Source organism: Falco rusticolus, chromosome 2 (assembly GCF_015220075.1).
Source record: "Falco rusticolus isolate bFalRus1 chromosome 2, bFalRus1.pri, whole genome shotgun sequence".
In the NCBI taxonomy this organism is placed as follows: domain Eukaryota; kingdom Metazoa; phylum Chordata; class Aves; order Falconiformes; family Falconidae; genus Falco; species Falco rusticolus.
The window spans coordinates 22,323,120-22,395,208 of record NC_051188.1 but is presented as its reverse complement, the minus strand read 5'-3'; positions in this window follow the sequence as shown (position 1 = coordinate 22,395,208).

Genomic DNA, 72,089 nt, shown 5'->3' with positions numbered 1-72,089 from the left:
TTTAATCATGAAGTAGAAATCAGCAAGTAACTGAAAGGAACAATTTAATAGGCTCTTCAGCTGCTTCTCAGATCTCCCTGGAAGGCTGGGGAGAGATGTGAGTTGGGTGAACAAGGGTCGGAGTCTGTCTGAGGCAGCAGTACATTTTTTCCCATGTTATTCTTGGATAACATTAGGAGGTCGGTGAAGAGTGAAACATCTGTTTCAGTCTCAGCAAAGGAAAGAATTGAGTCCAGAACATTTTAACTTTCCATAACAAACACTCCAAAGGTGCTCTGAGGTACATGCAATGACTTCTACAAAAGGTATGCACATTTACAGTGCTCTAGATACTTAGTGTGCCATGTAAACACCAGCTAATTAATCTAAGTAATATCATAAAGCAAATGATTTATCTTCTTAGAGATAAACCAGTAAGCAGAGCTTCAAAAAAGCCAACACCTCATCTCCTTAATAGAATGCTTATTTAAAAGGGGAAACTGTTTGAGTGTTTAATTTATTTCTTCAGAATAAAGAAAATTCTTGATATTTCTGCTACAGATGAGGGCAGAACAAATGAAAGGGATGCATTACATTAATTTAGAAGGCTTGTTTTTCCCTCCAGTGTTATACCAACATCAGCCTATTGTTCTTAGAAGCATTGCGTTCTGTCAACGGTGTAAGCACTTGGGAAGCCGGAGTCCTAATTCCAGTGACTGCACCTTCAGCTATCGTCTTCCTCTTTCTTATGCATACAAAAGAAGACTTAAACAATAAGCACAAAAATATTCTGATGCTGAGGCTGGGTTCAGCTGCCTTTCTGTTCCTGCCCCCGCTCCCCGCCCCGCTTTGCCTAAGCTAAATGAAGCGGTCTTTCACAGGGCTGAATTCATCCGGGCTAGCCATTGTCGTCTAAGAGCTGAGCATTTATTTTGTTGCAGTCTTCCAGTCTCTCTCACGAGTGCATGAGCGAGAGCACGAGCCAGAGCTGGCCGTGTTAACGGGAGGCCACGGCCCCCACTGCCTCTGCAAACCTGCACCTGGGCTTTGGCAGAGCCTTACTTGGCTGAATAAAGGCTTTGAGGATGTAGCCATATAAACTAATGTAAATACTATATAACAACTAATCTTCATTGCAGAGGAGGAAGTAATGCAGCTTTATGAGCGGGAAGGTCAGGGAATGTTATCTGCTTTTACCCAGGAGTTTTGTGGTCTCCACTCACATTTTATCCATTTGCTTTTCTATTGACACTGGCTTGGGATAGAGGAAACTCACGCAAAAATCTGATTGCCAGTCAAGGTCCTGACAAAGGAAGGAAACGGTCATTGATTACAAGGGACCTGACCTGGCATTCCTTGCAGGGCTCCCTGCCCCGCTGCAGGGCTTGCTGCCCCTTCGCTGGCTGCTGCGGGTGCCCCAGTAGTGCGGAGTAGAACCTCGTGCTTGCCCGGGGCTGGCAGCAGGTGTCTGGTGTAGCCTGCAGACCGTCTGTTATGACTATGCTTGGGTAATTTCAACTGCAAGAAGTTGTCAAAGTGGTTCTGATCATTCAGAAGAGGTCACATCTTGAACAACAGCAGTGTCCCTGTGGGTCTGCTGGCCCCTCAGCAAAAGGGAAACCAAGAAGGGTCAGAAGGGGATACTGTCTCCGCCGTGCTCCCACCATCCACCCACAGTGTTTCACCTTCTGGAACATATTCTTAATATAATGGAGCATAGAAAGAGCGACAACTGGTACTTCTAATGATTTAGATCTCATAATAAACATTATTCTTTCTAACAGTTGTACATCTAACAACAGAACACATTTATATACCATTATAGATCCATTACGTGAGCATATATACACACAGAAACACACCAAGAGTAACCAGCTTACATACTGTAGCTGAGTTTTTTCAAACACCTGTTTTCCAAAAAATTATGATAGTGTGCTTTGTAAAACATGGGAAAAATTCCTAGACTTTATGATTCTAAAACATAACAAGTAGAAATTAAGAGCAAGGAAAAAGATTTCAGGGGATCCACAAGTAACTGCAAAGTTATTCTGCTTTGGAAATTAACAGTTTAAGAGATCACCACTTGGTTTTAGGATATACCCTGACACAAAACACAACACTCAAGATTATACTGTATCAATTCAGATCAGATTGGCAGATTCTACTCTCTGTCAGGGAGAATCAGAGACTGGAATCTAATCTTGCGTTTTTCTTCCTTACAGAAGTTACAGAAATGCTAACCTGATCCTTCGTGCTTGTTTCTGCTCTTGGTTGTAAATGTAACAGTACAGAATTCCCTGCCAAGGCAGAGAACATCAGGAACACTGGCCCACAGTATGGCTTGAGTGAATAGCCCACCAGGAGAGAGGATTTGCCCCTGCGAAGTGTTTTCTGGGCTTGGGACAGATAAACTTTCCCATTGGCGTATGCACATGTGTGCATGCACACACACACAAAGCCAGCCAAAGCCTCAGGGACTTTTGCCACCATCCTGTTAATCATTATCGAAGCAGAGCTGTATTCTTTGAGATCTCTGACCTGTTTTGCAGCCCTGAAGGGTTTATTGCAGCCAGCACAGCCTTGGCCGGTGTTTGGATTGCGTGCTGACAGCTAGCCAGCTGGCCGTGGTTCAGAGCTCAGCGATACAGAGCGTTGCAGGACTGCCTGTTTGTACTTCTTGCCTCTTGGGAAAATGGAGCAACTGCTGCTTCCATCATCCAAAGGGGAACTAACTGGTGGCCTGAGGGACGTGGGGCAAGGAGGAAATAGCCAGGTGAATTTTCCTTGGGTGATAATGAAGTCACATGGATTTTGTGGTTGCAAGAACTTTGTGGATTCAGGACTGAAGAGCCATCAGGGGAAACAGGATGGTGCAAGGAGAGCCTCTGTCTTCACTGGACTGCTCTGAATGCATAAAGTCTCAACCTCAAATCTTATGAGATTCACACATAGAGAAAAGACTTCTCCCAGAGGCCTTTGTTTAAGTCCATTTATTTTCTTGCTTTTTTTTTCAAGGCTCTGGAAACTTTTCTTGAAGCCTCTGGTGATTTGCTGAAGCCTTGAACTTCTGCAAGAAGTTCATTCAATCTTGCATTCATTCAAAAATGTAACTACTGCCCTATTCTTGCTCTCCTAAATCATAAATAATTTCAAACAAAGAGGAATCAGAATAATGTTGTAAATTGTTTTGATTAGCATTAGCCAGTATCTTGCTGGCTCCTGCATATCCTTTCTGGTTGGTGACTCTCAGGGTAGACATCTGCTTCAAATCCCCTGAAAGTAAGACAGTAAAAAATTTGTGAAGAAGCAAAATTAGGAGTTCACACCCAGTAGACTTGCTGGATAAGAGGCTTGTGACTACTCTTTAAAGGTGCCTTCCAACCCAAACTACCCTATGGGTCTGTGAGCCTACGAGAAGTGCATGGCCATGCAGTCACTTGGGGAAGCTCCTCTTCGGAACATGTTCCCAAGAGGACATGAAGAAAATAGTTCTTTCTTCTCAGTGCCAGGAACTCATTAAAACCATCTGCACCAATTAGAAGAAAGGGCACCAGCCATGCTACATAGAAGGCATCTTCCTGGGGTCAAAAGGAAGGAACAGAGATTGCTGTCTCCAACATGAGTCTGTGTGCCCTCCTGAAGAGCGTTCTCTTTGCTCAAGAGCGTTCTCTTTGCTCTGACTAGCAGCAAAGCTGTTCAGGCCAAGAGATTCATTCTTTTACATTTACCAGGAAGGAGTTAGGAAGTGGAAGGATGTCTCCCACCTTCTTTACCCTGGTAAAGTTTCTGCCAATTTTGGCATATCTCCATACATCCAGATGTTATGGTCCACTGCCTTGCATGCTGCCTACCAAAGGCACAGAGTTATGGGCAAGCATGAGCATGTAGAAACAGACAGCGATCCTGGTATCAGCACCAGCCCAGCCTGTCAGCTAGACCAGGCACATTTGTTTTCTGCTCAAGTTAATCAGACCCCTGAAGGAGCTTCCAGAGAGCACAGGGGGGTGCAGAGTGCCTGGTCCTGGCTGCTGAGGTTCACACTTCGGTGGGGCCGGAGCTGATCAGAGGGCTTTGTCTGGGCCAGAAGGCTGAGCCCTCTGAGAAAAGTGTGTGCTGCAATCAGGATGCTATCTACTGTAATCCTTCTTTCTTCAAAACATGGAAAGGTGTTACTTTTTCATGAGACCAGGGAAGGGCTCTATTGATTTTTTTTTGCATGTGTGAAACAGCAATAGCATTTTGAGCCTCCCCTGCTGTCTCACCAGTTCAAATCCCAGCACTGTGCAGAAATGACAGTTCTGTGCAAAATGAGATCACTTGGAACTAACCGGTACAAAGGAGTCTGCACACTATTGACAAAAGCCTTTTCGTCAGTTACAGCCAGCTATCTGGGTGCATATTCCCGAAAACCTTTGAAATTTTGGGGACTGAATCACTTTGGTTGCGTTTATCCATAATCTTCAGCATTTCTCAGGAGTCTGCAGTAAGAAAATTTTACTCATTAGGGATAACGAGTGTAATTCACTTGTAGTTCCACTCCATTTTACCAACTACATCACAGGCAGTAGTGTCATCCTTAAGGTATGAAATATACATGTTCAGTAAAGGCTTATTTTCCTGCAGACAAGAAGATATGAAGGCACTGTGTGCCCAGGAAAGAACAATTTAGGGAAGTTAAGAGTTGTTTCATAAGTGCAAGAACAAAGCTCACTTCCAGCAGCTCCCTGCTTTGTGGCTTCTCTGGTGCTGAAGAAAAGGCAGCATGTGTCTGGTGGGGTAAAAGGTATAAAAGCTTCCTCCAGCTGTCACTGGAGCCAGTTTTAGATTTTTAAGATGGAGCTTCTTGATGAGTGGAGAGAGGGCATTAATGTGCACCAAGGGTGGCTGATGTTCATGCACTCCTCTGTGGGTTGTCTTTCTGGGGTCTTCCTGAAGGCCAGCAACCCTCCTCTCACAGGCAAAAATGTCGAGTTCACCCCCATGGGACAGAGAGGTGAAGTCTTTGTGAAAAAAATCTCGTGGGGACACTTCCCCCATTCTGACTGGAGGAGACAGCCTTTTTTTTCCAGTAGCACCCAATCTCCTAATCTTCATCCTGTGCAACAGCAGGACAGAGTGGCCACCATGTCCTCATTGAGCTGGTCTAAACAGAGGGCTCTGCATCCTCAGCAAATGTCTTCAAATTCTGCTTTTAAATGAACCAGTCCTGGAAGCTGTGTAAACCCCGATTCACCTGGGCTGACATTTCTTGGGATGACACACCACGCTGATTCCAGGCACCTTAACCATCTGCTCTTAGCTTTTACTGGGATTTGGCACACAGCTCCTCTTGGCATGTAGCAAAGCAGAAGATGATCTACACTATGCTGCTCTTCTAAGGGTGTGGGGAAAGCAGGTTTGCTCTTCCCTTGATGTCGATCTGTATGGAGGTGATGATGCCACTGGGATATTTTACTAGTGGAAGGGATGGCGCAGGGTGCTGCGTGTGCTTTTCTCTGCCCCCAGGAAGGGAGCGTTGTAGGTATTTACCCCGGTGAGCAACATGCAGAGGTGCACTCGCATTTCACCTGTATATACCCAGCTTAGTTATTGTGACCACCATGGTGGCAAAGGCCAAGAAGGTGACGAGCAATTCAGACTGCTCTCCAGGGCTGCCAGACACTACCTCCTTCCTCTGTCAATGGCAACATTTTAATGAGGCGCTTCGAGCAAGCAGCTGAAACGCAACACATAGGGTAGAACGATAGGATAGAGGCAAGTAAGAGTATGAAGGGTGGAAGGGCAGAAAGAAGGAGAAATGATACCAGAGGCAAAGGTCTGCCAGGATAATGCAGGATTGTGAAGAGAAGCAGAAGAGCAAGAATGAGAAGTATGGGGGTGGAAAAATCTGGAAAAGAATGGAAGAAATGGAGGCAAGCATGAGGGTTAACTTTGGTAGCAGTTTCCTTCAAACAGGGAGGGTGGAGGAGAACTGAAAAAAACAGAAATGCAGAACAGATGGCAGAGTCTCCAGTTCTCTGTTTTATAGGACCCATATAAATGCTTATTCACAGAGCACTTTAATTTTCCAAAACTGCCCCATCACAGTGCAGAAAGCACTTGTGCCATCACTGCACAGCCTCATGCAGGATGCCTCTTGCTCGAGGTGCAGGGTGCAGAGCTCCGGCAGGTGTTTCCACAGACCCTGCACCACAGCCTCAGCACCACCCTTTCTCCTGCGGTCGGAAGACCTGCTGCAGGCATGTGCAGTCTAGATTTTGTGCCCATTTAAATTAGGGTTTCCAGACAACTTGCTCTGCATGCAGCTCTTTGTGCATGTCTCGTCACTAAGATACACAGGATTTTTCATGCAGATAATTTACCATGATGCTGTGGACCCACACCCTATAGCTCCCCAGTGGAAGTCCATGGTTGGAGTCATACTGTTTGGAGGGGGAGGTTCCTGTCCTGGTTACTTTATTTGATTCAAACCCTTTTCTCAAATCTAAGAGCAAGCCCTGGAACTGCAATTTCATGACCTATGGTCATGTTCACAGCACTGAGGCTCATTAGAAGGCCACCCACATGGGATGCTGGACACTGACTTGGCACCAGTGTGCACAAAATACTATGATTGTCGTATTTTCTGTAAACTACCATAGGACAGAATAAGTGCACTGCCTGTATTCCTCTGAGTAGTGTTAGATAGTGTGCAAACATTTAAAAGATCTTTTTTATTAATTTTTTTTTTCTGTAGAATAACATAACCTGATACAGGGACAGAGCAACTTCACACAATTAAGACATGCTGCAAAGTGACAGTGGTTGATCAATCAGCTGACTAATTGAATCTGACTGCAACAAGAAGAGATTCTCTGCCCTGAGTTTGCTGGCAACAAAGCGAGGAAGAGAACTGGGTCGACTAAATGGCCTGAGGCATGGGCTAGCCAACACAATTCTTTGCTTCACTCAGCCACCTTCACTGATGGGAAAATACAGACAGCACTCCGGTACTCCTGGAACCTTTATCCAAGAGGCTGCATGCAAAGAAACGCTTAGGATTAGAAGCATTTTGTATTTTTTACATGTTTCTAAAAAGTAACTGTTATTTTATCACCTAATCAAGATATACAGTAGCATTTTATTACCAAATCTAAAATTTATTATGGTTGTTTTGTGGTTATACACAAGCATTGAATTAGTGCTTTATTACTATAAGCAACTGATAACACACCCCTAATTACGGTATCTTTGTATCTATCTCTTTTGTTTGGAATTGTTCTGACACCAAGTTCTTGCTAATACTGAACAATTGTTATTATTAGTGACTGCAGCGACCTGAAACAGTACTGAATTAACAGGTAGAGAAGATGTGATTGCACCAACAAACATCTAAGAAGTAGTTTGATGGGTAAATAATACAATAATACCAATTAGAATGTCACATCTGCTTCCTTCGTGGAGATTACATGATAAAATAAATATGTAGCTGTAAATATATCTTGCTATGGTACATTATAGTTTGCATGATTTAAATTACTTATAAGAAAAAATTAAGCTTCTTTATGAAGTCAGATATCAGAAACAACAGTGGTCTGCACCCTGACTTTGTGAACACATCATCACAGAAAACACGAGCATATAAAAGAAAAAGTAAGCCGGGAGATTCACCAGATATTATACTGTGATTCTGAGTTCCAAGTAATATTTCATGTCTTATTTTGTGTCTTTTCTGGAAAACAAACAAACAAACAAACAAAAAAACCCCAACAACCAAACCAAACCAAACCCCAAAGATAACTGGAATATGCATGAAAAATGTGGCCTCATGGCACCAAAGAGAAGGATTTGATCTTGGTGCTAACCAGAAGCAGGGCTTTAAGTTGCAAACATGTGCTACATTTTGTCATTGACTTTCCCCTGCATTCAGAAAATCCAGGGTTTGAATCCTCTGCGTAAATAACAGGACTGCAACACACACACACCTGCTCCTAGCACCAGTTGCCTTTTCCAGCTGCACCTCCCATGCCAAAGAACAAGAAATATCCCAACGACTAACTGCCACGGTCCTCAGCACAATACACCTATTTAACATCTAGCTCAGGAAGATCATGGTGCTGATGCAGACATTGTGCTTCTGAGAGGTGCTCCATGCTGCTGAAGTAAGCAGAGTGCACTGCACAACATGGGACCATGATTGTGTTCTTGATGCTTAGGTGTCTTAGGGTGGACACTGGAGGCACCTCATTTTCTGTTAGGGAGTTAGGCTTTTTGAAAATATTGTGAAAGCAAGCATATGCACAGAGTATATACAGACCAGGTCAATTTTATTTCTTGATAAAGAAAGTAGGGAAGAGGCAAAGACCATGACATGTCCAAAGTCATAGTTGCAGTAAGTGGGGAAGGTGGGAATGGAAGGTGGGTTTCATTATTTCCCACCTCACTCTCAGCTGTGGGACCAAACCCAAAGAATCTCATAAAATTCATCAAGACTAGAAATGAAAGGACCAAAAATATTTCATCTCAAACTTCCCTTTCTTCCTTGTTCTAGAAACAGTCCCACCATCCTCTTGTAGATAATTTTCTCTTTCCTTCTCAGTTAAAATTTTATTCATTTCCTTCCTTCTTCAGTTATAATTTTGTTCAGTTCCTCTCCTCTTCTCCCTCCTACCCTAGGACTGGTGAGTGGGAAAGGCAAATGGTGAAGGCCAGTACCTGCCGCACAGATTCATCAGGCAGCAGGGCTGGTGGCAATTCCCTGCTCCCAGTTTTTAGGGCAGGGTGCAATCAGTGGCTTGTGTTTGCTGTTTAAACAAAGGAGTCTTGGAGTTATAGGGAAGGTCTTCCCTAAGAAGCTGCTGACTCCTAAACCCAGTGTCCTGCTCCTTATCAGACCCGTTTATGATAGGTTTCATAAATGTTTTATGAGACCCTGATGACTGCATCGCTGAGCAGGGTGGTGGCAGCTGCCTCCAACTTTGTGCATTGTTGACAAAAGATCAAAGACCAGATTTACCACCCTGATAAGATTGGATGGATAAGAATCCCGAACTGACTTTTTCCCCGTTTCCTGCACGGACAAGCACGTTGCAGGACTTATTGACAGAGGTTCAATTGTGATGACCTTGTTTGAACAAGACTTCTACCAATTTCTACAGCCCTCCTCTGGGCTTAGTGGAGATTCCTTGAAACGGGCAGTAAAGTTTGAGACAGTTGTCGACTTAGGGTGAGCCAGTGCTTTGACTGAAAACCCTTCTTCTGAGAGTCCCAGGACAGAGAAGCACTGAGGGGATCATTGGTCTTGGTGGGGTCACGTTGATGGGAACCACCATGCCTTGCCAGCTTCCCAATTTTTCAAAGCTCTGGTGCGCAAGGCCTCCCTCCAGCTGTTGCAGAGCTCTGTCTTGCTCCCATCTGTGGGATCTGCTGACCAGTGGTGTCTCACTAACAGCCCAGCGGAGGCAGCAGCTGGGAACATGGGCTGCATGGCAGAGGCCAGCCAAGCCCATCACCTACAATGCTTCTGATTTTAACACATCTGATTTCCTAACAGTCCAACCCCAGGAAGGTCCTGGGGTTGGTCTGAACCAGGGCTTGAGGTAGTACTTGTCCTACAGAAGAAGGTATCTCTCCCAGGCGTGTCCACCAGCACCTCCTGCGCCGGGAGCCCTGACTCCCCAGCTGGGTGCTGTGGTGCCAGGACCTAGAGGCTGCAAGGTGAGAGGGCCACTCGGCACTGCCAGAAGCACGTTACACCTGCCGTGATGTGGGATATTAGATGTGTTAGCAAGCTACAGAAAGCAGGCGATAAGGCAGGGCTGTGGTGTGTTTCAAACATAACTAGAAGTCAGAAGAGTTGACTTCTGTTGCAATTTTTTGCTGAAGTCTTTCTAGGTAATAGTAAAAAAAAACGTATGCCTCTTCCTTGCCTGGAAAGAGAAATATTTTTAGTTTCTTTTCAAAGGATTATTTCATTATTAGTAGAAAAACTTTTTGAGACAGCTGGAAATAGAATATTGTAGAAACACTGGGCTCAGTCATTCAGTGTTTCTTTTCTTTCTTGAGCAATGCATGAGCAGAACAACTGTCTTTCAATGACACAGGGCATGCCTACGCCTTGAAGTTTGTTTCCCAGGAAGCCTGACTCCTCCCTCAGAAAATGCCCAACAAAACACGGGTTAGCCAGAATGAAGTATCTCAGAAGCTGCCTTCAGAGCCGCTTGACCAGCAGAAAAGATGGCTCAAAGAGCAGGCTGGCCAACAGACCTTAAATACAGGCAACAGTATGAAGTATCCATCACCAAATTCTCAAGAGCCAGAGCCTTCAGTAAGTCAGAGAAAATCCCCTCCTTCACTGCCAGCCATACCTGGCCAGAGAGAGACTGGTGTTCCTCTGCTTGGACAGGGGAAGACAGTCCGAACTCATTTTGAAAGATTAAGATTTTCTCAAGCCGCTAAGGGTCAAGCAGCAGTTGGCCAAACAAGGGTCTCCCCCAGCCTTGAAGCATGCAGTTTGCTGGGAGCTGCCATCTGGTTTACGAGTTACATTTTCTTCAGTTTCATTGAAAATTAAACATTTTAAAAAGTGCAAGTTTAAGCCTTTTTCTTTTGTCCCTGATGCCAGAAGCTTGCTTTGCTAGAGCTCAAAGAAAGATACTTCCGTGTAAAGGTAGGTCTTGGCAGCCATGAAACAGCCCATCAGCTGGAGATGGTTGGGCTTTACGGCCACTTCGTAGAAGTATAAGTAACTCCACAAAGTGATGGAGAGCCAAAAATCAAGTCTAGTGACCTGAAGTACCCAAGGGACTTGGCTTTTAAAAACAGCACATGGAAAATTAACATATATAATCTATCAGTTTTGCAGGAGATAATAAGAACAAGTAGTCTGTTACACTACACGTCCAGTACTACAACATCAAGAAACAGAACGCAGTGAAGGAGCTGCTGGTGGCCGAGGAAGGGGCTGAAAAAAATAAAAAGAAGCGAAACACCCTGTTTGGAACATTGCGTGTTGCTCACAGAACATCTCTAGATGATGTTGATCATAAAATCTTAACTTAGATAATCATTTAGCTTGTTTGCTGTGATGGGAAGTAGAGGTAAGGCTCCACATGGGGTTTGGCAGTGCAGTTACCATCCTCGCACGAGCAGCGTCACCAGCAGAGCAGAGCTGATGGGGCCACCACCAGCCCCTGCCCCTGGTCCCACTCTGCCCATCAGAGATGGGTTGAAAAGGGACACTGGGGAGAACCGCTGCTGCCTGTGGGCCATGGGGCTCCATCACCCTGGGCTGTGGAGCGCCCTGTGCTAAAATACCTGCCAAGCCCTCACACTGCTTGGGTCTGCTTCTCCTGCGTGCGATGTAAAAACTCATTCCCAGGGGAGCAGCAGCGGGCGACAGCCCTGCCTGGGGGCTGGCAGGGCTGGCAGGGCGGGAAGGTTGGCAGCAGAGCAGCGCAGGGGCACCCAGCACCGCCTTTGCACCGAGCACAGGCAGCTGGACATGGAGCGTTATCTTCCGCGAACTTCTTTTCTAAACATTATCAACTCAGATTACTGTCCGCAAATTTCACTCCAAAACTTGAGAGTAATAGGCTTTTACAATGCAGTAAAGGTTCGGGGATTGACTAGACAACTGTTTACACCATTCTTTTATCAATATTGCCATAATTTGACACTTCTGAATGGAGGAGGATTGTAAAGTGCCTGCAGACCCTGTAAAACATGTTAAATGGAGATTATTCTTACTGCTTAGTTTAAGCCTAGTAAAAGATAATTAAATTGACTGATGCAGCTGTAAATCTCACTTTTATCAAATCGTGGCTCTCTTTGTCCTTATGATTTTACAGCATCATTAATGTTGTTGTGACAATATCATTAATCTCCTCCTGCTGTTCAGAAAATGAAAGGCAACCAGCAGACACTATATAAATCTGCTCTCCCCTCGCTGGCGTTATCTGTTCTCCCTTCTTGAGTCTTATACAACTCAGACACACATTTCATTCAGGAGGTGATTTCATAAGCTGAAAATTAATTGTAAATAAACCATAATGTTTCTTTTACTGCTGCTTGTGTGAAAAGGCTTTATTAGATTTTAAAATTTATTCTGTGAAGAAAAAAAGGGATTAGGAATAATTCTTCAGTGTTCTTCAGTGTTTTGGTTTGGTTTGGGGCTTTTGTTATTTAACTCTTTGTTACAACATGAGCCACCATCAGGTCTACAACTGGGGGTACGCCGCTGTTTTGGAAACACTGGGAACTCTACCACAACTCATCAGTGACATATTTTTTATTTTTCCTGAATTTATGAGACAGAGATGGTTAATTTTTTTCCACTTCTGGTTTCCAGGTGAGGACTGGGACTGAGCTGGGCATGGGGAGGTGGTGAACAGTCTCTATGGGGAATGTGTAGCCCAACAACGCTGTGTAAGAGAACCTGATGTAGTAACTGGAGCCACTCAGCATGCAGAAGGCTTTGTCCTTCCCTGAAGCAAAGTGGCTGCTGGGGCCATAACTCACCCCCTGCTTGCTCCACGTGAACTTCTTCATGTGGGCAAGCCCTAAGACACCTCTGGTTTTCACAGTGTCTCTTCTGCCCACATGCTGTGTGACTGCCAACCATCGCCTGGACAAGGCTCAAGGGACAGCCCAGGCCAGGCACAGTTCCTGGTGGGCAGTATGGATGTGACAGCAGTGTTTTGAGGGAAGGGAGTTTAGTTATATGGACTCAGACCAGCTGTGCTACTTGCTCTCTGGGCCTGAGGACTCACCATGGTTACGCCTGTATACTAGTCTAGATGGAACCAGTGCATGTCCTAGGTTCAGGCTCACCATGGGGAAACTGTTCTGCTACAGAACATACTGGGGTATAGCTACGGAAAGCTGGAATGGAGGTAGGTATGGGATGCTCTAAATTCCTATGATGGAGTGAAGAACCAGCAGGATTTTCAGAGATGACTCAGAAAAAGTTATCATAGAAGTGACCAAAATGCCTGTCCTGGTGTTTCACAGCAGTCACCAGAGGCTCTGGGAAAACTCTAGAGGCATGCAATGGTCATGACTGCCTGGGAAGGGTGTCACGCTGTCTCACCACTGTATCTCAGCTCAGTGTCTCCCCCAGATTATTCCAACTTTCTTTCCTCTGTGTGCTTCTTCCCTTCATGACTGCATTTGAGCCATGCAGCCTGAATCATATGGGCTTTTAATTTCTAAACTGCTTTGTTCTCCAGAGGAGGGCCACCTGCCTTCCTAAGATGTAACTATGGGTGCTGGGTCATGCGCCTTAGGGTGGTCAGGGCACACAGAGTCCCCTCTCAGTGTGAGGTGGACAACCGTGATCCCACCTCAAACAACAGGAGGCTTCAGATAAGTGAAGTTCAGATAAACAGGCTGTCTGCCTTCCTCAAGCTCAGCTGGCTCAGCAGGGCTTTATCCACATTGTTTTACTTAAGATATTTATCTGTGACCCAGGACTAAATCCCTTCAAAGGTAGATTTCCACTCAGGCACTTCACCTTGGGTGGTGAGTCTCACATGACTGAAATTTTGTAGGATCTTTCTGAAAAAAAAAAAGAAAAAAAAGAAAAAAAAAAGAATCCAGCAATCCAAAAGCCAAGTGGCTTCTCCCAACAAGGGGCAGCAGGCCATTGGCTCTGACTATCTGTGTTTTCCAGATTAATTCAAGGTTTGAGGCTGTCCCCTAGGACTAATGTATAACCAGAATTGTTTTGCAGATGGCTGAAGTCAATGGAACAAATTGAGTATTTTAGCTCACTGTTTATGGGGGGAGAGTTTATGTAAAAAATATTTTGGAGTTCATAATCTGACGTTCAAGCTACGGTGAAGCCTAAATATAGTGCTTTAATCATCAGCAGCTATAATTTCACTCCAATATTTCTTTAAACTCCATGGTTTGAAAGTCCAAAAGATAAGAAGCACTTCTCAGCAATGCAAATAGATGCAGGGCGTGGGGTTCACCCACAGGCCGTTCCTCCAGCCAGGGCTGTGCTTACCTTTCAGCTCCCAGGTAATTGGGAGGAAGAAAACGGGGAGCTCCCTCCAAACCTCAGATCTTTCAAATCATTGGGGTGGGCAAGGTCAGGCCCTCTGAAAAGATGCAGGGCAGCACCAGCATCTCTTTTCCATGCTGACCCTGTAGATAAGCATCCAGGGTGGTTCAGAGGTAGCCCCTAAGCCCTGCAAAGGGGAGGAAGTTATGGGGAGAGTACAACAAGTAGCAATGGTCTGGGATAAAGGGGTGGTGGGAAGAAACACATAGCTTAGTTTGAGTATGCTGTGTGCCAGGCTTGGCTATATTCTTATGCAAGAGTATGTATAAAAAGGGCTAAATAGATAGTTTTTTTCCTAGGGCCTATGTAACTGACACCTGCCTAGGTAGTGTTCTCCTCTCCATGAGGATCCATCTCACTAGACGGCTAACTTCAGTCTTGCAAACTGTGGGTGTTTAGCTTTAAGCTGCTCATCTGGGCTGTCTGAGCAAGCAAGGGGGATAGACAGGCATCTCCTGAGGACTGTCCATAGGAGACCGAGGTACCTAACTCTGTTGACTATGCAGGTAGACCTCTGGCTTGGACTAGACGTGTGACATAGTGTGGGCCTTGTCCAGTAAAGAAACGACCAGGAAAGAGAAATCTGCGCGAGCAAAACACAAGGATGACTGTGCAGGAGTCCCGGGCATGATGCGGGCAGCAACCTTCCTTCTGCTGCCTGCCAGGGATTTTGGTCATACAAACAAGCCCTGGGTCTTGCTGCCTGGGGCAGGGAGGGAAGGGATGTCATGCGAGGTAGGTCAGCGGGACAGGAGATGGGCTTTTCCAAGCCAGGGGCTCAGTGTCCTCACAGGGCTCTCACCACTCAGAGCTCCCCAAAGCCCAGGGGGGACCCTCCAGCAGAGCCCTGTGCCTGGCTTGTTTCACAGACGCTGTGACCTCGAAAATCCTCTTAGCCAGGTCAGCAGGTGCAGGTGCTTGAAAGTCCAAGGGCAGGGCTTTGACAAAGTCCACCCCTTTACGGCGCACAAAGGTCTGTCGCTGTGGCCCGGCGGCTCTGCTGCGCCTGGGGTGAGGCCCCTGGCACCGTGGGCTGCCCTGGCTCCAGGCTGGTTGTGACAGCAGAGCCCTCGCTGCCCTGGAAAGCATTTGTGCCCAAGCCAAGCATTGCATTTTTTCAAAACCTGCTATAAACCAAGCGCGCAGCCGCAGCGCTGGGTCCCGACGGCACCGGCAATGCTTGGAGGTGCAGTAATGCAGCAACCGCAGGGGCTCCAGCATCTGGTCCCAAACTAACCACTCAGATTATCTGGAAGCATAAATAGCAGAAGATATTGAGTGTTGTTACCCCTCAATAAAAGGTGCACATTATTTGATTCTAATTATATTTAGTTGCTTCCTAATGATTAGCATTTGAAAGAGATGTGAACAATTTTCACTTTCTTTAAATGAAGGGTGATAGGCTTTTATAGCAGAGTATAAAGATATCTGCTGGGAAATCTATGGCCATCAATGGCTTTATTTTTTTCCCTTTATCTATTGATATAGCCTTAATTTGACACTTGTCTGTTGAGGAAGCTTGTAAAGAAACTGCTGACCCTGTAATGCATGGCAAATTTAGATTAGTCTTACAGCTCACTTAAAGCCCAGTAAAGTGATAATTAAATCTGCTGTGGTGGCTGTAAATTCTCAAGTACCTGGAATTAGCTCTTTTCCTGCCACTGGCAATGAGGCTTCATGAGAGTTTACACTGTCCCCTTCCCTGGGCCCTCTCCAGATATGAAGTGGAGGTGAGCATCTGTCTGACCACGCTGCCCAGATCCTGCTGCCTCACCTGGCCCATCCAGCCTTGTAAAACATTGCATGGTTCCTGTCACAAGTTGCTTCTGAGCCTTGGCACAAGGCTGATAGGTTGATACTTATCTCTAAATTCAAACCAGAGTTTATAATCTGAGTCAAACCCATTCAGTTTATGAGAGCGAAAAGATAGCCCTGTCTGGCTGTTATTTGGGGCAAACAACAAATAATTTTACGTTATCCTATCTTGGCTTCTACTTTTAAGCAGCATTAGTCATTTGGGGAATTAAGCTAGATTCGGCTGAGGTTGCGTTTTGTCTGTGCTATGCTCTGTAGCAGGAGAGAGCCCACATACACCTTTGCTTGTGTTGCCTGCAAGCCAAATATTCTGCAGCCCTACAGGGACAGCACAGGGTGAGCTCAGTCCCAGAGGAGAAAGTGAGATGGAGGAGACCGTGGCAGTCTGTCCTTCCCTCACAATGACTGGTTCCGTGGGTCATTTCATCCTGTCTCTGTATCCCTGGCATCGGATTAGGAAACCTGGAGCAGGACAGCTAGCTGGGAGACAGATAAAGCCTTCTCTCTGTAGAACCTTGCTGTGTGCCACTTGGTTTGGAAGGACAACTCTGCTTGTTTCTTCGATAGGGGGAAAGGGGTCTAAAATCCCTCCAAACTGCTCTCACAGATACCAAAAGGAAAGAACTGTATATCAAAAGAAGCCAAGCAAAGAACAGGTTTCAGGTTTGGTCACTGTGATTCAGCAGGTGGCTTATGATGAAAAAAGCTTGAAACACATTCCGTGTTCTTTGCTGTCTCAGTTCAGGTTTTATCTTATCAGATATCTCTTTTTTGAATTTCAATCTTTATGATAATTAATTTTCCAGGCAAGCATCAGGTCAGATATTCTAAGAACAGTTACTTATTACTTTTATCATTTGCTTGGCATTCATGGCTCCTTGTGATCCATCAAACAGATAACATTTTGCACACTTTCTCATTGAAAAATATGTAATACTAAAAATCCTCAGTGAACAGCAGTTAGAGAGAACCATGCAGCACAAAACAGAGTGGCCACCAGGTGGAGGTGCCTTTCCTGACTCCACGACTCAGTGAGGATGGAATTAATCCTGCCTGGTTTTATACGTGTCCAAACGGGGACCTCCACATCTGAGCTACCAACTTATTTACCTTGCGTAGTGGAAGGAGGGAACTTGGGAGGGTTCACATTCAGGCCAGACAAGTCATGCTGAGAAAGTGCCCAGTTGCCACCATGTTCCTTCCCATCACACGGCCTGACCTGTGTCCTCCTTCATTACACAGGCACTTGGAAGAAAGGTCTGCTAACACGCCAAGGGAAAGACTGAGCTGAAAATATGACAGAGGCTGGGTGAGAGAGGTATCATAGGCACTTGTCTGTGCTTCGTCTTCCATCGGCATCTGTCACTATATCTGCTAGGGGCAGGACGCAAATAGAGTTTGGGGCTGAATCTGAATAACCATTCATTTTCTAAATTTATTGAGACACTGACTGAGTAGTTCCCACCTTTGGTTTGATGCCAGCCCAGTGGGACCGTGTTGTGCTACATCCCTGCCCTGCTTGGATGTGAAGGGATAACTCTGTCCTGAAGCAGCTACCTAGGAGGAGCAGTTCAATTTCCAATGAAACCCCCTACGTTTAGCAGCCTGCCTCTGGGTTGTTACATGTGCTACATGCAAGCCAGCCTCTAAGCTCCCATTACAAGCAGTGCTGTGGTGAGGGGAGCGGTGCTGCCAGCCACAAGGCTACCAGGCCAGTCCTCCAGACCACCAGCTGAGCTCGGCAGGCTGTGCTGACAAATCTCTGTTGATGACAGGCATGTTTACATGCTTAGTGCGTGGGTGAATGTCTAAATATTGATGTCTTAACCGTGGGCTGAATGCTTTTGTTGTGAAAAAGGGGATAACTCCTGTAAGTGCCAGTCAATGTAAAGGCTGTTGGAGTCTGATCTTGTGCTGAATGCTTTGCGATGCAGCAAAAGAAAGATGCTGGGGAGAAAGAAACCCAGCAAATTAACCCAAATGCAGCAATATATGCCACAGAGGAATCTTTTCAGCAGGCTCAGAGAATCTGTCTCCAGTAACGTTTCGCAGTGAAGGCTCAGTGGGATTTTCAATATTTAAGAAGTGTTTCTGAAGGTAGCCAAGGGGAGATACACTGATAACTCTTGAAAGGCTAATGCATTCAATTTTCTTATGTCCTCAAATAACACGAGACAGTGTCTAACTCCAGGTTGCTCTAAGAGAGCGCTTATGTCCTGTTGCGCTCCCTCCTCTCATTAAAATGTCCCTGCGAGAGGTGCTGTGAGGCAGAAAGGTGTTCGCCGTTGTAGGCCAGGATGGCGACATATGCAACGGTATTTCCAGACAGTTGTTGAGAGTCTCTGCTCTGCCGGCACAACGGAAGCGCGTGTCGTGCGCTGACCCCGCGACACTGACACCCGCAGCGCGGCCCCCCCGCCGTGCCCGCAGCGGGAGCGCTGCCGCCGCGGGCCGGTGCTGCCACCCGGTGGGGAGCGCCGCGCCCCGCTCCCGCTCCCGTCGCTGCTCGCTCCCGCACCGCACCGCCGCGCCCCGCTCCCGCTGCGCCCCGCTTCCGCCGCGCTCCGCACCGCTCCCGCCGTTGACTGCTCCCGCCGCGCCCCGCACCGCCGCTGCCCGCTCCCGCCGCTGCCCGCCACCGCCCCGCACCGCTCCCGCCGCTGCCCGCTCCCACACCGCACCGCTCCCGCCGCTGCCCGCTCCCACACCGCACCGCCGCGCCCCGCTCCCGCCGGCAGCCGCTCCCGCCCGGGCGGTGCGTTGCCACCTTTGCCCTTCGGGGTTTTTTTGTGTTATAACCCCAAGACGAGCCACCGGGCGGGGGCGGCGGGGGCGTGCAGGTCCCGGGAGCCCCCAGGCGCTGCGGGTTAGAAGGACGGGTGCGCCGTGGGACCAATTCGTGTTAGTTTATAACTTTTCAGCAGCGGTTTCGCTGGCCTGGGACTTCTCCAGAAGGAGAGAGCTTGGCAGCTGCTATCAAGCCAGGGGTGAGGAGCTGGGCGTCGTTTCTGGAGTAGGGATGCTCCTCCAGGCAGAGCCCTGCCCCTCTGCCCTGCTGCTGCTCCTCTTCTCGGCTTTAAAGCACACGTTCACGCCTCCCTCCTACCCGCGCCGATGCACCTGGCAAAAGCGGGATGGCCCTGCCTGTGAGAGCTTTTGCATTTGTGAGTTGTTTTCCCATCCGGCTTTCACTCCCCTTCTTTAGACAAGACTTCAAGACAGCCAGCTTTCCCATGCCCCCGGCCAGGGCGGAGGAAGCTACCACCTACCAGTCACCAGGATGACATCCAGCATCTCTTCTGCACAAATGAACCTGGTGTTCCTTCTTTGCTTCAGGGTCCAGATGGTGAAACCCTTTGTCTTGACTTTGTTTTCTGCTCCTGCCTCTCTGCAGGGTGTGAGGCTCTTACTCCGGTGCTGTGGGGTGATGGACCAGCGGCCATTCAGCGGCACCACAATTCCCAGCTTTTCCCTTCAGCCCTCCTGCCCCCGTGTTGTCTTCACCAGTGCTCACCGGAGAGAAAAGCAGGGGATGTAAACCACCCTAGAGAGGGACATTTTAATGAGTGGAGGGAGCACAGCAGGACATAAGCGCTCTCTTAAAGCAACCTAGAGTTAGACACCATTCCATGTTATTTGAAGACATAAGAAAATTTAATGCACTAGCTTTTCAAGAGTTACCAGTGTATCTCCCCTTGGTTACCTTCAGAAACGCTTTTAAAATATTGAAAATCCCACTGAGCCTTCAGTGTGAAACATTAATGGAGACATTCCCTGAGCCTGCTGAAAAGATTTCTTTGCGGCATATATTGCTGCATTTGGGTTAATTTGCTGGGTTTCTTTCTCTCCAGCATCTTTCTTTTGCAGCATCTCTCTTCAGTCTCCCTCTGTCGTGTTAGTTCTGCTCTTTGTTTCATTTTTCCTTTCCTCTTCTCTTTCTAGCCAGAGCTAACTTTCTAGCCAGCTTTCCCCCTCCCATTTGATTTTAGGCTAGATCTTTTCCACTTTTCTCCCCTTTGGCTTCTATTTACATCATTTCTTTCCTTTTCTACCTTTTTCAGGGTTTCCATGTTTTCCCTGACACCAAAGGGTGCAATGAATTGAATGGGTTAAAATGAGCAGAGCAAGCCATTCTCTGCCAGATCACTGGAGCTCCGGAGAGCATCTAGCTGTTCAGTAAAATGTGACCAAACCTAGGGTGAACATAGATCACGAGGAAAGTCTTCCAGATGCTGATAACCTGCCTGGACTTGTTTGAGTGATGCTCTTCATACCACTGGTCGGACACCTCACCTGAATTTAGGGGATCACAATATGACATCTGTCTCTGAGGGACTTGTCTGATGCCCTTTATAACCAAAGGCAAGAAATAAGCACTTTGGGGTATGATTTATCGGACACATTTTAGATGTCTCTCTGCATGTTAGATGATCTTCTGCTTCTACCTAACCCGTTCCACAGAGCCTTAGGCAGTAACTGCTCTGGCTTTCTTGCTGTGATCACTTGCTTCTTGTGGGCATGTTCTCTGAACACGCAGACATTCAACATCTTTCGTGAGCTGTGGACATTAGGCATGAACACAATATCCAGACACTGCTTTACCAGGTAGGTTCATGTATGGCTAGCCCCGTGACTAGGCAATGGCATATTGTGCTGTGGTGGATGGAAATCTTGTCACCAGATCAAGCTGCAGCACGTGGACCTCTGGTGCCTTCCTCAGTGCCCTGTGTCCTGCAGTGCTGGAGCAGCTGGGGATAACCAGTTTAGATGAGAAGAGCAGCACTGGTGATCAATAACAAATCTGTTCTGAAAATGTAACTATAAAGGAAAGAAGAAAAAACAGCAACAAAACCATGTAGCAGTTTAGCTTCAGTGTCGTCTTTTTGTGTCCCCTTTGAGGAGGTCTGCCAAGAAGAAGTTGCTAGTTCAGCTGAAATGAAGCAGAAAGTACGTGTTGCCCAAATTTGGCCTCCGATACCATGTTGTTAACAAGGGATTCAGCTGGAGCCTGTTAACACAGGTTCCTTTTGGGAGACTCAATTCCCGACCGTCCTCACTGAAATTGTTACCGAGGTCAGGGCGCGGGGTTGTGGCGGGCTGACCCCAGCCAGCAGCCAAGCACCTGCACGTCTGCTTGCTCTCCCTTCTCCTGCGAGATGGGGAGAGGGTAGGAGGAAGGCAAGAAGACTTGTGGATCAAGGTGAAGGCAGATTAGTAAGTGAAGCAAAAACTGCACATGCAGCAAAGGAAAAAGAGGAATGTGTTCACTTTATCCTGTCAGCAGCAGATGTTTTGCGACCTCCTGGAAAGCAGGCCCTCAGCACACGTAAAGGTTACTTGGGAAGACACATGCCACAAGCACAAATGTCCCCCCTTCCTCCTTCTCTCCTTGAGATTTTACTGCAGCAGATGCTGTTTATATGGCATGAAATAACCCTTTGGTCCGCCTGGCTCAGCTGTCCTCCTTGTGCCCCTTCCCAGCTTCTTGCCGACCTCCAGCTTACTCGCTGGGGGGGGGGGGGCAGAGTGGGAAAAAGAGGCAAACTCGATGAGGTACCAGCGCTGTTCAGCAGCAGCCAAAGCATGGGTTTGATATCAGCGCTGTGTTGCTCACAAATCTAAACCTCAGCACTGAATGGGCTGCTAATGAGAAAATTGACTGCTCCCCAGCCTTCCCAGTACAGGGAGTCAGTCGGGAGGTTCAGCATGTAGGCAATTATCTCCAGCTGATCTGTCCTCTGAGCTCCCATGGTAGATCAGAGGCCCTCCAGGCGCTCAGCTGACACGCGGAGGTCTGCCAGCCCTCCAGCCACCGTTCCCCAAGAGCATGGGTCTCCATATGTCCTGTCCCATGTCTGCCAGTCCCAAACAAATGCCTTGGAAACCCTTGGAGGCAAAGGATGGTGCCACCATGCACATGCAAATGCCTGCATCTCCTCATGTGCTGATTCCCATGCAGGGGCAGCTACATGAGGACCAAGGGCCAGACCCTTCCCAGTGCTCAACCCAGGGCAGTCCTGTCTGCCTGAAGGTACCTGGCAGGAGGCAGCTGGTGGAGCACGCAGACACACCACCCAGGGGAGAGGTTCAACAAATTAATTTGAGACTCCATCATACCTTTTAGATCTTGTTCCCTGCACCCTGCATGCTCATTTCCAAGCATTCCTTAACTACTGCTGTTGATATACTAAGCTATACTTTTTTCTAGTACTTGCTATCGTTTTATAAAAGATACATTGTATCATAAATTAACCTTTTGCTTTGTTATTTAAAAAACCACTAATTTAACCTTCCACTTCATCATTTAAAAAGTTTTAATCCTGCTTAACATCCCCACCATTCATACTTAACCATGCATACAAAATATCATGGCTTTGGGGATCTTTATCTGGCTGACAAATAACGCCAAATAACAAATCACCTTTCTGTTTAACTGTTTAACAAACAAAACTGTTTAACTTCCATACATCAACACAACCAGGTTCAGTTCACCGGTGCCAAATATATCTCTCAGACACAATTTTTCCCAGGCAGTATTTCTACGAGGCTAAGAAGTATATCTATATCTATATATATCTATAGTATATCTATAGGGCCACAGTGTGGACCTTGTGCTGATGGATAAAGCCACCGCAGAGGCACAGACATGGGGTTTAGTTGCTGTATGAGCTCTGAACAGGTTTAGAATGGAAAATCGAACTTGCTGGAGCTGCTGCAAAGGCGCAAAATAAACTCTCCTCTTCCTCAGGTCATATAGCTCCTTACCTGAAGCAGCTGCTGTTGTTTCAGTCCTGAAACCATTTCACAGTCCTGTTGAAATGCTTCGGGGCTGCAACACAGCTTCATTTCTCATTAACGCTTTGGAGCCAGTGGAACAGGCATAGGCCAATTAAGGGGAAGGGGTAAAAATTAAAGGAATCGAGAAATGAAAGGAAGCGGATGGAGAGGGTTTGGCTCATTTTCAATGGTCTGAACACTGAAGACAAAACATCACTATTCCTTCTGATATTTGTTTCCTTATCAGAAAGACAGCTTGGAAGGGAGAGGCCCCACACCAGAAGGAAGAAAATCTGTCATTGTAGGAAAAAAATGGAGGCTCAAACCACAGAAATAATTCCTGGAGCATGGGAAACAGATGGATTTAAAAGACATGAAATGCCATCTGAAAACTTCTGATGTTGAGTCAAACTGATATCTTGAGAAGTAATTAGTAACAGACTGGTATGGCAGACCTTTATTCCATCAACTGGCCCTTTTTATGATCCAAGCACTAACTCTGTAAGACATTTCTTCATGCCTCTTTGTTCCCAGGCATGCAATCAGGCTGAGGAAAAAGTCAAATTATAGGGAGGAAGAGCTCAGTGGAAATTAATGCATTTCATCTAGGGGTTGTTTCATCAGATTGCAGCCATCTGAAAGAAGGCCACTGGATCAAGTGGTTCTGGTACGTGGGCAAGGAAGCTGGCCGAGATGTGAGGTGGGAATCTAGAACTGCCTCTTCCTTCCTTTTCACTGATGAAGGAACCCAGAGCTCAGACAATCGACTTCAGGTGGGTTGCAATCTCCATTCAGCTGTTAGAAACCTTCAGTCTATTTGAGTCAAACTCAGTAGTGATATAGAGACCTCAGAGGTCTAAATTTCACAGACTTAGTGATGGTCAGTGACTGGGAACTGAAAAGATATGTTGGTACATGCAGGGAGGTAGATATTTCTGTAGTTCAACCTCATCCCTCCCAAGAGGCAGTGGCTACCAGCCAAAGCAACATCCCCAGCAGGGCAATCTGCAGAGAGGTTGCTCCACACCATCCCTAGTGCCTGCTGCCACTGCCACCTGAGCAGGACATAGATGAGGGCTGCAATGTGGACATTGTGGTGCAGGAGTGGGAGGAGACCTGAGGTGGCTGTGAAGAAGCTTCCTCCAGGGAAACCAGCCTTTCTTGGTGCCGCTGCTCCTGGAGAAGACTGTTTAACTATTAAGATTTTGCATATATATTTATAAACGCCTGTGTTATTTCTCCATCTCTTAATCACAGTAATAAACTTTTGAGCAGACCTGGTTTGTGCCAGATCACTGTGTCTGGATTGTCTATAAGAATGACTTCATGATATGGGAATAGGCCTGTAAGAAGTCATCTAGAAATATACAGCTGTAAAATAGCAATTAAAACATAAACGAGCAATCCAGAACCTCCCTCAAGGGATATAAGGGAATGCCAGATGCCTTTCCCTGCATCTCAGAGTATCTCAAAGGATTTTGAAATAAAAATGTTAATAATAACAGTCAAGAAAACTACCAACTGCAGAACATAAAATTGCTAAACCTGATCTCTGAGATAAGTAACTTTGTTAATAAGGCAAAAACACTGGCAAACCTAATTCCAGAAGAGTCCCTTCTTATTAAAAAAGGCAGATTGACCATGTAGGTTATGCAGTTTAAACAGGAGCAGAGACAGATTTCTCTCTTAACCTGTTCCCTAGAGATACCAGTTCCTTCTGATTTCCTTACAGTGATCATCCTCATTCACAGTCTGTATCCAGGACAGTGTCTCCAGATGATGACACTGCCCAGAAGATGGGCAGATGTGGCCATGTTGCTCCATTGCTACATACAAAACCAGTAGGCAAAAATGCCAGCTCCCTAAGACACGAGGTGATGCTTTGCCTTGTGGGTGTGAAGAACATTTGTAACTTGGGAAATGCCTGTACTCAGCCTGGATCTGATCCCAGCTCCTGCTGGATTTCTGCTGGGTCAGTCCCTGTGGTCTTGTGTGCACCTATACATAGTGGTTAGTCTTATACGTATCTTTAGGGAAGAGTCACATTCCTAAAAATTATCTCATGTTACATGTAAGACAGTTTATGCTAGAAGGACACCTAAGGCTGGAACATTTAAATGCTCAGAAGTTAGAAGATGCTAAAATTCAGACTGTCTGAACAGATGTCAGTCTGTCCCTAGGGCGGTACAGCTGGACCAGAAGTGATCATCTGGATTTGGGGTACCGTGTCTGAGATGGTCCTCTTAGATATCAGAGGTTGAAGGCAGAATAAAGGCCAAAGGGAATTTAGAAATCACCCAAGTGTGTATTTTAATTTCAAATTGCATAGTTTTCATATTCTATGTTATGTCTTAAATAATAGATGAACATCTAGCAAAAAACACTGAAGGCAGAGATGCAATGAATGGATACTATCCCTCTTCTGCATCTTAAAAAAGCAGTGTTTTACTTTTTACAGGATTAAATGCAAATGAGAAGCTCATAACCTCCATATTCTCTTATTTTCTACTCGTAGTTTCTCAGCCTTTAGAAAGGAAACCTGAATAACTCCACCCCTGCCACCTCACAAACTGTTATTATTTCAATTTTTCTTATGCCTGTGCCTTTCTGATAAATTTTCTAATTCCATTCAGATGCCCACCAAAAAGCAAGTGAATAAAGTTTTGTGCAAAAAAAATGTGTTTTACTAATCCTCCCCTGAATACCTGGTCAACCCCTTGGGGAGCACAGAACAGTCCCTGAGCCCAGCTGGCCCAGAATGTGCAACTTGTGAGTGCAAGAAGGAGTGAACAAAAGGGTTTATCCTTGCCCTGAAATTTCTCCTTTTCTTCCTGCTCAGCCAGCTGTGGTTTTACCTCCAGGTTGTCCAGGCTTGCTCTGAGGTTTGCAGCACGCAGTGGTGAGAAATGCTGCCTGCTGCCCCAGGCTGGAGCTCCTGCCTGGCCAGCCACCATGCACAGGGAGCCACAGTTGCAAGGAGGTAGGGAAGCCACTCAGGGAAGAAGCTGGAAGCTTTTATAAGCCAAACACATTTAACTTTCTGTGTCAATCAGGAGACTTGAGAAACTAGTTACCTTTTTCCACTTGTGGCCATCAGCAATAGCACACGGCACAGAGATGTGAAAGAGAGTGACATTTTTCAAATGGCGATTGACATTTGGGAAGCAAAAGTAGGTCCCGTTCCCAAAGGAGACACATCTGCTTCTTATATTTCATGCATGGAAATGAAGCACAAACCATCATTAAAAAAATGCAGCCTGTGACAGTTTTTATATACCCGAAAGAAGCAGGATCAAAGTAAATGGGAAAAAAATCATGCTAAAAAAATTCCCCATTTTGTTTGTTTTCCTTGCAAAACATTTTTTTTTATTTGTGAAAGCTATTGAGCTCCTTTATGTTTGCATCTAAAAATAATGTTGTAATGCTCCTCAGAGTTTTTTGACAGCATGTTATCTCTGGACAACCTCTCCCCACTGGAGTGAACTGCAGGCATCAGAGAGGCTGCCCAGCGTGGGGCTGATCGAACAGCTCTGAGAGCGATGGAGTGATTCCCACCATATATTATGGGAACAGAGCAAGCCTGTCACATACAAATAATTCCTGAGACTAGAAACCTTATCTTCCCAAGTCGTAACCTGTAGCTCAAACAAGCTACAGTTCTTTTTCTGCTCCTGTGATTTCACACCCGTGGTAAATGACAAGGGTGGATGTTCCTTCCATCCAGGGTTTTTTTGAACTGAAACAATAGTTCAAGTACGAGCTGTTGAAGTTGCTCCGTATTTCCCTGCTGTTTCACAACTGCAAGTAACACCTTGAGATGGAAAGGCCTCCTCATCTCCCAGCTAATGCACAACTCATCCTCCTTGAGCATTCTCTAATGTTCTTGCCTACACTGCTGTAAAAGTCCAAAGGTATGAATGGTGTATGCCCAGTGTGTTTTTGTGTCTTCGCTTATTTCTGATACTTCAGGCTAAACTGTCTTCCAAAGTCTTAGGTGTTTTCCTCCCTCATTCTGTGTACATCTTTTAAGCAGATATTGCAATATCTGCTAACAGGTTCACCATCATGTCTTCAAACCTGTGGAAATTTTGCTTGTGCAGCTGGATACTGCTCACAGAACAAGAGCTTGCCATTACTGCAGCACAGAAGGGGTGGAAGTCCTCTAGCTGGTCTTCAACTGTTGTAACTCCAGGCTCCGTTCAGGGGCAGTGCCCTATTTTTTTGCCCTTCTGCAGGATGCTGTGCTCGAAAATTGCCTGTTTCTTTCCATAATTACGAAGGGAACCTCTTTCCAGCAAGGAGCAATCACTGCTTTGCTACACACGAGCAGCATCCACCACCAAGACACCCATGCCACAATGCACAAGGGGAAACCCTTTTGCATCCCCCAGCTCCATGCTCAGTGCTGCCTTATCCTCCATTTCGACAAGTATCCCACCCTCCTTATCTGTCTCCAGGCCTTTCTGTCTCCCCTGGCTTTTCCCCTGACAAGGGTGAGGTCCTCCAGCCTGCAAAGCCCAAGGAGGATAATTCAGGGGAACCTCAACCAGGTCACCACAATCAAGTCCCAGGCAGGAGAAGCAAACCACATGCCAAAGCAAGCCCAGCCAGGCTGCCAGCCCACCCTCTAAGCAGGTCCTCCTCACTTTCCTACCATGAAGGGCTGGGCCCCGCAGAAGGCACTATTCCCTCCCTGGAAAAAGCAGGTAAATGAGGCTTGATATCACTTTTTAATATAACCACTCTACTTCGAAACCCACGCAATTTTCCTCCAGATTTTTAAATCTCAGTCAACAACTCTCCAAACGTCAGTGCTGATTTTTTTAATAGGTTTGCAATCAGCTCTGGTTTGCATTATTTTGTCAATATTATCATCATGATCCCAGCCTTATTTTTTCACAGGTTTTATTGCTTGTGGGCAGTAGCAACCAAGCCTGCTCCCACCGGGATCGGGATCAGGAGGCAGTGTTGCAGTGTTGTTCTGCCAAGGCTGCTTGCAGTTTCCACTGGAATTAAGCAAAGCTTTTCCACTAGCTGTAAGCAAGTTAGATGGTCCCTCAGAAAACAGGCTACTGATGCTGGTAAATTGTGGCTGCTGTTACTACAGCTTCTCTCCTGGTAGCATTTGGCTAGGACCTATCCACATCTCCGCCTTGTGGGATTTGGCCCTATGCCTTCACTCCCCCAGCGAGTCCCAGGTGGTTCTCAGTCCCGGACGTGTGTGCTCCTCCCTTTGCCTTACAAAAAGGATGGAAACAGCGAGAGTCCAGACATCTACCTTCTGCACAAACACCCTCACTGTGAGCATGCAACCATGCTTATGTTCTGCCCCATTTCCCTGAGGGACACAGCACCACCCACGGTGGTCTGTGGGCAGCTGCCCAAAGTGCTGGGCAGGGCTGGTGCAAAACTTCCTGCAATTTGGGTGAATTCTTGCTGCTCCCGGATGATACAGGCTTTGCACTGGGCAGGATGACAACTGTGGGAGTCTGAGTCTGTTTTTCCCTCCCCCAAAATCTACCTTTTCTCTGCATTCAGTAATAGCTCAGTCTGAATTAAATTCTCACTAGTCCAGACCAATACTGTCTCAGATGGCTGCCAGAATCAAGAAGAACCACACCAGGCAATAACATTAGAGCTTTGCAGTGAAAGACGAAGGTAAACAGACAGCAATATGAAAGCACATCAGGTTTTGTTACGGGAGTTTTACACGGAGGCTGGCTTTTTGCTAAACTGCCTTTTTTCAGGCACTTCAAAGGCTCTGCCACTAGATGTAGCAAAAGCTCTCTTAAAAGCGGTCTCCGATGTTTTGCTGTACTCCTCTTTTAAAGGGGGAAACAGCTAAAACTCAACAAGTAAGATAAGGATAACCATAGCTAGAGAGCAAGACTGTCGAGAAGAAATAGGACCGGTGGCATCTAACATCGGGTAGGACACAAAAGGTCTCTCCATTTAAAAACAGAGATGAAAATGGGGTTGGATCATCATGCTTGAATGTTCCTTGCTTGGAAAACCGCCTATATACCAAATTCTGCTCAGCCTTCTCTAAGCAATCCCAAGTGTTTTATTAAGTTTTATTAAAACAGCACATGGGACTTAGCGAAGGGGAGCTCAACACCCACTGGGGTGGGTAGCTGAAATGCCACAGCGATTGGGAAGTGCAGGGTGTATTACTGACATATTTAAGTTCTTCCATGCACTGTGCTATAGTCCAGAAGCAGGTATTTTTAAATGCAAAAATCAAATATAATAAACCAAAAATAAGATAATGTGGTTTGTTTCATTTACTTATAGGACTAAACTCTAAGAACCTCCACGGAACTGATCTGCATGAAAAAAGAACAAACGTAAAAAAGAATCTTTAAGATTTTTTTTTCTGAAAAAGAGGGTTGTTTAGGTATTCTTAGTGTCAGAAATAAGATACCTGGAAAAACAGAGCATCGTAAGTTAACAGTACAATTAAGGAGTCAGCTGTGTGAGGCTTTACAACATCTGAATCCAATATTTAACCAAGCAGTTTATGACAGAGTGGAGACAATTTACAAAAAGCCACCACTACCTTTGAAGTATTACCAAAGAAAGATGCAAATTGAACAGAGCTCACCAGGAAATGATAAACAGATCTGGGAATTCAGCTGGTAGGAATTCAAACCAGAAATTGTTTTTACAAGGCATTGGTGGGTACATGGTAAGGTTCCTTCAGTCCCATGGGGACATGCACATCTGAGCTGGTCACCCAAAGCTGCTTTCACAGGCAGTAGAGCCCACAGTGTGTGATTCATTCTGTCCCAGAGCAGATATCCACACTGATCTGACAAACCTCACACCAAAAGTGGCCATATCTCCTCCTCAAGCTGTGGAAGGAACCTGGGCTGAGACGTTCAGCTGCAGGTCTCTCCATCGCACAGATCTGGAGCGATCCAGGGGATGAATCCTGTCTTTTCTGTCTACTTAAAGGAAAACTGATTCAAATACAAGTAAATAAATAAAACCCAAAACTTTGGCCAACAGACCTGCATTATCCAGGAATACCTGGAGCCATGGCTGTGCAGTGTGTTATTTACACTGGAGCCCTGGAGCTGGGACAAAAAGACAGGAGAAGGTGGTCTTTGCTGGCTGGTGCAGGGACCCACATCATTGCCTGCATGTGCTGACCCGGGGCTTGGCTAATTCACCTTCTTCTTACGGTAGGTTTTCCCCAAAGCAAACTGTATTTAGACCTTAAAAGAACTTGCTCTGGTTTCTGTGCTTGAGTTTGGTGAGATTTTATTTGAAAGCAAATCATCTCACTTTAAGGCATGACTCTGCAGTCCCTGCTCACTTTGTTTGCCTAGTGCTGCGCAGGTTACAGTGAGGGGATGAGCTCCCTCTCAGCTGCTTGAAAAATGGGCGGTTTTAAAGACAATCTCAGAAGACAGCATGAGGATAAAGCATTACTGCTAGTTGTGCTATTTACCCTGTGGGGGGAGGGAATGACCTGAGCAGGGGAGTGACAACATGCATCTCCATCCCATCTTGATTTATCAACAGCTGGTAAAAAAGATGGTAAAAAAGAACTTCTAAGTAAAAGCAAATTGGGCACCTAGGTATAATTTTTTCCCTAAACTCAGAAATAGAGGAGTGTCTTGTTTCAGAACACCACCAGGTCTGGATCTGCAGATCGAGGAAGACTGGGGAAAAAAGCAATTTATTCTCTCCTAGCACAACTAAAGTAGTGCAGGTCCCTGCAGCGTAGGGTATAAAAGGAGCTTTAAACCCAGCTCTCGAGGTATCCTGGTGGGTCTGGCCATCAGCTACCAGTAGCCAGAAACCATCTCTGAGAAGCCTGTGTTCATACTGGGAATTTTGCATTGTGACATACCCTAAAAGAGCAGATTAACCCAGGCTAGACATAATCATTAGGAAACAGATGGCCACGGTGTAGGAAAGCAGCTCACGTACCGCGGGAGCGAGGTGTATCCGGCTCATGCGAGCACCTTGAAGAGAACAGGGGCTTCAAGATTTATGAGGGAGGTCAGGACAACTTGTACTTAGAAAATCCTGGGGATATGTCAGCAACATTACACAGTCTCTAGAGGGGATCAGATATACAAATGTGTAACGGGGATCATTTCCTTTGTGGTGTTTTCAACCATGGCTCTGATTTCTCATCGGTCTTAAGCTGACCTCCACGTGCACAGCATGCCATGTCTTCCGAGTGCCATGTCATGAACTGGAAAAAAAGTTAACAAGGTGTTATAATCTATTTAACTTATTTAATTACATAGAGTAAACTTATTTCACTACATATAGTAGAAAGCTCATCAGACCACAAGATCGACTATGGATTATACTGCTCATCATCTCACGTAACCCTGGAAATTAATTCAAAATTTCCTTGCAGAAAGACAGCCTTTCAGAGAAGACAGATGACTAGACACCCATACCTGTGTGGGAGAGGGCAGGTGTTCAGCCACCGACCTTTCAAGTCTGGGTGAGGGAATGGGGGCTCAGTGGCTTGAAAAAGGCACCTGGACTGTGGTGTCAGGGATGCAGGCACAGGATGCAACCTGGTTCTCAGAGGAGCAATGTAGCCTTGTGACGCAGCACCACGACCCTTCCCGGGAGGCATCTGAGTCACCTGGTCGTTTATGGGGTGTCTGGAGCCAGGCACCCCTCATGCAACCGGGTAAGAGCAGGGAGGGGGGGTTAGGGTTTACAAGCCAACTGAAACACTGAAAAGTGGCTCGTAGAGAAGCAATGCTAGCGTCCAGCCACACTGTTGCTTGTTCTTTCCATGCCAAATTCCTAGCTAGAATTTGGGAACATTCATATTTTCCTGCTTCCTACAGGGGAAATTAGGTCATGTCTTCAGTAAGATACAAAACTCGTTACTTTGATGGAAATCAAGAACTGTGTATATACAAAAGCAAAACCTGCCTTTATATGTGTTTAAAAAAGTCCAGCAGAGCTCATAGAAGCACACATGTAGTGCAAAGTCAGATTTTGTCAGGGTTTTATTTCCATCCTACTGACACATCACAATTCTTACCACGAATGCTATAGCAGATCTTCAAAATCTGTTAACCCATGCGAGAAAACAGAAATAAAATGGCTTTTTGCATTACAAATACGATGCCAATGTCTATGGCCATTTGACCCTCATTAAGCAAGGTGTCCTTGCAGTAATGTGCAATAGCATATGGATGTTGCTAATAATACTCCTCAGAGTTGGTTGTTTATATGAATTGCAAATAGGTGGCATTTTTAGCAAAGGATTTTAACCACTCAGGGGCAATTTTTATTTCAGTAACTATCAGTGTCTCTGGTTTATCTCTCCTCCTACAACCAGGCACTGTGTGTTCAGGTTAGCTAGCCTATACAGGATGTTGCTGTGTGCAGATTTATTCCTGACCCAGCTGGTTGGAGCTATTTCATGTTAATGCTGCTCATGAGTTCATCTCTGCCACACATGAAATATCGAGCAGCTTTCAGGCACTCAGTTCTGCAGAAGAATATGCATGGACTTATCACTTAGTTATTGCTCTCATTAAGGTTAATAGCCCATAAAGGTTCTCCACCTTCCATTCTCCCTGTTAATCAACAGTGATACTTGGCCTATTAAAAACTGGGAAGGAGAAGAGAGGAAGTCAGAAAATAAAATGGCCTCTGGGACAATAAAGAAACACTGGTATCATCCCAGAGTCCAGAAGTGATGCACAACACACAAAAGCGGTGAAGACACTGAAGACTCACATTTAACAACCTTGTGCTCGGTTAATTCCCTTGCACGTATCTCACATCTGCCTCTACCCACTCTGTGAAGCTCCTTCCAAGCTATTTTATTTTTCTCTCCTCGTCCTCCTGTGACTCCCCCCATTGCTCTTTGTCTTGCTCCACTTTGCTGTATTTTCCCTTTCCTGTCTGCCCCTACTCATTTCCTCACTGTAGCCTTTCTCTGCCACATGATGGACTGTGCCCAGAGCAGGTCAGTGGCACTCCCAACAGCTCACAGCTCAGACAAATCAGGGTTGGAGCCACCATTTCATATGTCTTGTTAGACTGGGAAACAGAGACTCGCTCGCCCTGGTTAGTGACCCACATTTTGCCCGCTGGTGATGCAAGGTTGGCAGGGGTGGAGTGAGGCCAGTCTGCAAAGCAAATTTTCGAAATGTTTGCCATCACGCAGGTTTGGTAACAAACATTTTTCAAACATACAAGTAATAATCCTTAATGTTCATACAAGTATTTGCACCTTCTTGGACTAACAAGGGGTGGTGTGCTCATGCTGGAGGTTCAGAATTTTATATCCTCGTGAAGTATTTCCCCTCCACTACTTCCCCTTTCCACTGTCAGCTTATGAGGACTGGTGCAATGTGTGACCTCCTCGAGATGAGGGGTGGCCAAAGGTGCATCTGGCAGGTGGCCACAGCACAGCTTCCTCACCAGGCACTGCAGCCTCTGGCCAGAAGGTCCCTCCTCATTGCGGACGTTTTGCACTGCTGCACATGTGGCAGCCTGGGCAAAAACACCAGGCTGTGGGCCAGTGTCATAAGGAATATGACCAATGCATAAGGATCCAGACCAATGCAGCAGCAACAGTGGTTGTGGAAGGACCAGAAACATCTAAAACCTCTGCTGCTGCTGGGGAGTGAGTACAGGTCTGTGGTTATGTGATACTGCTCAATGGGTGAGGTGGGAAGATGCTGGCATTGATCCTGCCCAGAGCAGTGGAGGTGCCAGGAGCAGAAGCCTTGCATTAGCACCATGCTCTGATATCTCCTGCCTGAAGGAAAACATGGTCAGAAGCAAGATACTTTCTTGGTCCCAGTTCTCCCAAGCTATTTCCTCAGATCAACTGTCAGAGCCCACAGGAACATTCTGGCTCCTATCAACAATTTGTATCCTGCTTTTAAGCACTACCTATGATATCATTCATTAATACAGCCTTGCTCTGGCAGTCCCTCTGCATCCCAGGGACTGCCATTAATCTAGAAAACTGCTACTGGGAAATATCAGCACAGTTAACCCAAGAGAAAAATGTCTACTCAGCTGGTACGTTGAGGATAATGAAGTTTCTCCCCAAGGTTCCCAAGGCTGGCCATCACAATAATGTTAGAAAAGCTACATTTTGTTCAGGTGAATGTTGCATTAACAGCTTGATGGAAGCCCACGAAGCAGAGATAACTTCTTTTAAATAAAGTAGATGAGTAATCCTTAATGAAAAAATGCAGAAAGTAAATAAAAAGGTCTTTTTAAAATTATTTTTATATATTTTTTTTAATTTAAAGATAGATATTCTCTACCAGACTCTTCAAATTCATGGGGACTTTTTGAAGATGGAAGGACAGAAAAGCACCCTTTATTCATGTGTAGAATATATAGCTGCTGTGAATCCTGCTTCATTTTTTCACATAGCTATTTACTTCTCCTTTAAACCAAAAGACCTAAATGCAAATACGGGCAGTTCCTTCTCTAATGTTAAGTAATGATGGCAAACCAGTGTCTAGAGACACATTGTACAATCAATCTGAAAAGTTAGTAATGAAAAACCCACTGAGACCATCCACTTTCCCCTCCAGATGGAGGGTTTTGTTCCCTGCAACAATGATCTAATATTACATTTGTCACTATTGACTTTCTGTGCCAAGTCAATTCTGCAGGGACGCATGCTCTTAAGCTTAGGGATGAAATTTTATCAGTCAGAAAACTATGCAGTGAAATACTTTATCCATAACATCTTTATTTGCCTTAAGAATCAAAAGAAATGTGCTTGCTGCCCCGCAGAAAGTGTTTATCAGCAATGCCTGGTCCTGCTGCTGATGGGAAGCAGTACACGGAGTGCGAGGGCTGGCCACAGCCTGCCAAGGAAAGAGGATGGGCAAGACGAGGGAAACGGCCATCACACCATGCTGCTCCATGCTCGGGCTGGGCTGTTCTGTTCAGCCTTCTCCATCTTACTCCTGTTAAGCTACACCATTAGCTTAATGAAAGGAGAAGGGGCTGGTCTCAGGACCAGGGATTGTTTTAGGAACTGACTCTCAAAACTGTACCATCAAAATTCCTGTGCTGCAAACATCTGAATTGCTTCGCCTCACTGCACACACCTAGACACTGGCCCTGGGCTGCCTCCATGTCCAATGGAGACCACAGGCATCACCAACAGGGTGTCTTCCCACTTCTCTTGGGGTAAAACCAGTTCATCCTGGAAGTTCATGTTCCCCATCACTGGCTTAGAAATTCCTTGGCGTGACTAGCTTAGGCTGAGGCAATGGGCTTTGAGCTGGGTGAGGTGGCTCCCCAGGTGAATGTCTGTTCCTAGCAAAGCGCTTTGCTACGATACCACCTGCCTGATGTCCTCGGGAGCAGGTCAGGCTGAGCAACTTCAAGCCATCATATGCCCAAGCCCTGTAGGAAGCCATACCCCACTGTGCTTGCTCCCATAGGTGCTAGGCTCTCCATAAAACATGGCTGCTGGGGATTTTTCCAGTGGTGTAAAACAGGATTCAGAATTCCACCAAATTTGCATCATGATGGTCACACACTTCCCCAGGGTCCTCTCACTTACATTTAGCTGTGTGCAACATACACCTCTACATCTGAGACCGGCACCAAGCTCCCTATGTACAGAGAAACAAAGAGAAACTGTGATTTTTAATTTTTTTTATTTTTGGTGTTGTGATTAATTTTCTCTCAAGGCAGACATCTGAAGGTGATCGGGCAAGTTGTCTGCTTCTCCCCGCTGGCTATGAAGGAAGCCTAAAGCTACACTCAGGATATCTGCATTTAGCAGTGTACAAACCATAGAACACATGCATATATAACATGTTATACTGAAGAAATCCGCAATTTTCTTTAGTTAATAATTCTTGATGATATACACGAAAGCTGGAGTTTTGTCAAATGCAACCTTAAATTCTAAACCTATGGCTTATTTTACTTTAAAATGCATTTCTTAGTATGTTCATGGAAAAATAATGGCACAGCAAGTGATCAGTAGCATCTGTGACTAATTGCAAACAATCACAACATGAAATTATATTTTCAAGTCTTTAATTAGCTGGAGAATGAGTCCCTTGATTATTTCTGGTATGCTACTGTACTGCCTGACCTAGCAGACAGAAGCCGCTGTTTTCTTTCAAGGTCATTGTAACACATACTCCTCTGCTGATCCCACATACTGCAAAGCAAGTGCTGTGGTTTTCAGCCTATTGCAAGTTAAAACTAGCTTAAGAAAGCTCTCTCCCCTGCCCAAGGAAAGTGGGAAATCATATATGATACAATACACCCTTATATTCATTGTAGAGTTGGCTGCAGAACTTTTATTGGACAAATACCTTTTGCTTCTTGCTGCAAATCTTGAAACTAACTTCGATGAGCAAGGCATTAGTCACTGAACGTTGCAGACAGTATAACAGCGGTATGCCATAGCTGGGAAATATTTAATTGAGCATCTTACCCCAGCTGGTAATTGACATAAAGCAGCAGCTGCAGCTACAGAAATGTTTAAAAAGCAAAATGAACCTGTAGCTTCAGCTTGAGGTAGGAGCTGGGCTGCTGATGGCTGTGTCTGGCTGGCTTCTCCGGGCTATACCTCTGCAGGACAGTTAGCCTTGGGGTCAGCTGCAGCACAGCAGATCTTCAGGCCTGCACTGAAGATGGCTGACAAAAAGCGAGCAAGGTTGGAATATTTCAGTGTCTGCCCTGGGGGCAATGGAGCTGTCATCGTGACTGGCAGGTAGCATTACCACAGCGTCCGTCATCCCAGGAAATCCCTGATGGCGGCCAGCAGCAGCAGAGCACGTCTGTGCCAGGGGATGTCCCCCAGAAGGCTCAGGCCAGTCTTCAAAGGGATGAAGGACAGGCTTTCATCTCAGCCCCAGCTGGAGCTGTGTCATCTCAAAACCAGCTCAACAGCATCTTTTACTGAGATTTAATCCCTAAACTAGGAGAGTGCTGGACATCGCTGTGCTATTGCTAAGCTGGAAGATTAGAAATGTTTCCAGTCTGCCAGGTCTTGGTGATCCCTCCATTATAGTCTGGCCCCTACCAGAGCCAATCCAGCCGTTCACTGTGGTTTCCATAGGAAGGATGGAGGCACAGTGGCAGGCCAGCGCTGTGGAGCACTTTCCCCCCCCTAGAAACAGTCAGAGGATTTGAGGGGTAGGAGGGCATTCCCCATGGTCCAGCTGGCTCTAGTGTCCCACAGACATCTTGCACCACAGAAAGCTCACACATGGCTTTGAACTGGTATGAAATAGGGTGACATCAACTGAGGAGGAGAATCCATCCATGTGCTGGAGAAGAACAGGCCAAGTCACATCCTGTGGATGGGAAACCACCAGCACTACATAAAGCCAGAGACCCCCTGGTGCCCTGCCAGAGGAAGCCTCTTTGCCTCTGGCACTGCAAAAGCAATGTCAAAAAATTATGCTCAGGACATGTGCCGCCTTCTGCAGCCAAGTACGTGAGCACCTGAGTGAAGGACAAGCACAGAGATCCTGAATTCAAAGAGAAAAGCCCAACAAGCTATTTCAGGAGTACATTCCTCCTCAGCAGACAAGAACATGGCATGTTTGCTTGTTTGGCTGGTGTTTTCCTACCTTGTTTCATTTAAATTGTTCTGCTTTACAGGATGCATGGCCTTGGTCCATTATATCATGTGGCTGCTGCTAAATGTGTTAGGAGAATCCTTGTGTTTGCTCATGCCTCCAGCAAGGATAAAGAGCTAAAAAAGAAATATATTCCACTCAGCCTCTGATGTGTGTGGACAGTAGATGTAGATGTTCCACAGCAACAGGGTATAAGCCATTTTCAGATTATAAATAAGATGTCCATAGTCTACTGTTAAAAACTCCAGTGTTATTAATTTACTACTATTAGATGCTATTAGTACACACAGTAAGACATTTTCATTATTAAGCATTATCAGTAAGTAAGGGCTTGTATTAATTACCTGCATTATCATTGTAATCTGTGCAGGCTTTTTTGCTGTATTGGACTTTTCAGCTCTTCCCCATGCAGCAGAACCCAAGAAGCTGGGTTTCCCTTGGATCTCTGTTCCATCACCTACAGCTTCCCAGTCTGACAAACCCAGTTTTCCCTCAGGACATCTATCACTCATACCATTGCAACATCCTGGGTCCACTCCACCATGCAACCCTGTGGTGGGGCAAGCTTCTCCTCTTGCCCCAAGCCCCAAATCACATTACTGTTGGCACCTTTCCCCATCCCCCACTCCCTTTGCCTTCCTTCTCCTGGGCTGCTCAGACGTGCTGGGGTGGCTCTGGCTCTCCACTGCCCAGCACAGGGGAGTGTATCGGTGTGCACCCCATGATAACTTTTGAATCTGTTGATTAATAACAGCTCAGTTTGATTGCAAGTCAAGTCACCCAGGTTTCCCTAGACATGACACCTGAAGATCCTGGGGAGGTGAAATTTGAAGGTGACAGACACGGTGCAGAACATCTGGACACCTCACAGATAAGTTGTGTGGCACACACGTGGCCTGGCCTGTACAGGCTGCCCACTCAAGCATCAAATGTGGCAAGCCACATGCTGGATTTCCGTGCTGAGGTTCATAGCCCAAAGCACACGCAGAAGGACCGAGAGGCACAGGCTATGCCTGACACTACCCTAGGCCTGAAGGACACACACGCATTCAGGACAAGTCTAACACCAATTCACTGACCAGTGCAGGAGCCCTCACATGGGAACCCAGGGACGTCTGGTCTTCTGCAGACCACAAAGTCCACCACCCCCTTCATTGTCCAGGGCTCAGCTGATGCACAGTGAAGGAGCACCAAATCTGCTCCTGCTGTATCAGCTCAGTCTTAACTCACAAAATAATTATCTGTTTGTATTTCAAGCCTAAAGGAAAACAGCTGAAAAGAGGTTTTGTGCAACATCCATATTTGCATTAGATTTGCAAGATATTCAAAAGGCTACAGACATAGCACTGCAAAGGAAAGAAAACCGAGCTGCTGATCCACCACATCCAAGCAGTGGTCTTGGGCCCAAAGCAGTGTAGAAACCCCCTGCAAAACTCAGGAGCCACTGGCAATATTCACAAGGGGTCTGATTTGAAACCCAAAGATTTCAGATTGACGTCTTTTTTTTTTTTTTTTTAATGTTTAAACCAGCCATCTCTTTAGAGATTTTTGAGAGAAGTCAGCAACCTGCCTTAGGCAGTGCACAGGATCTCGTGTTTTGGGATGAGCAGCCTGGGACTGGTGCCCCACAGCTCTGCATTCCACACTGATGGTGGCCCCAGGGACTTGCAAGTATGTAAGGGCACTGGATTGGAGCCGCTTTTCATACCCCAGCAAGGGGCTCCGATGTCTGAGCCACATCCACCCATTTTGCAACCACCTTCTCTGATGAGCCACATCCAGTGCAGCACCTGGTTTAGCCTTGGGTTTATTTCATGGATGCTCTTTCCTGGCAATTAACCCCCCTTTCCATGTGTCTCTGCAGAAAGCTCTCTGCTCCCGCCAGGACATCTCCCGGGCACCCTGGGGGAAAACAAAGTGCTTCTAATGAGCTTGATGCATAATTTCCAATCAGATTTATGCTGGAAGTAAAAGAGGTGGATCAGCCAACATTTCAAACCGAGAGGAGATGGAGACTGATGTGGAGATATGGAGGCAAACCTGGAGCACGCATAGGCACTGAAGGTTGACAGGTCTCAGTGGCATCTTGCTCCAGAAAGTAAACGTTTTCATCACAAAATCAGCTTGTTGGCTTTTTTAAATCCATCAATGCTCTTTAATTTCCCAGGTGACCTTGGGCAAGATGGTGCATTAGCATTACTGTTCAGATGGAAATGATACTGTTCCCCCTCTGCTGCTTGTTTTATCCCATGAGGGCCAGTGGGTACGGTGAGTTGCCACAGCACCTGCCACAGGATCAGTCCTCATCACAGATTGCTCCTTTAAGCATCCTTGTGGTACAGTTATCACAGAATCAGTATTTACTATCTAAACCCACACGTAGTGCATTTTCTGTGCATTAGTGTCACTGCAAGACAGCAATTTATTACCTTAGCGAGGAGATGCTTTCTCTTGGAAGTTCTTTAACCCTCACCCAAGTGCTGCCAGACAGCTCTGGTGGGCATGGGGAGAAGAGTGGTGGTCTGCAGCATCCCAGCACCTGGGTTGCATATGGTGCCTGTTCATGCTTTCCCACAGCACGGGGAAAGCAAGTCCAGGGCATCCTGAGAGCTCAGCCTCTCAGCACCTAAGCTGAATCTAAGCCAAATATAGAGGAGCTTTGAAATGCTGCCTGTTTTTAAAAGGATCATTTTAATAGAAAGGTCTCACTGCACTTGTGCACAGCACACGTTAGGTGACACTTTTGGTATATCTTCAGCACATGACACTTTTGTCCTGCTACTGAGGGACCACTGTTTGTGTCATGGGTCTGGTGGCACTTGATCCAAGGAAAATCAAGTGATATGTTCCTCACCATGCTTTCCAGTGTGGGTTCAGTCTTTGGAAAATGTAAAGGCCAAGGCAAGAGCTGGGACAGTGTCCTCATTCTCCCAGTAAACGCCTATAGTCTTGCTGATGAGGCAGTAGGCACATTTGAGTTTATTATTTTCCATACAATTTTCATGTATATTTTAATTTATTGGTGTTTGGTTGCTTTTACTTTTGAGGAATGTTTGCCCTGTGGCTATATGGTGCCTTCTCTTCTGAGAATGAAAGTGAGGAGCAGGCTGAGTTTGGATAAAAATGGGAGGTATGAATTGTGAGTCTCCCCAAGGTGCCAGATTCCCCTGCCCCAAACTCTCATTTTCCTTTTTCCACATGCAGGGCCAGAACATTACTTTCGGGGGGGTGGGGGGTAGGGGGTACACCAGCACTTACCTCACAGACATAGGAAGGAGCCACATTTTCTAATGTCAGTAGCATGAAAATATTCTTAGTCTTCCCTTGAAAGGAGCTAGGACAAGAGGTGAATCAGAGACCTACTGAGAAACACTCTCCATGAGTTTTGTCAAATTTAATGACTCATTCTTATAAGCCAATAGTGAAATAATGACTTCCCCCTCCCCCCCCCTCCCAGGCAGATTCTAAAGATACCAAAAGACAAGCTTGAAAATATCTGCAACCTAGAATATGAAATAGGGACAATTGGCAGCCTGCATACAGCTAGTTGGCAACCCATCCAAGATGTTTGCCTTCTAATAATAGAAAGCTGAAAAAGGCATATAGAGAAATCAAGCTCAAAGACTTTTATTTCCTATGTATAAATACACTGAAGTCACAGATGTCTCTGAAGCCTCAGTGTGCCAGGACCAAATGCAAGGAACAGACCCAAAAGGAAAGACACCAAAAAATGTGGAACAGCAAGCTCTCCATATTGAAGGGTTTGTTCCTTTTGTGACAGATGGGTGTTTAAAAAGCTCTACCAACCCATCTGAAATAAATTGATTGATCTATAAAAAAGCCAGATTTTCTTCACACTGTCTTTTTCCTTTAAACCAGGGTGTTGGTGTCTGTACTACTAAGGGAAGCCACGTCTTGCCAGGAGCATGTGTCTGATCACCTCTTGGAGTCCTGAGAACACCGTCAGCTCCACCAGAAACCTCTTTAACAGGTCTGAAGCACTGTGAAAACAACTGTTGGGTAGGCAAAATCTGTTTTTTACATGTGCCTGGTGATACTCAGACCAAATCCTTGCCCTGTTAACAGAAGCTTTGAGTTCTAAAGGGTGAAAATGTAATTTTCTTGCATAGCCCATAAACAGAAATAGTTAAAATTCATGGCATTTACAGTCTCCAGCACTGTGAGCAGCACTTTTACACATCAGACCAGCTGGTAACCTGTAAGTCTTAGAGATAATGCCTGTGATGGATACTCATAAAATCTGCAAGGGGAGCCTGTAAGTCTCAGGAGAGCAATAGACTGTCTACAGCTTTTACAAGTTCTGCTGTAACAGGAGGCTGAGATTGCAATTGCCAGGAGAGAAATATTTATGGGTCATGAACCTTCAGGCTGTGCCAGGAGAGCCTTCAGCTATTGTCAGGAGCATATATAAACTCTGCTTGTATGTTACTCAGTTGTCCACCCATGGGCAAATTGAATTCATGCCAGCACTGCCAATATCTCCTGAACAGGTTGTAATATTTTTTTGGCATTTCTTTATGATGCATTGGGCAGAGTATGACAGACTTATTATTAAAGTCATATGGGAGGCAAAAAGGTTTTGCTCACTTTTTCTAGGGAAATCAAAGCCTTGTACAATCTGGAAATGTCCATGAACAAGTGAGAAAGTGAAGGGACCAGGAAAGTGAAAAGTGGTCAGACTCTGGACATATTTTTTTACCAAACAAATTTCTTTTTTAACTGCTTTGGAATTTTTATTTGCAGGTGTGTGTCTCTCTCTCTTCTCCAAGTATTTTAGGACTGATTTCATCCTTTCCATTACCGGGAAGCAAAGAAGCCACCCAATGTCCATTAGTTCATTATTCATTGGTTCCCTGCAATAAACACTAAAACCCGTTCATATTCCCAATAATTTCAAGGAGATAAATTACATAATAAAAAGTACTTTCTAAAAGAAGACACAAAACCTGACTTCATATGTAAGGTTTTAAAAATATCTCATTCCCTTCTGTAAATCTTTCAGTAATTTATGAAACCTTTTGAGATCATTTCTATTATATTGCAATAAAAATGGAAGCTATTATGACAGCAGGTGTCATTTGGTGTAAAGGAGCATATATAATCAGCCATGAAACACCTTCCTGCTGAAAGAAGTCAGTTCTCAATTAAAAAGCAAGGCTAATGTCATCACAGAGTATATTTATAAAGCAGCAACCACCATCACAAGTAACAGCACAATTCAAATCAATTTCCAGAGGGCCTTGAGCAGACCCCTTTCAAGCTGTAAGAATGTATTTATTAATAACTGAATCATGGTACAGCAGTAATGTAGCTGTGAGAAAGCTTGGCCATTTTTTCCAGCGATATCTGTTTCTCTAATAAAAGATATTACCTCTTGCTCCAAACCTCTGCCTTCCCGAAACTGTTCCTAAAAGCTATACATACTATTTTTAACTAAGGAGTAGAAAACATCATGTAAACCTCCCCCCAGGTTTTTTTGCTGTTTTTTCTCAGGCACTGCAATTTGGCATCCATTCTGCCTGCTAAAAATTAGGTCTGCCTTGTCCAGAGCCCCAGCCTGACACATATAAAACATTTTTTAGACTTTTTAGACTCCTGAAGCAACATCTGCAGATCATTCCTTACCCCAGTCATATGGGTCATCTGCAAAACCATCTGTTAGCCCTGCAAAAAGATGGGGATCCTGACACTGATGCAGGAGGGACTGGAACCTGAATGCTCCCGAAAAGATCCTTAACTTTTTGAGCACGCGAAGTGTGTCCACAGGCAGCTGTCACCAGCTGCAGAGCCTCTGTGCTGCTGCTGGTGGGGCTCACCCCACGCATACAAACCCTGTGGGTTGTGCCCATCCATCCCAGCGAGGTGACAGCATAGCACGAGCCCTGGGAGAGCATCCAGACAGTTGCACTTAGCATGAAAAACGGGTAACCCTGACAAGCACACACGTTAGCAACCCACTATTGTCTCCAACCAAGGTTCTTTTAAATACATAGGTATATGTAGTGTTATATATGTAATTTTTTTGTGGCAAGACAATAAAGTGTTTTCAAATTCTACACCCTCTGCTGTTTTTGCCCCCTTTCTGTTTCTCAGTACTTGAAGCAAGAACGTACAGCCCACCTGATGAGTAAAAGCTGAGCAAGCCAAGTCTCCTTTGCTTCAGACTTGCTACTCACAAATAATTTAAACTGCAAATTTCCAAACCAGGGACATTCCAAAAAACAACATTCAAAAAAAATGTTGTTTCCACTTACCACATCAGCCTGCTGTGCAGAAAACTACATGCAAAAAACTCACTTTAGGACTGTTAAGTGCATGGGCAACCCCTAAGGTGCAGAAATAATCTGATTTTCCCTTATTGCAGGCTCCCCCACCAGAAAAAAAGATGAGACTATCAGTAATCATGAGGGTTTGTAGAGACAAAACCCAAAGGTGGAGCAGAAGTGAGATGTCTTTTGCCTGTAGACAGGGAAAGGCAGTGTGGTGGGCAGGAGCCAAAGAAATCCCCAGTGGGGGGCTGGGAGATGTGATGCTATGGCAGAGCCAGCTTGGCATGGAAAACTAATGTGCATGGAGTGAATGTGTCAGAAACAACCAGGAAAGGTGACGAAGGGCCCCAGGACTGAAGATGTGCCAAGAAGCCTTTTTCAGGGCAGTCCCAGCCTGGGACGGAGGTGGCAGGGAACAGAAGGATGGAGATGGCAGAGGTCTCTGCAGCCCTGGGAGGAGGTGGCTGCACTTACATGCCATGCTGGGATATTCTAAACCATACATCACATGGAAGTCTGCTTATAGTGACTCCTAAAAGGCTTATTATTAGGGCAGATGCTAAATTAATATTAGCAGCTGAAAAGCTCTGCTTCTGCAGGATTCCCTGAGGAGGTAAAAATCCATAGTACATGTGGAATCACCACAACATTAAAAGGAAACCCAACTGTTGTTACAAATAAATCCCCATAAATATTCCCAAACTAGATCCTTGGTGTGGAGTTGCAGAGCAAGTGCTTCTCAAATAGTGCTGGTGAACACCTCGCAGCTTAGATGACAGCGGCCAGTGCTGGGGCGGGTCACGCTTCAGATTATTGCCAAATGTTGCAGGCTAGCTGCTGGCTGAACGTGGCCAGCGGATTTTCCAGGGACTGGTAGAAGAAATGCAAAATAAAGGGCTTTCTAGGGTCACATCTCATAACATGCAAAGAAAACCACATGCAGGTAAAAAGACAGTACTAGAAACTGCCTTAATTCAAACCCCCATATATATTAGTGATTTTAATTGCATCATCTGTTTAGGTACCTCTTGGTACTTGCTGTAAAGTGTATTTTCTCCAGTAATGTAACAGATAATACTGAAAAGTACCGGTACTGTCAATTCATTCTGCTCCTTTTCCCCCAGCAAGGCTTTATTAGGGCTATTGCTCAACAGCATAGGAAATAAATGTAATAAGTCTGTTTAACTTGACAGATAATGCATAAACAACAAAGTGCCACCTCCTCCAAACACACACCTGACTTTTTTCCGAACTGTGGAATAATTCAAGTTGGATGGGTCTTGTGAAGGTCATCTGGTCCACCTCCTGCTCAAGCCTGGACTCAAAACTTCAGCAGTTTTCTGACTTTTCATCCTGAGAGGAAGAAGACTTCTTTCATATTTACACCCCCAAACCCTACAGGGGTGAGACATGTGTTACTACTCAGCATTTTCCCTGCTGTCTGACTTCGGCAAAGCCAATGGTTCCCAGTGCTCAGGCATTCCCAGAAACTGTACAGGGAGGCAAGGGGTGGTTCATCATGTGGGATCATTTCTTAAGTTATCCAGAAAAGGGGTAGAAATGTCCCAATGATCTTTGGTGTGGTACATACAAAAGCAGTTGGTGAAGGAAAATAAAATGGGAGATGCAAATTGTTGTAGGTAAGCAGAAAGTAATGCACATGGGAAATAATAATGCTTCTATGGCAATCAGGGTGATAAACTCTGAACTAGCTGTTCAGGAAAGAGATCTTGGAGTGAGGTAGTTTTGTGAAAATACCAGCTCAGTGCTCAGGAGAGGTCAAATGGAAGTTAGAAATGGAATTGGTAAAAGCACAGCAAGGGCCATCGTGCTGGCTGTCAGCATACCATGTACGGTACAGCTCTCTTCATTTCGTAAATGAAGGGGAATGAGAAAGTTACAAAAAGAGGGGATAAGGATGGCCAGAGGCTTCTGTGCAAAGAGTGACTGAGCAGACTAGGACTCTTCAGTCTGGAAAAGACATTGCTGAGAAAGTACATGACAGCGCTCCTCAAAATCATGAAAGATGCAGAGGCTTCAACAGGAAATTATGCTCCCTGCCTCACTGGTGTAGGAACTGCAAAACATCTAGTACCAGGTGGCAGATTCAAAGCAGCGGGGAGGGGTTTCTTCATGCAATGCATATTAAGCTGTGGAGCTCCTTGCTGTAGGACACTGCAGGTGGTGAGATTTTCCTCCAGGGAAGATCAGACAAAGCCAAAGAGACATTTTTTCAAGGAGTAATAAATATAAAGACATTGCTCCTGGCTCAGGAAGTCAGTGCAGGTCTGTCTTCTTCTTTTTATCTACTTCACCACTCAAAAGACCTTTGCTTTGCCCCATGACTGCTATAATTACATAGTCATGGTCGAGTCTCAGAGCTGTAGGTTCCAAAAGAGAGAAGAGACATCCAGACATGATGGTTTACGGACCCCAGTATCTCGTTCCATGCTATCAGCTCTCTGACAAAGAAGCCAAAGCTTCAGGATGCCACAAAGTTGGTGGGTGCAAATTAACCCATTCCAGGTTCTCAAAAGACTTCTGAAGCAACAGAGTGCCCAGAGGAGCACCTGACACCACGTTGCTCTGCCTTTTTCCAGTCTCTGCTAGGAGCCCTCAGGCAAGATTTATTGTATCCTTGAACCACAGCCTCAGCTACTCTGGTTAAAGCAGATCTGTGCAGTGACCTGGCTGAACAAAACATTTCTAAAAGCAAAATTTCTTTCTGTCAAAAGGTACGATCCGTTTTCTTAAAGTGGATCATTTCATGGATCTTTCCAAGGCACAGATACACAAAAGAAGCCAACCAGCCCAGTATGGAGGGATGAAGCCTCTGGGGAAGGATTAAATTCTTCCAGGTACAGGAACCTCTCTAACTACACTGCTGCCAAGGGACTTGTGATGGCAAACGGCCCCTGGTGTTACAACCTCTTACTCTTTTTTTGTCTGCACTGCTGTTATTTTCCACACTCCTTACTAGATCCTCCATGCCCAACACATCTGCCTGTTTTGTTACTCAAAGCTTGAGTCAGAGGAAAAGCAAAAAACTCTTTTATTGAACTGCCGGCTATGATGGTGATTGAGAAATGTAACACCCTGAGATGAGTTATTGGCCCAGTTGTCACCCATGAAAAGTGTGCTATTGGTGACAGACTGAGAGCGTATTTGAGTGTGCGTAGCACATTTGCACAGCCTTCACTATGCCCAGAGCCTGATGTTTGCAGGTCCTCCACCTTTCCAGACACGTATGGCACAGAGTCCCCTTAACTGCTGGCTCCCCGCAGCCTGCAGAACACCAGAAAATCTAAGTTTGACACAGTTCTGATTTACATCTTGATGATTTCATTTTTTTTAATGATACGATTTATGCGTTTGAGAGTACTGCTGCTGTGAATACGACGCAAACCTTCCAGACAGCCCACACAGTTCATGGCATAGCTGCTGTAACACTGTGTCAATCACTCCAGCTCTGAGCACAGAAGGCTGCGGTGGCACTACGAGATTTCAAATAAAAATCACTCATGGGGGAACTGGGTAATTTCTCTGCATGGTGCTGCCTGTTTCAGGTGCCTGAAAGAGAAAATGGAACTAAATATCGTTCATTATGTTTCACTCGTCTGATTTTTCAAAGAAGAAATTTGGTTTGAAATTTCCCATGGCTTTGAAATGGCCCATGGCTTTGAAGCTCTCCCCTCTGCAGGTCTGGGTATTTCAGTCGCCTGAGGCTGGGAGGGAAGAGTGTGCTGTTTGCTTTCCAGTCCTCAATTTCAGTTCCATTTCTAAAGGATGAAATGCAATTAAAAATGTTTCCATGTGAAGACAGGCCCATAGCTGTGAACATCCCTGTGTCAGGCTGTATATTGCAGGTATCACAAGATTTTTCCTTCATTTACTGCCCACCAGAAGAAAGGCTGCGTGTGGAGAGCGAGGCTCACAGTCTGCTTCCCTTTCGTGCTGCTCACTGTACCAGCGGGCAGACTAGTGAGCATCACTGAAGCAGCGCTAGGTCGAGCTCTACATGTCTCAAAATCAGACCTTGAATTTTGCGTGATGCATGTCGTACTTTGATTTCCCCTAATCCACAGACCGATGTCTTCCCCTCGACTTTCACATGTTTTACACAAGCCCTGAATCAATTCCAGCTTATCAGTATCAGACAAACGGTGTCTTGTCAGGGGGACTGAAAAAATTGCATTAAATTATTCTTTAGCACTTAGGAATTTTAGTTTGAAATTCCCCATGAAGATACTAGTTATGTAGGGTTGCCCTTCTTTGTTTTCAAACCCAAACGATACTACAGCCATATGATGTCCTAACACCAAAGCATCCTCTGCAAAAACATGTGCCCTCCCTACCCCACAAAATAAGGATATTGCCTGGATTTCATGGATCTTTTTGTTCTCTGTAATTGTTTCAGTGATTGCCTCAGTCTGTACTTGGAGAATAGGCAAACAGTTCAAAAGATGAAAAGGGGTATAAATGTAAAATGCTGTGTTAAGCTTTGCGTTACATACATCATAAAGCTCTGGTTTAACATCTTTAATCCTTGGGCACTTAGCTCCGAATTACAGCTTCAGCGCTGCTGCGCAAGGAGGGTAAGCAAACAGGGCATGCCTCTGTATTTGGCATGTTACCCTTTCACTAGTATTTAGGAGAGCCAAGACCCCCTCATCACCTTCCTACTGTGGACATACCAGACTGTGCAAGCTCATGGCACCTGAGGGAAAAGCCCAGCTTCTCCAAGCTGCTTCCACATTGCCTTCAAAGCACATCAGCCATCAGGCTGCAAGCAGAGACTGGCAGTTTTGCCCCATCGTGAAGATATTCAGGCACGTCCAAAGTCTCTGTAAGCCTCATTGAAGGCTGTGAGCAGTATGCACCTGGTCATGGAAACTGTCCAGGCACAGATGGGCTTAGGGGTCTCCCTGAACTACGTCCACAGGCCAAGCTGCAACTGTTCTCTGTACAGGTAGCTGAAAAATGCAGTAGAAGGATCCTCGTAGAATCACAAATGGCCATCAGTGCTCATCAGAGGATCCAGCAAGTCAGGAAAGGAGGGTTACAGTCCTCATAACTGCATAGCTCCAGCTCCCTTGCTCAAGCCTTTCCTTCAGCCACCTTTTCACGCAGAGCAGACACCTCACCCTACTGCAGGCACCTGGCATCTGCTGCAGGATGCGCTAAGCTACACCTTCAGAGCTCAGCTTCTCTGTTGGGAATCCAGAATGAGCAGTTCATGTGTCAGCTTTTCCTTGGTGGACATCTACCAAGGACAAATGCAGCCTCTTCATGCCAGCCTGAGCCTCTCCTGATTGCTCCCCTGCTGAAAAGTCAGAGACCTGATACACCATTACATGCAGGCAGGGGTAGAGAAGCAGATGCCTCCTGACATCCCCTAACGCCTGCTGCATCTTATTCTGATTTATCTGAATGAGTCAGGAATTGGGGAACTCACAAAACCTTCAAAGGGAAAGAAAATGTCCCTCCAAAGCAGGCTGGTCTACTGATCAGCTAAAATCCATTTTCTGCCCCTCTGCAACTATAGGAGTTATGTCAAGCGCAGATGAGCACAGACCACCTTGCCTCACTCCAGCAAGCTCTGCAAGAGTCTTCTGCTAAGCTGAGCTGATGTCTTATCTGGGAAGGTTGGATATCGCCCTAAGAATTCGGTTCCTGGCATAATATTAAGTGTTTGGGATTTCTCTAAAAGGCTTTGCTTTGCTATATATACTGCATTTATAATGGTCTGCCATGAGAATTGTGTCTGATATCAGATATATCTCAAATATCTGGCTATGCAATGTATCTTGCAAAATTGTAATTAATTGCACCTTCCAAGCCAGGGAACCTAAGCAGCTATTTTAAAGTCTAATTTATATTAAAGCAAGTAAAGTTAATTGCCTGTCCATAACAAATGAAAAAGAAATATGAGCTTTGGAAGATGGCCACAGGTCCCAAATCAATATAAATTTAATGCACTTCGATGTATCTCAGAGTAAAATTGAATTTCAGTACTTTATTCAGTATTCTAGGAATTCCTTGACAACACACTGCTAGGAAGTCAGGTCACTCACAAATGCCCACTGACGGCATGGGAAGGCCAAGTTCAATGGAATCAAAAGAATACACATCACCATCTCATGGGAAAGGGATGATTCACTTCCTGGGTTTCTAAAAAACAAGGTAGCATGGAAAATAAACATAATGTGTTACATATTTCTTTAGTAAGTAATAATTAATATTACAATCTTTATAACCCAGCTATGTGCAGAAAAAATACACAGTGGTTTTTAATCTTCTACCATTTCTTACAGCACTGAGACTTCTTGCAGGAATAAGAAAAAAAAACAGTTGAGTTTTAACTGGAAGATCAGGTCAAATTTAAGTTTTACAAACCTTTTGAGGGACATGGTAGTGAATCTCCTGTCACTTTCACTTTCAGTCACAGAAAACAATTACCTCTGATTTTGGATTGTTGCAGAACAGCCAAACACTCGAGAGCTGAACTTGACAAAACCTTTTTTGGCTTGGAAGCATCACGAGCTTTGGCTTCGGACAAGATTTTTAGTACCCCTTGGGTTTAGCTGAACTGAAAATATTTTTAGAAAAGAAGAACGCCTGATAACCCTGCAATCATGGGCTCAGCTGAAGCCAGAACGTTCAGAGGGAGGCTGAACAGAGTTAAGAGAGCAGAGGACTTTGATTTGGATCAAAATGCATTTAACTCAAACATTTGTCACTTTTGAGGAAAAACAGAATAGTTGTGTATTGTAACACAGCTGTTATTTGGGAAGCTATACACGCTTGGGCAATATAAGGCTGCATCGTAAAACTTTTGTGACAGCGGCACAACATATACAGCAGCCAACAGGGAGGTGATCTGGGTTTGCCCCAGCGTTTTCGGTGGAGCTTGGCTTCTCTACACCATTTGGACGCTCAAGCTGTGGAAGTCTGCTTGGCACTACTTACTAAATTCTGCCCTTAAATGAGCACACACAAAACAGAGCAGCCAAAGGCCAGGAAATATTCTGGGACTTGAACCCTGCTTTCCATTTCTGGGGAAGTGTTTGCCTGCACTTTGTTTCAGTGCCTGCTTTGTGGAATATAAACATTCTTTCTTCAACCAGCTAGTGAGTAAGCCCCAGATGTAAGATGTAAGAAGTAAACCCAGAGTAAGCATCCCATCTAATGGAACATGGCGCATCCATGCAGGTGTCCACCTTCTGTCCCCACCGGGATGAGGCACATACACAGCCTTGCACAGCTCTCGCAAGAATTAAGTTCACTGAAGATCAAGGTAAAACCTAATTGAGTCACGGAGATAGATGAATGTGCTCAACATCACATGATCTGTTTCACAAAATGATGACTTTTGATAAAGTGATTTCATAAAGGTGAATTTGATTATAATAGAGGGAAGAAGTTGTTCCTGATTATGAATTATGTTTCCCCAGTTCAGCCTTTTGAAATTGCATGGGTGAAACCAGAAGGGGAAAGACTATCCAGCTGAAACCAAATATTTCCATTACCCAGTGAACAATCTCTGATTATGGCATAGGTGTCCATAATTAATTAGAATCCACTGAGCTGGTCCATTTCAATATTTCTAATTTTATCATTTGGCAGTTAATCTACTGCTGGTGACATAGTGCTTACAGTAAGAAGAAACTACTGTCTGCTTTCAAGCCTTGTTAGACAGAGAAGGACCTCAAAAATAGATGAGAAGTGCATTGTACACGTATTTTTTAACAGTTGAGAACAGCGGAAGGAAGAGCAGGTGTGCGACATGGGGTACACCTTCCCGGTCACCTGAAATGTTTGGGTTTATATTCATTTATTTGTATATGTCTGTAAATCAACAACACTCTTAATCTTCAGGAAGGTTTTTGCATATCATGAATTGTTAATTAGATCCTGTTTTGCACAGTACCTATTACAGGGTCCTAGCTCCATTTATACGTTTCTGAAGAAGAAATGTTATGCCAGTAGAAATAACTGTAATTATTATTATTATTGGCAGGATGAAGGGATGGCACTGAAAGCTTGAAAAGCAGTGCAGCCAAAGCTGGTTCATCCACCACTTAGTCTCATCTCCCTAGCAAATTGTCTGATCATCCCTTCAGAAAAAGTACGTGGTGTAAGTCCATTCATTTATTTGGCACTATCCCAACTACAGCAGGATGAACCTGACTGTTTGTCCTGCACAGCCATGCTTGGGGTTTCGTCTGAACAGAATTTGGGTGGGGAGATGTGTGCCTTCACACAAACAAGTGATAGCGCTCTCAATCTTGACTCATTCGCCGTTGCTCCCTGATGAACCGTGATGAGTGGCAGCCCTGACAACACCTCCATCACATCTTGCTGAGCCACGGGAGTGGCAGCAGGACTTACTGGAAGTCCAGAGAACAGAGGTACTCTGAAGTTATCACAGCAGATCTCAAACCTTATACTTCCTTGACCCCTCCCTATGCCTGTGCCAGCAATTTGTTATCTCAAAGCATAAAAGATTTGACTAAAATCATTGTTTACTCCAATAGCTCTTCTATATACAGCACACCACCTAATTGATCAAGTATCCAAAGGTCCAGATGCAAAAGAAGCAGCACTTTTGGCTAACATAAACCTCTTCTGTAATGCTCAAGGTTTTCATACTTACTAAAGTGGCTGAAGAGCTATTTGCTTATCGGTTTTTAAACAATTTGTCTTCTTTGTGCTTGCTCCCTGCACAAGCAATTTTCATCCAAATTTTTATAAGTTTCTCATGGGCTTGCCAAAGATCAGTGTTGTAGTTTCTGAGTGCACAGTCAGTATCAGTACTTGATAAAGAGGGCTTGATTATTGCCTGTTCAACGTAGCCTGGAGAAGATGAGAAAGATGCAGTCTAGTCCAGACCGGGCAATACCCACTCCAACCCACTTCGCAATTCCAGCTGAGCCATGCCAGATGTGTGGAGCTCAGTCCCAGCATTGCAATTTATGCACAGGAAACAAACTTCTTCGACAACTGGCCTATAACTGGAATTCAGGCACAGAAAGGTTCTGAGCTCACCATCATTCAATGGTAAACTCAGGGACTTGACCTAAAGAGAGAAATCAAGGGCAGGCTTTAAAGGACTGACCTGCTTCCTGCCAGGAACAATCCCCCATAGGCAGTTTTCATGTAGCCAACCTGTTTTGGAGACTGAAAGGATTTATCAGGATGATTTGCAAGATGACCTAAGTTCCAGAGGATGGTCTTCAGCCTGTTTAATTTTCAAGTGTAGAAGAAGCCAAAATGTCCTGCTGTATTCTCGCACTGCCATGAACCATGGCCATGTAAATCCTTGAGAGGCAAAGCCTCTTGTTTTCAGTTTGACAGTTCTTTTATTACAATATATTCTAAATATACCTTTGAACTGGCAGGTTTACGAAGGCTGTCACCTTTTTCTTCTTCTTTTACTTTTAGGTCTCGGATTCCTTTTCTATAGAAGCTATTAGCTTTGCAATGAGAAATACAATGAGGAATGTTTCAATGACAGCAAGATGCAGCACTAGGTGCAATGCTATATTCTGAGTAAATGATACCATTCAAAGGGCAGAACATAGCATGAATAGCATTGATTTCCAGAACAGCTATTTTAGTACTTAGCAAAGTTTGATCAGACTACTTTCCTTCGCTGCCTGAATTGTTAAGGGGCTGCATTCCACCCGTGCAGGCAGCAAAATGGCCTGGGCTATATGTAACTTCATCATCTCCTGCGCTGATGCCAGCACTGCAGTATGCCTGGGCTTGCCACCCCAGCCTCATGGAAAAAACCAGGTCTCTCACACTGCCACTGTGGGTTGAGGTAGGACTTTGCTGTCTAGAAGGGCATACAAAGCAGGGATCAGAGCACCCTGTCACCTACTCCAAGGGTATCTGAAATCACCTGGAGTCCAAGGACCAAGGCTGAGACCCTCCAGGGGTGAAGCTGGGCAGAAGGAGACTCTTTGGAGCCAGTCCAAGCCGATGGGATGCTCTTTCAAAATCAAAAACAAAGGCAGCAGCATCACTTCCAGAAAATGTTTTATCTAACAGACTTCATCTACCTCAAGATGAGGCAAACTATAGCTTGAAAGTGCTACCATCTTTGCTTAACTGTAAGGGGAGTCTAGAAAACCAGCTTGGGTGTAAAAAATTACATCTACAAGTTTGAAGAGGCAGATTCATCTCTAAGCCACTAGTTGCACTATGCCTGCTCGTACAAATAGCTGTACTAAAACCAAAATGTTTGCAGCCATAACCCATAAATTTATATCACTTTTCAGATTAAGTTACATGAAATTGAAGTGAACACATTTTGTGGATGATTTGAAAGGAGAAAAGAGAAGAGGACCTACTGTTTGTTCAAGTCTAGTGCTATGTAAAGTCTCTTTTACAGGTTTTGAAGTATTTTCTGTGTAATGTCTTACTTTTGCTAAAACACAATGTTTTAAACCTACTTCTGGTTTTGAAAGCTTTATGAAAATAACTTTCAGTCCTTCTACAAGCACAAGTGTGTGAATAAACTTTTGTCTCATTAGAATGTCCTTCATCCACCTGAATAACTCAATACTGGCAGTATTTCAGAACACAAATCTTGGCAGAGAAATAGCCTGGCTATTTATCTAAAACTCGCACTGAGCACACTTTTCTGTGGCGTGCTAACCTTGTGTACCTTGAAACTGTATGAGTGTTTTAAGAAGGTTAAAATGTTGCCAGTTTGACAAGTGTTTCATTTCACCAATTACCACTTCAACACATCTAAAGAATGTCACAGGTCTCTTGAAGCTGCTGCCAGATTAGAAAAGGGAGAGGGATGGATCTACAGAGCCATTGAGGGAGCAAGGGAATTGAGGGAGCAAGAGCCACCGTGGTTAGAAGCTAGAGACCTGTTTAGTTCAGTTTTAGCCTTTTTACTGAACATTGAACTGGGAATCGTGATTGCTGCAGTGGAAAGAAATGGAAATTGTTGCATTTGTAAAGCTCCAAATCCTCCAATGCAGTGCTGTGGACAGGTGACGTCGTGGGTGAGAGCCGGGCCAGCAGAGAGGACTGTGATGAGACGTATCTTTCCAAAGATAAATTGGCTGTAAAACTATGTGTTCCTGATCTTCTCACCGCTCCGCAGCAACAGCTCTCCTTCTCCACGGCCCACATTCCCTACCCGCTGCCCGCTCTGTGGGAGCCACCAGGCCCTCGGCAGCTGGACTGGCATCTCTACAATCACAGCCGTTCCCAAAGCAGCTCTGCTCACCTGGGGCTGGTTCATGCCTCCCACTGTTTTCTACCCATTTTCCCCTTCTTCTCTGCTCTCCCACTGTTCCTCCCAGCTACCTGTCAGATGTGCATAAGGCCAGCATCACTCCAGGGTGAGTCCCTGCCGAGAGAAAACCCTTCCCTTACACATTGTCCCCCCCACTAATGTTTCACGTATAGCTTTACTGTCTTGTTCATCCCCTAGCACCACCTGCTTCTTTCCCTGCATCACCCCTGTCTGCTTGCCTCCTGCCTGCCTCTCCGAGAACTGGGCACTCAGGGAAAGCAGCAGAAGGCCAGTAGAGCTAACACTGTCTTGTCAAATCTCGAATCACCTAATTCCGATCCCAGCTGGTTCCTTCAAGGAGAAACAAACAAAGAAAAAGACTTGAAACACAGAAGCATGAAAATGGCTTTGCAAGGGTTGAATGCTGGCGTTTAGTTTCCTGACATGATGAATTTACCCAGAAAAGCGGTATCTCAAGCATACGAGAATCTATTAAGAAAAGGACACTGCAGGTAGCTGGGCAGACAGCGAGACTTTGTGGCCATGACAATTACCTTTCCCAGGTAATATCCTTGTCAAAGACAATAGGACTGCTCTGCACATGTGGGATGCAGAACCAACCACTGAGCAGGCAAATTCCAAGTCATTTAATCAGCCATAAAATAAATCCTGAGTCCATCAGTGCTTGTATAGAAGTGAAAGATGGTTTATGACTGATGCAGAAGAAAGCCCTTCAAATGCCCACTCCAGAGTCTGCAGTTCTTTTTTACGCTTCTGACTCTTTCAATCCCTTTAGCTTTTTGCTGTGAGCGCAGTTTTAGCAACAACAGGAACAAGAAAATAACACCAACAAATTGGCTTAGCACCACGTGTGAATTCTTATTTACAGGCTACAGACGCCAGCATTTTTATCCCTGGCTCAGCCCTAGCTGCAATAAGCGGGGCTGAAGCCAGACCCACCACACAAAGCTGACAGCAAGTGGGGCACAGCCCCACCTCGAGCTCTGCTCCTCTTTCCCAAGGCTGGCTAAATCCTGCACCACTGACACGATGAGGTACTGCCATCAATGTGTCACCATGTCAGCGGAGGATCACGGACTCGCTACGCACCATGATGACCAACTGCTGCCCATGGGTCTCCCCAGGCCACTTCTTTGCTGATGTCTGACCTTCTGATTTTCTCACCTCTTACAAAAAAGGGCCATTCTTACTGCTGTTCCCGTCATTTTTTTCTGCTCCACGGGGCAGCAAAACATTCAGTGGTGCCTGGAAGGGAAGTAGTCAGTAATCAGGATTAAGCACGAGCCTGTGCCCAGGAGATGAGGCACCCAAGCAGTGAGGAGCCAGAGGTCCTGGTTTCCATTCCCCAGAGCACGTTGGTGTACCAAGAACAGGAGCAGGAGCAGAAGCTCTGGACTCATCTTTCCCCTGTCTTACATGTCTCCAGGCCTTCTTTGTTTATTGCATTTGTACAGAGCTGGTTATAAATATCACCACAGGAAATTAAGTGGTTTGGGTTTTTGTATCTAGCTGACTCTCCTCGTGTTATCCCACATTTCTTATGACACATGGGAGGGAGGAGATCCCACAAAATCCATCATCCTTTTTCAAAGATCTTCAGCAAGGTGTCCAGTGAGGCAGTAAGTCACATTTCACATCTGTACATTTTGGCAAGGTTTTCACTGGGTTAGTTTGAAATACATAAAGAGATAATATCTTTATGGTTTCTTTTTTCAGGATATTAGATGAAACACACCAAACTCTCTCCTGAATGTTGGACAGTCCTATTTTTCACTCCCTCTTCAGTCTCCATCATTTGTCCTTGCTGTTGCCCCAAAACATTTAGACCTGCTGTAATATCTCTTCCCAATGTACTAAAATATAATTTGCCTGTTGCTATTGCAGGATGCTAAAGACCAGATTAATTGATTGATTTTTTCGCTTGACTCTGGGAAGGGGGGTCCCAGGAGCATAACAACAAAGTATAAATAACATCCGCTCTGGTGTACCTGACAAATAAAAGCCATTAAAGAAAAAAAAAAAAAGGCTATAACATGCTCCAACAAACTTAAGATATTTCATATAAAAGGCCAAAAGCCTAAAAAATGACGATGTGCGCGCACAAAAAAAAAGCAAAAATAAAGAACACCCAAAAAACCCAGAAGAAATGAAGAATATAAATTTTCTGATATTTCTGCAGAAACAGGGAGTCTATTGTATAACAGAGCTGAGATGACCCCGAAAAAGACCATGAAACCCCAAACAAACAAACAAAAGACAGTGCTTGCTAATTTGATCAGGACTCTTTCCTGATTTTAAACTTACTGAGTGGATGTAGGAGGTTGTGTCTATCTAGATTTCAGCCCTGGCACACAATTAGATATTTTGAGATAAGATTTTGTTTGTGATGTAAATCAAGCATGAGGTTCTAGCTTACCCTAGGAAAGCTTCTCTCTATTTGCTTAAACTAGGCAAACTTGACTAAGCTGAGACTCCCAAATAAATTTAATTTTAGTGTCAGAGTTATTATTAGCATGCAGAAGTCCTAGGGCTAGCCTTTAACAAAGGGTACAGCCCCTGCCCTGTGATGTGCGCATGAGGCACGAGAGGCAGGTACAGCTGGCAGAGAAGGAAACCGCAGAGAGAAACAAACCAGCGCTAGGACCAGCCACAGCCCACCCCCTGTATAACCAGCACTGATTTTTTTAAAAATTTCATGACAGGGAAGATTTTATTGGGGAATCTGAATGCAGCCAGTGAGGGAATTTTGCCACTATTTATCTGAAGCTCCTCTATACACATAGGAAGACATCCAGCAACTAATCTTCCAGAGGCAACCTCACAACTTCTCTTACACCCTCTCTTTAAGCCGGGGGAAAAAACGTGAATTTACTTGCTGGAAGATTTTACAAGTGGATTATCCAGGCTGTCAGATATTCATGCAACAAAATCAAGAACTGGTGGAGGAAACCAGTTTAGCAAGGGCAAGAAAGAGATTTTGCAGAAATGTATTTATTTCCAAAAACCTGCAAGAAGCCCAAGTAAGGGTGGATGTTTTAATAGAAGCCAGAGAGAGAAAGACCTCATCTGACCTGCAAAATCTGAATGCTGCTTGTTCATCATGAGCGTTGAAGCTGAAACGACCTGTAGATGTCACATCAGAGAGAATTCAGTGGTGGCCCAGAATAACCAGTAATCAATGTGGCTGACAAAGCCCATGTTCCAGCCCTGCTTGTGCCTGAACCAGGGAAGCAGTGACACCTATACATCTTGCATCCCAACAAAGCACTCTTGTTATTACACATCTCATTGTTCTTAGTGAATGTATTCTGAAAAGTTTGCGATTTCATTTTGGCACAAAAAGAAACCAGATTTTGGAACTGCAACATTTCTTCATGAGATGGAGTTCTTGTTTTCCAGCCCAACTGAGCCTTAAGCCATAGCTCTCAACGCTTAATGCAAATGATTTGAAATGGGAACACTGAAAGGCCTGGATGCATTCTGAGCATGAATATTACAAATCAATAAGCATAAATATTTTTAACTCACTCCTTTTCCATAAATCCAAACTTCAAACTAAGTAAAGCAGAAATCTTCTTATGTTTGAAAGCAAACCACTTTCACATCTCACTTCACCTGTTTAAATTATGCTGAGTGCCATAGAAAGCATAAACTTTAGAAATAATAGGTGATTAAACAGCCTGCTTCAACTGTAAACAAGCATGGAATTTGGTGTGTTAGATATTTATTTGATTTGCACCTACTAGTCAAGCTTAAGTCCTGTGACTATTTATTTACCAGAGAGACTCCAGCCTTTTTCTTCTGAAATAAATGCCAAATGATGAATTGCTTTTGACTCCAGTGATATGGAAACTGAACTGCTGCCCATACATATAAGCCTTTTGCAGGAGAGCCACCTGAAAGCCAAATACAAACCTCTCACATTATTATTCCAACCCAATGTGAAATCCTGCAAAATGCAAACTGAACCCCCAGTGTCACTCTTACCAATGTGCACACAACATAAAGCTCAAATAAAAATGTTCAGCTGTGAATATTTATGTCTCATCCTCAGCCTCGTCGTGTTTAGAGGTTTAGTACACCCCTGGCTGCTTCTCATCTCCTAAACAAACAACACAGAAAGCCATTTTCTTTGTGGCAATGACATCCTAATATCTGCAAGACAGAAGGAACATGACAAAGATACACAAAATGTAAGAAGAGATTTCTGGTGTTTGCTGCATTTCAATGGGGTGTTTAGAAAACAGGAAAAGTTTTACTGATTGCAGAATATACTTTCAAGAATCAGCAGCTTTCTGATGTGCGGTAATCTAACCTGCACTTTCATGCCTCCAGGCAAAATCGTAGCAAGGTGCCAGTGGGCTCCAGAAATCTCTCTGATGTTTCAGTTGTGATTCTCCACCTATGGGCACTTGGCAAATCGTGCAGTTCTGTCACATGCTTTTCTCTAACTTGTTCTCTGAAGACACAGGAAAAAGCTTTCTGAAACACCCCATTAGAAAAAAGCATGACCTGGCAAATGCAACATACCTCCCAAACACATCCCATGGTATTGTGTGGTGCGAGCACATATGATATTAATGGAGACCAAGGAGAAACCACCTCTCTCACTTGCCTTTCAGATACTGAAGTAAACATTCATTATCATATCTATGGGCATAACTTGGCAAATTGCATAAGCCCAGCCAGAAAAGGTGCACAGTAATGAAATAAACCAGTGCAAATGTGATCTGAACAGTAAAAAATTATTATAAAAGCAATAAATGATGACCTTTATTAAACAATTACAGTACTGTCAAAACTAACAGTTGCAACAGCTCTGCAGTCACCAATAACTAATTCATAAGGCACCATCATAGAACACTATGCATTAAAGAACATGTTGTAAAGTAACAGCAATTAGAAACTCACTGTACTCTAAAATGCAGAAACTGGATGCAGAGACAAATCAAGAGAGGAAGGGCTATTTTAGCAGCCATGTTCTTTCTCTCCAGTTTGGATTTAAATGCTGTCTTGTAGGACACAAGTGTCTAGATGCTGCCAGTTAATGTGCATCTGACACAATTAAAGGAAATACTAGTGACACACATGATTCCCCCCATGTGTCTGACCATGACTCTTTGTTAACAGTGATAAGGTACACTAATTATGATTGCAGGCAGGAGACACCAGGAGTATTCACCCTTCCATCAGAAGCATTACATGCACTTCTATGAAATCTATAAGAAGATTTTCTGAAGGGAAAGGCAAAGCTGTCAGCATGATCCTAGTAGGATTTTTTTCCATCGCTGTTTGGCACAAAGGCTGTGATTCTTTACTCGGCTGATCTCTCCGGACTGACTCACAGCTGTAGGCACCATGGAAATCTGGGGAGCTGTTTGCTCAAGGTACTGGCAAGGTCCCCATCATGAAATAGGATTACCCAAATGGTTCACAAATTAACATGTTTTAACAATTTTAACATACTTAACCTCATGCTACCCCCCATTATTTCACAGAATATTATACAGAGGAGGAAGGAATTACAGCACAAAGAGGCTAATGTCTGGATCCTAGAAAAAGGACATTAGCGACAAATTACCATTATGCTCCATTGCAATGCCTGATTTTCAGCATCCTGATCCTCCTGGTGGAATCTGGACCTCTGTAGGTCTGGTTGCTTGGATGTCTCATACTGGGATGCACCCTAGGCAGCAAGGAGCTGCACAGAGGCAGCGAACAGCAACCCTCTTTCCATGGCAGCAGACAGGCATCTCCAGGCTTCCCTAAAGGTGATGACGGATACAAACTGAAGAGATACAGCAAGAGATCTCCATAATAGTATACCAAGTAGATGAGCAGCCTTTCAAGGAGCTGTAGAGAGCAGTGCTTTGCCAGATCCACCGGCCTGGTTACAAAGCAGGAGGTGGTATAGGCAGGTAACCTTGTCATTTGAAGATGACATTGTCATATCTTAGGAGGAGAAGAGATCTTTAAGGAGTTAAAACAAGCTGTCCCTCGGCCATGCAGCCCAAGTCAGGCCTTTGTACATGTACTTGATGCTACTTTTAAAAAATTAACCTCAAGACTTTATCACTGCAAGTGGAAACAGATTTTAGGGCAAAAGGAACTGTTAGATGTTCCAGTATGCATTCATGTGCTTATCACAAGCTCTGTTTTTTCCACGATTACCCCTGCAATCAGGCCCCACAGTTCAGTTTTGTCTAAAGGAAATATTAGGACCTGGACAAACTGTCAGGGACATAAGAACAGTCATATATGGTCAGAGCAACGGTCCATCCATTCCCATGTCCTGTCTCCACTCTCCATCTGAGCTGAGGGCAGGTGCCCAGGAAGCAGCATGACAACAGGGCAAGCATCCATCAGCACCTGTCCTGCTTATGCTCCCAGCACCCTGCAGGTTGTGGCTCTGGGACCTCCTAGACCAGGCAAAGCATAAACTTGCACAAGTAAAGTGACGCAGATCAACAACAAGTAACCGTCCAGGATTAAAGATGCCCTTTATACTTCTCACTGTAAAGCATTTTCTTCAGAAAAAGTACGTGACTTTTTTTGCAACCTCTGCAATGTTTATTATTCTTTCTTTTTTTCTTTTAGAAAACATGAAGGTATAAACTGGATGCAGTTCTCAAGTAGCAACCCTACTAATGCTAAGTACAGAGTTCAACTCCCTTTCAACTCTGAAGTCTTCTATTTATACATCTCATGGCCCTTTTTGCTGTAGCACCAAACTAGAATTTCATATTTGACCACATGCTCACTGGGATTCTCAAGCTTTTATCAGCATTACTGTTCTCCTGATGCATAGCATCTGTTTGATTACACTTAAATACAACTTTGTGCAGTGAGGCGATCTTATCCAGCACTCCAGACTGCTCTGTAGGTATGCCCCCTTACCTCTATGGATCTTTCTACAGTCTTTGTGTGAGTTGCAAGGTTTATTCTGGCTTCGAGTTCAGTGCTAAAAATATTGAGTAGTACTGGGTCTTGTACAGAGCCTTGAAGACTCTCATGAGACACACTTTAATCTAGTGATGATTTCCTATGACAAGCTTCTAGGCTTATGCAAATTCAAGACAATTTAAGGTATTTCTAGGAATATTGCTCTAAAAATACATCTTATACGTTACTCACATCTTGCTCTCAATGAGCAATCCAGAGATGTGTGCTGGAGAGTCTGCCCTTAAATATGGCTGTCACAAAACTAAAATGGATCAGAGCGTATGGAAATAAAGCGAACAGGAGTGTGAATGGTGTGGGAGTAAGAGCTTTTACACAGGCAGCAAGTGCCAATTAACAAACAACCAAAGTCTGTACCAGTGTGAGGCAGACGCTCCCAGCCCACCGCCTACCTCAGGCTCTGCGCTCCAGGGACTAGAAAAGTGAGGCAAAAGCTGTTGGGGCTGTGGACACAGGTAGTACCAACCTTAGACTATCAGGAACAGGTAACGAGGGCAATGAGGGTGGCGGGGACATTGATTTGGGATTCTGGTCTGTGGATGTGGGGTGAGAGAAGAGGATGGAGCTTCAGACCCAAGTGTGCAAAGGATGGGTGATGTAAGAAGCACAGCTTTGAGGACATGGCACAGCAGGGGTGGGACCTCCTTATATTCAAAACCAAAAGCTTTTTCTCATAAATAGTTTCAAATCTTTCCCCCTCCCTTGTTTTTGGGAAAATATGATTCTTACCAGCCTCCACCAATTAGATGCATACTAATCCATGGAACAGTACACTCTTGATAGTGTGTAGGGCTGCTCTCGCAATCCAAACGTCAAGTGGCAGATAATATAAATGCCTCTCACAGGTTAAAGAAACTGCATCTGCTCTGTTCCTTTCATTTGCAACATTCATAATCTCAGCAAAAATGAAAATAGATTTGATTGATGAGATGTAGCATAAAACACTGAAATCCCCCGTTGCTTTGGCTTGCCAGCCAAATAAATTACAGGCCACTTCATACAGCCCCTATCTGAATATATAAACGTGACAGCACAGCTTTGGGAACATCTACTAAATCTCATTAAACACTTCCACTGATAACATAATAACGTGTTAAATATATTCTAGCTGCCACACTGCACTCAGAATCAGAGTGCCCCTTTCCTGGTTTTTGTAATGCTGTGCTTTGCTTCCATAAAAAGGAAAAAAAGGAAAATCCTATCACAGGTTTGTTTTAAAATACTGGCTCACCCTGCAGGTTGTATATTTTCAAAACCCAGCTTTTCTCACTCTCGTTTCTGGGACACATCATTCTTTAACCTTGGACTGCTCTCCTGACAAGGTGAAAACTCATTAACCACCCCTCTATAATTTAAACACACAGCTTTGTTACTACGCTGGCACCAGCCCACAGGGACGGCTGGGTTCCTGTAGCGATAGCTTGTTCTTGTGGCAGGTACGTCCTCAATAGCTTTCCCTGGCACAGAAGATAATTACCTTCCCAATAAAAGAATCACAGTACCAAAAAAACACACAAATGCTTTAGAACTTGTATAAGGCAAGAAGACTTTCCCCAGGACTGTCACAGGGAAGAGAAAAAAAGAGCTGTTCTTGGGTACTCCCTTTTCATGCTACCTGAACAGTCCCCGAGGGACTGGCTCCTCTCCCCATCTCACCCAGTACCTGCTGGTACAAGTGATGGCGGCACACACAAATGTTCCAGCTCTCACGTCAATCACATTTCTTCCTCAGAAAGTAATTTCAGAAGTAGGTGGTTTTTCAGAAGTGCCTGTTGTTAATAAAGAAATTGAGAGCAATTTCAATGCTCCGTATCTGTAATAATTTATACCACTGTCTCCTGTTACAGGCAAAGAAATGTTAACATCGCTGCAATGGTGGCAGGTAAGTGGCAGCTGGGTCCACATGGTGGGGGAACAGCCCCACTGCTGTGGAGACACCTTCCTCAGTACCACGGCTACATCAGGCTCTTCCATGTACCTGATCCCTAGTTACATCTGCTTCATTTGGGCTCCTTGTGGTCACCTTCCACCCCTCTGCCAACCTCCCAAACATTGCCCAAGACCTCATGTCACCAGGGAGAAAGGCTCCTTGGGTGAGGATCACCAACTCACATTCACTTTACAGGACAGGCTTTTAGACCTGCTCGTTGCTCCAGTGACCAGGTGGATAGAGCACTGGCAGACATCTGAAGTCACCAGAGACCCACAAGTCTCCAAAAGCTTGTGGTAGCAATACTTGACAGCAAAACTGGGGCTACATCCTTTAATTTACAACAACGTTAGAGAAGGAGGGGAACCAGCTTAGTCACTGGGTGAAGGCATTCACAGATGAAAGCCACTTGGATCCTTCTGTCGGGCTGCCCTGCGTGTGTTTATTTCTAGGCTGAAAGCTAAGCAGGAACTGTCTACTTTCCAATTGCAGTTTGGATGATGCCAAAATCTTTTGAGCACAACCCAAGGAAGTCAAAGTGGAAGATATTCATTTCACTAAAGGAAAAATACTCTGGAAAGCTCTCTAGAGCACAATAAAGGCCCACATATGGGCAGCCCTGAGCTGTGGTTTGGTATTCACATCAACAGCCTCCAGAATTTGGTGAGTCCTACAATCAGCCACTTCTCACGATGTCTCAAGTGCCACCCAAAGCTCCTTGCCATCTACTTCGATGAAGATACAGTGATGGTCCAGGGGCAACAGCAAGAAAGCAAGGAGAGAAACAAAAACTGCGTGTAGAATTTGAAGAGCTAAAGTCACCGAGTTTTTTTCTACATAATTAAAATCATGGCATGAGATGACTTTGAAAGGATCAAACCATCTTTTTTATATTGCTCATCTTCCTCCTCCTTCCATCCTCCTTTATCCCGTTCTCATCACTTTCCACCACGGAACAACTGAGGTTTTGAGTGCCCTTGCCCTTGCACCAGAACCCTTCCTTCTCTTTCTTTTTTAACTGAATCCTTCAGATCAGGAGATTAGGGCCTGTCCAAATCCAGGCAAGGTTTGCAACACCTCCCTGCAACCTCATTTCTCACCACATTTCCCTATGTGTAAAGCTGTGGGTAGGAATAAAACCATGGTCCTAGCCTACGCCTGGAGCATTGCACCAGCTGCAAGGGCAGCACAGCGGTGAGCCCGTGGTGTGTGCTGGCAGGGAGCTACCTGGCTCTGATCCAAACCTCCACAAAGTCAGTGGCAAAACTCCCATTGACCTGAATGTGGTTTGGATCAGTGCTCTGGTGAGATGACTCTGGAGGTAACATGCAAGACTCCAAGTAAACAATTGCCAGTGATTGTCACACTGATGAGCAGAAGGGAAAGATTGTGACAGGAGGAACAACAGGTCAACAGGGGTAAAGTAGAATAAGTTTCTACAGGATGATGTATGTATAGTGTCTTATAGTTCCCTTTCTGTAACCCCATCCTTGCAAATTTCTTTTATTCACATATAGTCTACACTGGCACCTACTTCACCTCCAAATTTGGCATAACACACTTCAGATCCATGCAGCAAGCACATTTCATAGCATAAACAATACAAATAAAGAGGCTGTTTCTCAGATTCTGTCCTATTTTACATTTGTCTGGATCCTTCTCCCTCCTTGGACTAACAAAAAAAAAACCCAAACCTCTGTCATCACTACAGCCATTTTTTACCACAAAACCTAATGCTTAGGGAAGTATTTAATGCTGTTTATTTGGACATCATTTAGAAACTGCCCTTTTTTAGGAAGGTGACCGAATCTCTAGGCAGAAAATGTCAGTGAGACCTTTGCTAATTACAGCAAATAAGCACATGGAAACTAATAGGGAGCTGCATTCACCAGACGCAGCTGCTGGCACTTCAAGGAGGAGGCTGGGAACCTACAGTTGATGGAGAAGGAAAGAGACCTCCAAAGACAGATTCAGGTCTTAGACTAGGCTAAGCCATCTCTGAAGGTACCTGCCTCCCCCGGCTCACTGTGGAAGCCAAATTTTGCCTACCCCAGACCTGTGTTCAGAACAGACCTGGAAGCAGAGCTCAGGAAAGGGACTAGCCTGAAATCACTGGAATCATTTTTCCTTTTAATCATCTAGTGCTGTGGTGGTGGAACTAGTTCATCTGGCCACTTGCTCACGTAGGTGAGCAGGGCAGGCCTGGGGGTGGCAGCTGGGCTCAGCCAAGCACCTAGGTCACCAGGCAAGTTTGCTGTGATGGGGCAGGTCCAAGGTTGAGCTGGAAGGTCAACCCACAGGTCAGGGTCAGGGTCAGGCCCAGCGGGGGTCCCCAGGGTCAGGCGCTGCCCCGGGATGGCCAGGCAGGGCTGCCGGGGGCTGGAGACCGCGGCACTGCTGGTCTATTGCCAGGGTAGGGACTGACAGCCCCAGGGAGCTGGAATGGGGACCTGGGCCATGGGCAGGGTGTGGGGAAGCCCCAGGGGAGGTCAGGCAGGGCCAATATACAGCCTGTTAGTGCTCTCAGGGCCCTGGCAGTAGCTCAGCTGCAAATATTCAAGCTTTATCAGATTTCTTTAGAACTAATGGGCTGAACTCATACTTATTCATAATGCTTTTTGCCCTCCTTTTCTAAAAATGTGTCTGTTGTCATAAGTAGATCCTTCAAAACAACTGCAAGAATGGCTTGCTATGTAGAATCCAACCTGCAGTCCTGCAGGCTATTGCAATTACCTAAATCTTTACGACTGTTGCAAATTACTCTCATTTGTCAATGTTCCCATCCTGTCCAGCCCATGATATCTTATTACCACCCCTTTGTTTTTGAATATATGTGCATTTATTGCAGAAGGAATTTATTAAAAAGCAATATGATATCTAAAGACTTTTGCTCACAGATAGCTTGAACAGCATCCAACAATCTTCACAAATTTTTTTCTTGCTCCCTTGCAATAAGCATGCAGATGCTATGCAAACAGGTGCTCTATCAGAATGAATGATGCAGAGTTTAACGTTTCCTTCCTCATGTACAATAGACAGATTCTTACTTCATAAATTGTTCCATTTGTAAATTATCTGGTAGGTTAATAGATTTTAGAGCCTGAAGGGACTACTGGCATCATCCAGCCTGTATTACCTCTTGTGTAACTGCTGCATGCATAAGCTGGACAATTTTATCCGGTGATTCCTGGTGAAGAAGAAATTATTCCCAAACTTACTGCAGTGTGAGATCTTTGAGGGGATCACTGTGAATGAGATAGTCTTCTGTCCTTAAAATTACTTTTAAAGGGACATTTTCTAAGTATACAAGTCACTAGTAGTTAAAGACAGGTTACATTTATCATAAATGCTAGATGTTATCAAAGTGATTTCAGGCTTCATTCCACAAAGGCACTTAGGAGCGAACAGCTTTAAACTTGTGAATTGTCTGATAGGTTTCCATGAGACCACCCCTGGGCTTCCAACAGAGCCTGCATGCAAGAGCTTTGCTAGCTTAACCATTGCAAAAGCTAACAGAATACATCTATTCAACATCGGACGAGCTTCATTGTGAGCTAAGACTCTAGACCAGTAATAGCTACACTGCACCAAAATGGCTTCAAGGCAGGGCTGGAAACATTACAGTGTCTATATGTCACACCAAGCTGGTTTTGACTTGTCTTTGAGTAGGGTGATCACCGTCTTAAAAATCCCGAACAGCCTTGGTACCTAACACTCCCACTTGAAAATCTTCAGTTCTCCTATCAGAAACCACAAAATAATGATAATTTCTTACACATTGGACAAGAAATACTTGGTGGTACATGCTGAGCAAAGACTGACTTGTAAGGGGTGACTCTGGCAGCTGTAGATGTTTGCCTAGCTGAAGCCACCTTCATTTACCTTCCAGTGAAGATGACAGCATTGTCACAATAGTTGTGTCATGTCATAAACTCAGCCTCAAAACAACAGTAACTGGAATCCATGGGGAGCACCTCATACTTACAGGAAAACATAAAATTATGTCAAAGCACATCAAAGAAAAGTAAGTTACAACAAGAAAATGTCAAAATAATATCAATACAGACAAATAAGAAGATGAAAGATGAAATGCAACAAACATTATTGCCAGCTTTTGGAAATAACTGTAGAGTGTCCAGGTGACTGCAAAATTAATTGGGACACTGGGAAAAGAACACATTAGCTGATTGGCAAGTTAGATATGAGCTGGAACCTAACTAAAATTAGAACACTGAGTAATATGGCTTCAAGGTGAGTCTGTAAACTTTACAGGGTCTATACAACAGTAAGCCAATTTCAGGACATCTTCTGGTAGATAGTTACTCAGTTTATACTTCAAAGAATTTCCCTTATTTCCTTGATTTGTCCCCATCTGTGATGCTAAAGATTCATTTATCATGAGGTCTGAGCCTACTAATTAAGCCTCTGAAGAGCACCAATAAGATTCTGATTAATCTTCCTCTCAGTGCAGAGTTAAGCCTGAAAAAAACTGTAATACTTTAGCAGTATTAATGACAAAGCTCCCACCAAAAAAGCAGTGCTATTTTTCTTTCCTCCTCTCCTAAGGTGATAGTGAACGGGATACTTATACTAAAAGTCATAAATAAGACTTCTCAGTTAAGACATTTTCTGTTAAAGTATTTCCCTAAACCTCTGGTTTCACAGTTGTAACTTGAAAGGAAATTATATTCCAAACCTCTAGGAAGGCCGGGCAGTAGATGAAGTGATGCCTACATGTGGCATAGCGAGGAGCAAAAGGAATGGACTGGCAGAGTGAAACACCTACATACCACATACATACCCTAGCACAAGCAGCCCATTAGCAGTAGAAGTGCATGTGCGTGCTCCTGGAGGGCATTGTTTTGTTTAGTTGCATTCAAAGGGAATCCAATCTGTGTGCTCCAAGACCAATTTTTCGATGTGAAACAAAGAATAAAGGGACAATTGCTCCTAAAACATACTTCTACTATGAGCTAAACTATCGCTGGTCCATTGCCTGCAGGCACCAGTCTGCTCGGCTGGGTTCAGAAATGGAGCAGCAAGTTAATGCTTCTGGCAGGAGCTGAAAACAGGTTTACTAGGGCTCTTTGGGATCTCTAATATAAGTTCAATACTCTGTTACCAGAGGCAAAGATCAGGCCTTCAGATGTTTTACTGTAGCGAGCTGCTGTTGTGTTCTGAGTGCCAAGGTAGTCACAGAAGACTTCAGCACCATATAATGGAACTGGAAAGAGAAATCAATCCCCTCCAAGCTTTATACAGATACTGAAAGTTTCATAAATTATCTGAGGGGAAAAATTTCCACAAACTGGGATGGACACTAGAGTTTGAGATGGAAGCACATGGGCCCAAAAAATTAGGAAAACTGAGAAAATCACTGCAAGGGCTCACTTGCCCACTGTACCATTCATTCTTGGCCTTCAGCAAAACTTGGAGGAATGAAATCTTTGGCTGAAGGATATAAACACAGTGAGGGCTGAAGGTGAGAACAACCATGAGCGACCTCCTTTGATACTGAATCCCAAAAAAGAGATCAGCGATACAGAATAGAAACTTCTCTAGTAGCAGTAGATGCTACTTGCAGGAGCCTCTGCCCTCCCCTGCCCACATCTGTTGCCTGTTCTTCTGCTGTTTCAGTTTCTGTTTCAGCACTGAAGCATGCCAGCTGCCCACGCGATTGTTTTGTGCATCCGTGGTCTAGACACAAAAAGAGCTATAAACTTTTGGGGGTTTTGTCATTTGGTTGCTTCTAAGGAAGCTGTTGCCTACCATTGAAAAGATCCATGGCCAAACTGATGGGGCATTGAGTAAAAAAAAAGACAGAGCAAGTTACACAGTTACATGCAGCGCAGACCAGTGGCTAGAAACACCAGTATCACACTAGTCACGTATCACTCGTCTTACTCAAAATTTACCACCGGAAATTCTCCATTCCTCTCAGCTGGTGAAGGTGCTGCTCCTGCAGGCCTCTGGTGCTGAGCTGTGAAGTGAGCTGAAGAACAGGGGTGGCCCAGAGCCTGCGCTGCTTCATCGCTCCCTCATTCTGGCTCCTTCCCAGAGATCTGGCATGTCCCCTTCCCCTGCACTCCCCATGCCTTGCACAGCCTGCCCTGAAAGGGCTTGTGTCCCACCTGTCCCTAGTTTCCTCTACCAGGACAGATACTCCGCGTATGCTCCCCATGCAGCTCATTAATGGGGGATCAAACCAGCAAATGTATGTGGTGCATTTCTCGCTGCAGTTCTCTGAAAGCCTGTGCTTTCAGGACATGTTTTCAGAGACAAACTTCACCCTCGTTGGCAACCTTGAATGTACCTTAGCAACACAGCCAAAAAGAAGAAGCCTGAAGCACACAGCAGTTACCGTGGGGTGACGAGTTGCTGTGTGTCAGCTGTCCTGCAGTGGCCGTCTGCACCTGTGTTAAGTGTCTGCAAAGACAGACGTGTGACTGTCATTGCTTTTGCCACGGACTGAGCATGTACACGGTTACTGCACATCAGCTGGTAGGAGATCATTCCTTTTCCACTTTTATTCTGCCTGAGCGTGTAGCATTTTGCTGGTTGATTTGACAGGCCCCGTGTAGCCACAGCCGGTGGATGGCTGGAAGCTTTTTCTATAATTTCCCACTTCCCTCCTGTCTGAAGGACAGCCTGGCAGTCTGCATGCAGACGTGGGTCTCGCAGGTGCTGGCTGGCAGAGGGCCTAGGGAAGCACCCATGGAGCGGGAAGGAAACATTGGCTGTGATTTAGTGGTTGGGCAGGGGTGGGAAAGATGGGGTACAGAGAGAAAAATTATGCAGCTGCTTCTCAGTGCAGTGGGGGGAGGACTCACAGAGGCCGGAAGATAATAGCTGATGGTGTGATTGCAGTTCTGGGAGCGTTGACTCAATACCAGAGGAAAAGCTATCATGTCAAACAGGACCCTCAGCTAAAAACATAAAGGTACTGAGAAAGAAGAGGGAAACAAACCCTGCTTGTCCTTTTTCTTTTCTTTTTACTTTGAAGGCTGGTGCAGGAAAATAGGAAATTTAGAAGCACACTGAAAAGAAATTTCAGTGAAGTATCTTCTGTGAGAACAAACTGTGAATTACCTCCAAGACTAAAGTTCAAAATTATTTTACTGCTACACCTCTTTCTACACCAAAGGCTTTCTATAACTACTCAGTGTTTCAAATCAGCTTATTTCAAAGCTTATAGTATTACTTAGTTACAGTTCCCATATATTCAGAGCCTGTACACCATATATATCTAGTTAATGCTTTCAGTAATAAGGAAATAAATTATTTCAGCAAGAAATAAATATTGCAGATATTTGCTTGTGTTATAAAAATGTTTGGGTCAGAGAAGAGATCTCTTGGGGTGGGGGGGGAGGGGGAAATAAAGATATCCAAATAAAACCAGAGACATAAACAGAAACATGTGTTACATCTTTATTTATCCTGGTAACCAATGTGAGAGTTCAACAAATCCACACTGAATGACATCCAGCTCAAGGTCCAGAATTTTGCACTCATTATTTAGCTGTTTGGATGAAAGTGTTGGATTTTTTTCACTGTAATGTTTGAAGTGATTTGGACGTGCCTTTCACAAATCAAACTTTCCTGCTTTCTTAAAAATGCTGGACCTTGCTGGGTTGGCAGGTCATGTAGATCTCAACAGAAAACCACCACTATCTTACTCAAGTTGACTACATACAACAGCAGAGATTAAACCAAGTGAAGCCCCATGGGCAGAAGAGATGGGGAAAGACACACACTCCAGAATTTGCTGGATTGTTTATATAATGTGATCACTTTAAATAGGCTATTCCTGTAGCAGCTCATGGATCTTCTGTATTTCTGAGATTTAGGTTGTGGGTTGTTTGTTTTTTTCCCCTCTCTCCTGGGTTTCTTACAATATAAGTTGGAGTTTTCTATCTCCTTGCCTTCCTTCCCCTAATGCCACCAAAACTTCTGGAATTGGCACTGGCACTCTGGATGCTTAAAGAAGCAATTTTTCAAGTGAGCCATGCACAATTTAATTTCTCTTGGGGTCTTAATAATCACAATATCTTTCAAACATAAGGTACAAAGCTTCCTTTCAAAAAGAAAGCTTCAATTTTTACGTCTGCCTTATTCCCCTGCTTAAGAGAACTCAAATTCTCAAAGCAACAAAGGCAGAGGCAACTACTTAGTTATCTGAATTTGTATATCATCACTGTTTATTAGTTATATCCCAGTGGCATTTTATTATACACAGTGCAATATAGATGAAGACAGTCCTCTCTGCATCATACAGCTTATAGTCATAACTATAGCTAATAAGAAAAAGAAAGGGGAGGATGGTCTTAATCTCTCTGTCTCAGTTCATCACCTTTAAAATAACAGTACTTGAGCTCAGAATTATTGCTCACGTATCTACCATGGAAAACAGCGATAG